Source organism: Elaeis guineensis, chromosome 6, assembly GCF_000442705.2.
Source record: "Elaeis guineensis isolate ETL-2024a chromosome 6, EG11, whole genome shotgun sequence".
NCBI classification, from domain to species: Eukaryota; Viridiplantae; Streptophyta; class Magnoliopsida; order Arecales; family Arecaceae; genus Elaeis; species Elaeis guineensis.
Window position 1 is genome coordinate 124,349,438 of NC_025998.2, and position 72,089 is coordinate 124,421,526.

The window sequence follows — 72,089 nt, forward strand, 5'->3', positions numbered from 1 at the left end:
ATATATATTACTAAGGATATCATATACACTCACAAAAAGTCATATAAGGTATTAGAAGATTATATATACTGTTCAGAATGTTATATATATTGTTCAGGATATCATATATATTTATATAAAATCATAAAAGATATCAAAAAGTCATATATATTATTCAAAATATTATAAATATACAAAAAATCTTGTATACGGTTCAGAATGTCATACAAGGTATTAGAAAATAATAATACTATTTCTTCTTTATTTATAGAAGAAAGAATATTTTCATCACTGAAAATTAGAGGACAAAAAGTTGGACAGCATTAAATGTATGTCCCATCGTTAAATATGCTATGTATTTTAAAATAATTGGACGGTGTGCTCCACATCAAATTTGTTGCACCGCATGTGGTGCACAAAGACTTTCTCAAGGTGACATATATACCTCTTTTTTTTTTGCTAAGATTAATTTTTTAAATGATGTTATTTGGACAAAAGAAGTTAGTCATGCAAAGAAATACTAGCAATCATCAAAAAAGTTATTAAGAAAGAAACAATTGTAAAAAAAAAAACTATTAATAGAAATAACTTTCTCGTCCATGATATAAAGCAGCAAGAATACTTGATCCGGTGTCTTTTGCATACTCTCAAAGATTCCAATGCTTTTACCATGATGTTTACACCCAATGGATGGTCTCGGTCTCTTGTTTTAGAATTAAGATTCTTCACTTGAGCGGAGGTTTGAGCTATTCTAAAATATATCTTCATAATTTTATGGTAAATATATAAAAAATATAAAATTTAGGCTTTTTTGTAATGAATAAACTATATAGTGGCCTACCATCAAAATTCTCTTCCATGTTTTAGATGTTGAAACGAGGAAGATTTGGAATTCTTATACGGAAATACAAAGTTTGGACCCTATTGTAGTCCATAAGGTATGGAGCGACATGTGTCATTATTTGGAAAATGAAACGGCACCTTTTTACATTTATTATGAAATATAATTTCTTATATTTCAAGTAGTAACCTAATAATGGTTTTGTAGTTAATATATAAAAAATATGAATTTTATGCTTTATTATCATCAATGAAGTATATATAAATCTCTTATCAAATTTTCTTTCTCATTTTTGTTTTATTGTAAAAGTTCATGCATGTTTATAAAGTGAACCTAGCATGATTTTGCAATCATCATATGGCAATATGGATATTTATCTAATTACAATCAATAAACTATAAAAAATATGTCTTCAAAATTTAACTTTCCATATCTCTTATGATGACCATATATTGGTGCTACAATCACTATATAAAAATGAAATTTGGATTTATTATAATTAATAGCTTATAGATAAACTAGTTATCAAATTTGATCTACAACTTTGTTATAGCGATTGCAGAATGGTTACATGATCATTATATGGATAAATGATATCTCGATTGTATTATAATTTAATGAACTATAAGGATATGTGATTAAATGTTATCTTCAATGTTTTATAAAGCAGCTTCAGAATGGCCCTGTGGTCATTATGTGAAAACACAAATTTGAAAATTTATTGTGATTAGTGACTTGACATTAAATTTTATTATCTGTATTTTATATTATGACTGTAGAATGGTTCCATAGTCATTATATAAAATAGTTTATGGTACACATTTTGGGTTGCTTTCAAGTAACGAACTGAAAAAAAATATTTAATATAAATTTTACTCTTATGTTCCCCACAATGATCCCAAATAATTTTGTGGTTAATATATGGAAATATGGAATTTAGACATTATCATACAATTAATAAATTAGTGTGATTTGTTGACAACTCTTATTTTCCATGATTCATATAATAACCCTATCATAATTCTGAAATTACTAATGAAAACATGAAAGGAGAATTACATTATAACCAATGAACTATAAAGATACCTATCATTAAATTTTATTTTTCTAGTTTGATAAAGTATATTTAGAATAGTTTTATGGACGCTACATTGAAACATAAAATTTAAGCCCCTTTGGAGTCAATTAACTATTGAGGCACTTCTCATCAGATTTATATTTATGGTAATTGTAAATTCTATAGTATGTATAAAAACAATACCTTTGAATTTGTATATTTCATTTCCATATTATTTGCCATTTTCTTTCAAAAATATCCTTCCATTTTTAAATAAACTCAACTATTTTTAAAGATAAAATAATCAAAAGTCTGCTTTAGAAATGAAGGGAAAAAAACTAGATTATGATTCCTCTTTTTAAGGGTGATAATAAAAGAAAAATATGGAAGACTATTTCTAATTACATATATAATATAGTTTAAAATTTTACATTTCTCAAATATAGTCGGTTGCAAGTTATTTGATCTATTATTTGGAAACAAGAGTTGAGTCTCTTATGATTAATGAACCATCAAAGTAACATGCTAGAGAAATTTTATTTTTATGGACAAATAGTGTTTAAAAAATAACTTTGTGGCTAGTATATTAGAAAAGTAGTATTTGAACTTTATTTGAACCAATAAGTAAAATAAATTCAATCAAATTTTATTTTTCATGTTTCATCATATAGTGATTATAGAATGACTCCACAATTATTACATAAATATATCTTTGAAATATGCTAATATAATTTGATAAATCTTACTAGCTAGATTACAATTAATTATAAATTTTAATCATATTTTATTTGACTAGTTGTAATGTATGTGAACGTCGTTGTTGGTGAAAAATATTGAATTCAATGTAATTTGATACTTTTAATTTTAAAACTAAATTAACCTAATTATTAATTCTCTTTTATAAGGCCAAAAGAACTATTTTTAGGGATCTATTCTTTATCAAATGCGAAGGTGCGTAATATATTGATATGAGCATCGTGAGTTATCTTATAACCTAATTAATTGTTAGAAGAGGGAAACATAGCCTACATTCATGCAATTTGGGATACTCATTATGGTCAATAAGCTTTTACTCGGAGGTGCAATCGGTATGGTAAACATTATTTATTTTGATATTTACCAAAAATCTTATGCTTAAGAAAGTAGAGAACATCAACAATTACCAGAAATTCAGTTAAATGAGATTAAAAAATTGAAATTTCACCCCTTTCCATGATTTTATAAAGGGATTTTAAGATAAAGTCACAAGCTCAAATTCTTGAATAGTTTGGCACAACCAAATAATTCCAAAATTAGAAATTATCAATATATTCAGAAAAATTGATAGAAGTAAATGATATAAAATAATTAATTTTAAACATTGATGATAAACATAATATTATATATGAAAATATCAATTAAATCTCAATGCGATTATTTGGCTGAGATAAATTTAGTACATCACCAAGCTTATAATGCATTTTCTTAACAAGGCATGTTTTAGTGCAAGTGTCTGGATTGATGAGGAAAAGTAACTTAAAATGTAATTAGGAGTATTCGTCTTAATATTTTTTATTCTTATAAACAAAATCAATATGTGTTTAGTTTGTGATCGAAATTAAAATTAGAATGTATCGGAATGAGAATCAGAATGATCATATTCTTGTATGATTAAAATTAAAATAAAATTTAAATATTAAGTAAAAATAGAAATTGATTTTTAGAGTTTTAAATTATTTTTTATTTTTTTTAAATTGAAATAGGAATGAGATCCTCCTTAACTAAATAGTTGGAATGTGAGTGATTCATTTTTATTTTTATTATAAAGTCAAACTCCCCTGACAAAACATGAACCAAGTCTAATTGTTTGAAAAAATTTGGGAGTCCATACTATATCGGTTTTCTTTTGGAAGCAACTGGACTTGGATTTTAAGTCCAATGGCCATGCCCGGCATAAAATATGATCGTGTCTGATAAACATGTAGGATTCGGATTTTTATATTGAAACTCGGATAAGACCGGCCTGGGTCAACTTACAAATAACCCAATTCACTTGAGGAGAAAGAAGAGGGTCCAATTAATGCTGGTTTAGTTGGGTAGGCCGGTTTGACTCCAGCCCGGCTTTTATTTCCGAACTTGCTTGTAACCTCATGTCATGCACGGATACAATTTCTTTTTAAAAAAATATTTAATTTTATTAATTTATTAACATCTATTTTATATACATTTAAAAAATAGAGCAAGAAACGTGGGATTAGCTTAAAAACGATACCAATTCTCTCGATAATGTCCTGCTACATAATTCACCATTATAGATAGATGCACAAGATTCTGAAGAGCTTGGTTAATTCTGGACTGAAACTGCTGGATTGCTAGCAGGAAATGATGCTAAACTTATATTATTATCCTACTTAGATGCATCTGCACTTGCATATTGAATAAACTCTTATGGGATCATGTGAGACTCATGGCAGGTACAAATAATCTTTATTTGATTTCTGTAGTATTTGTAGGTAACATCAGAATATTGGGTGGATGTCTGGTCAGGACACTATCTTCTAAGATTTTTTCGATACTACGCGATGCAGCAGGAAGAAAGAAAAAATAAAATAGAAAATAATCAAATACGTGAATCAGCCAAAAAAGATTCGTCTCCACAGAACATGCAAACTTCACTATAAGAAAAGAAATATTACAAGAGGAGATCTCACCCTCAACCCTCGTATACCCAATTTCTCCCTCACAAGAGGTTTTTCTTCACAAAAGCTCTCTCTAGGAAGACTCCCCTAAACCTCTGAAGCGATCGCTGTCTGCTGTCCAAAAACCTCCTGCTCTTTTTCTCATAGCGTTAGGTGGCTCTCTCTCTTCCCGGATCTCTGATCTTCGCACCGCACGGAAAAACATGCCCCAGTGCCTTCTCTATTGAGCATCAGGCCTTTTAAAGGCCTTAAACCAAGTTAGATCACGATTAGGACTCCAAATCAGACTTAAACCAAGTCTAGAAAACTTTCCAAGCCATTGGATCAACACCGCAACGTCCCAGAGCCATCCAATCACGATCGGTCCATGGAATAGTACCATGGACCGTGCAAAACACATGAAAAATGCTCACCCGGTCCACGATGGACCAGGGTACAGGCCCCAGGCGCGGTGCCTGGGCTTGGGCTGGCCCGCTCGCACGGGCCTGGGCCGTGCCTACATCGGGCGCTTGGGCCCAGGCCGCGCCCTGCGCGCTTGGCCCGCCCGCTGCCACATGCCGGACGGTGTCCCGCCTCCTGCGGCCGCACCGTCGCTGCTTCGCTGGCCACCGCCGGCCGCCGGCGGTCCTCTACCGCCTCAGATCTCGTGTCACTTCAAAAGCTCGTATCTCCTCCATCTGAGCTCCGTTTGAGGTGATCTTGATTTCGTTGGACTCTGTTTTTCACCGCGAACCTTACTATGGGCTCAATATGGATTGAATCTTGAGGTATCAAATTTTAACAATCTTCACTTCGACTTGATATTCAGCCTCCTCCTAACTCCGAGAGCTTCTGGATCTCCTCACCCCCATGCCCTGGAATAATCGCCTATTGATCATGGATGGGCAAATATGGGAGTCGAGCTAGGCCGTTCGATCCCATCTCCATCGTATGCTGTGCTCTTCCTGATCTGAGACCTACTCGGGGCATCATCCTGCGGTAATAGGAATCTCACCTTGCGACGTCTCATCTAGTCCTTCCGAATCTCCTGTCTCGTGTCCGATCCACCTCCATCTCGCTCTGGGCTCCATCTGGCTCCCAAAGCTCCACCTCGTACTAGGCTCCCCACCAGGTAATAATATCCTATACTCTTCTTCTTCTCCTCCAGCACAATCCTATCACCGCGTAGCACCTTCAGGATTCCTCCACCAGCTACTGTTCTGTAGCCTCTCGAATCCAGTCTGCTCAATGAGATAAGATTCTGCCTGAATCGGGTATGTATCGGACCTTCTTTAATCTCCTCACTGCACCATTATGTGTCCTCCAGTTGACTGTCCCAATGTCTCTGATCATACAGCTCGATCCATTCGACAGATATACAGTGCCTTCACTGTTCTTCAAGATATCAAACTGCTCCTCTCTGCAACAAAAGAAAAAAAGAGGAAGAGGAAGAGGAAAGAGAGAAGAGGGAGCTCACCGTCGTGCCATCGGAGAGGAGAAGAAAGACGCAGAGAAGAGGGACACGCTGGAGAAGAGGGAGAAGAGGGAGGTTTTCTTTTTTTTTTTTTGTCTTAAGGTACAAAGATGCCAAAATGGATGGACGTTTTCAAAAATACCATCCCCTTTGGCATTTTTATTTTATTTATTTTATTTTTTTTATTTTTTATTTTTTATGATATTTTTAAATTTTTAAAATTTTTTAATTATTTTTATGTGATTTTTTAATAAAAAAATTAATTTAAAATGAGAATAGTAATTTGAAATGATAATTTTTATTTGAATTAAAGTTAATTTTTTAAATTTATAATTATAATTTTTATTTTTTTCTCATTTTTTTCTCATTTATTTATTTTTATGATATTTTTTATTTTTTTAATATTTTAGAATTCAAATTAAAATTTTTATAATTTAAAATTATAATTATAATTTTCTCTCATTTTTATCTTTTTGGTATTTTTTAGATATTTTTTTCTTTTGTTTGGAATATTTTTTAAAAAATAATTTTAAATTAATTTAATAATTTGAAATGATATTTTTTATTTGAATTAAAATTAAAATTATTATTTTTTAAATTTAAAATTATAATTTTTATTTTTTTCTCATTTCGTTCTCATTTTTCCTTTTTTATGATATTTTTTAATTTTTTAATTTTATAAGATTTTTTTGAAATATTTTTTAAAAAATTAATTTTAAATGGAAAAAATAATTTAAAATGATATTTTTTATTTGAATTAAAATTAAAATTATTATTTTTTTAAATTTAAAATTATAATTTTTATTTTTTTCTCATTTCTTTCTAATTTTTTCTTTTTATGATATTTTTTATTTTTTTAATTTTTTAAGATTTTTTGGGATATTTTTTAAAAAATTAATTTTAAATTGAAAAAATAATTTAAAATGATATTTTTTTATTTGAATTAAAATTAAAATTTTTATTTTTTAAAATTTAAAATTATAATTTTTATTTTTTTTTTATTTTTTCCATCTTTTATAGTATTTTTTTAAAAAAATTAATTTAAAAAGAGGATTGTAATTTGAAATGATGATTTTTATTTAAATTTAAATTTAAAATTTTATTTTATTAAAATTTAGAATTATAATTTTTATTTTTTTTCAATTTTTTATTTTTATAGTATTTTTTATTTTTTTTACATCAATTTTTTTTTCAGATATTTTTTTAAAAAGATAATTTGAAACGGGATACTAATTTGAAATGATAATTTTTATTTTAATCGAAATTATAATTTTTATTTTTTTAAAAATTTAAAATTATAATTTTTATTTTTTTTATTTTTTTTTAAAAAAAATTAAAATTGTCAAATAAAATGACATTTTGAAAAACGCTATTTGAAATAACGTTTTCAAAAATTCTATTTCAAATGACATTTTAAAAAATATCACTTGATTTGATGATTTTAATTTTTTTTTTCCGTCTATATGAAATGGATGGCGACGTGGCCATCATAAAATTTTATTTTGAATGATATTTTATATTATTTATATTATTTTGATAAATAAATTAAAAATTAAATTATTTTTATAAATATTTTTTTAAAAAATTAATTAGGTAAAGCACTGGAAGAATTTATCTCCAAAGTTGGAAACTGGACTGGTGAGTAACCAAAAGCAAGCTGCAAGTTACTAGCATTCATTGTTTGGACCACCGGCCGTTCACTATTTGCAAGAGGCATCAGTTGCATGACGCGTGATGAAGGAAATCTTGTTTTATTAGGTGGATGACAGAGGCACCTATATTTTGCACACGTTTCGGACGAAGGTTCTGACCACCAAAAGCATCTCTTTTAATATATATATACACACACACATACATATTAGTTTATAACCTTTGACGATACATGGAATATAATTTTTTTAAAATAATATTTATTTTTATTTATTTATTTTATTATATTTATTTTATATATATTTTAAAAATAATTAAAATAATAAAAAAATTATATTTTATATATAATATACATTATAAATTATCAATCAAATCTTATAAAGATTCGAAATTTGAATGATGATGAATTAAATTGGATACTAAGTTTAATGTTTTGAAGAGATCTTGTGAGCATCTACATATTTGATATGTGGACCACCATTGACCCCCAACCCCCCTCAAAAATCCCATGGATGATGGGGCAATCAATATTGTAACATAATATATATTGTTGGTTCTACTTTGAAATTTAGATTATAAATTTATAATTTTTTTTTAAAATTATAGTCTAGAAGATTTATGAAAGTAATTTAGGAGATAATGAGGATATGATTACCAAGGAACTATAAGCCCAAAAGTATACATCAGGCTTCGTCCTCCCCGTCGGTCAACTCATTTGGGTCTCCCACTCCTCCTCTTTCTATTTTTCTGGTTGCAGAGGCGGGTGCGGTACCAATCTTGGTGGCGCCAGCTCTCGAATACCCTGCCCCTGCCCTCTCCGATGTTTCCCCTGGTTTTTCCTCTGTATTTTCCTCATACTCAACGTGGGGGAAGGAAGGGATTGGGGGGTCGCGTGCTCGATGGAGGGTGCGGTCGATGAAAGGGGAGTCCGACGTCCCTGCCCTTAACCTCCCCATCCTCCACCTCCTCGCCGCCTTCGTTGGTCGCCGCGAGGCCCTCTCCTCGCCCCTCCCCGCGATGCCCTCTCCGATGTTTCCCCTCGATTTTTCCTCTGTATTTTTCCGATATTCCCCCTTCACCTCTCCTATGAGTATGTTCCCTTTGGACCCACTGGTGTTTTCGATCACCGCCAAGTCGATCATGTCCTCCGTCGATGTCGCACACCGCTTCATCTCGCCGTGGCTCGGTGGCCGGTCGCACTTCGCCACCATGTCCGCACCGCCTTCCCCAGTGTCGTGTCTGCCAAGATATTGAACACCCGCTGGACCTCGATGGCGGAGAAAGGGATCCATCCGACAATCGACCTAGGGAGGAACGACCTCGCCAGCATCCTGTCCCTGATGTCCGGTATCGGCATTACCATCTCTTTTTGGAGTTCGCTTTCACAGAAGAACTTCTCCGGCTCTGCGAATAGGGAAGCTTAGGCGATGGCTACGGGCGAACAAATAAGCTTAGCGTTGTTTTATCATGTGGCTATATATATATATACACACACACATATTAGTTTTAAATCTGCATGTTGCACGTGAATTCTAAAATGAATTTTTTATAAAAAAATTATTTATAAACCAAAAGATATCATCCATCCGAAATATTAGTGTTGATTAATATACTTAATTATATATATGAACAAATTTCATATTTTAATAATATAATGTTGATCTTTAATATTTTTATTAAGCATTAAGAATGATTTAAAATAAGAGCTTAGAAATGTGGTCTATAAAATATTAATTATTTTCAGATAATATTTATAGATAAAAAATGATTGTTTAAGGTATAGTCCAAATGATTCATAATTTTTTTTTTTCACTTTCTGTTTTTATATACATATATTAGCTTAGATTAGATGTTGGATTAGATTAGATTAGGAGGACGCTCTCCACTCCCTTCCTCCTCGTCCTGCTGCTTCGAGAATATCGTCCTGCTGTGCTTTCTTCTCCGATCGTCGCCGGCAGCCATCCGTCCCCTTCTCTTCTTCTTCTCCCATCGCAGCCGCGGCAGCCGCTACACCTCTTCTCCTTATTCCATTCGACGCCTTTTTCTTCTCCATCCCTAATTCAGAGGATCCGTCGCCGCTGTTAACCGGAGCACGGCCACGCCAGCCCACCGTCTGTAGCCTCGGTAGTGGGCGACCGGCGGATCCACATCGCCGGCCACGACATCACCGAGGGTGTCCAGTGGGCGTCGCTGATCCAGGCTCTCGTCTTCGGCAAGGACGGTCCCCCGGCGCCGCACCAGCAGATCACCGCCGTCACGGCGGCGCGACGGGGGGGGGGGTGCGGGTGGTGCTGGAAACGGGACGGCGGCTGGTGGTGTTCGGGGCATCTCTTGGTCAGAAATTGGGAATTAGGTCTCTAATCAGGTCTCTTTTCCTCTCCTTCCTCTTCCGCCGCACTGCCAGTGGCTAGCAGGCGGTGGACGTCCGGTGAATGTTGGACGCACAGCACCGGTAAGCCTCTCAGTCTCTCTCTACCTCTCCCTCTCTCTCCCCATTTCTCTTCCTCCACATTCCAGGCTACTAGCAGCCGGCGATAGGCGGCCGACGGACGGGTGTGCTCATTCTCGAACTTTCTGTCTTCTCCACCTTTCTTCTTTATGTAGTCTGTTCTGACACCAGTCAATGGCAACAGCCGGAGTATACTCGACACTCATCCAGCCGCCCTCCGTCTATCTCATCCGTGATCCGAAAATCTCCCCGCAAGAACCTACCCCCGTCCTTCCGTTTCTCTCTCTTTCTTCCCTTCCCCATAAACGTCTGATCTCTCCTTTCCCCTGCTCCCCGTTCACTCTATTCACTTTCTCTGACTTTGCCCAGCAATAGCTGGAGGTTGGAGCCAGCGATTTTTTCTCTATTTTTCATGTTCTTTTCGTTGTAGATAGTGAAGAAACTTAGATCATAAAAGTACAATTTTGTGTTCCTCTTCTGAAGAGATTTCCATTTATAGATTATTAAATTACATATGTCGTTACATTTCTTTTATCTCGGATTAATAATTATATTCTACATCAGCTTTTAGAGATTGTTCTTGAATTCATATTGTAATGTTTTTAAAGTTTTTTAGTCACTGCATATTTTGTGTTAGCAACATTTTGTTCTGAAGTGCCAAATGATGGATAGCAGAAGAGAACAATATATGACAGGGTATGACTCATCATTCATAAAGCTATCTGATTCGGGAGACTAGAGGCTAAAGCACAATAAAGTTAATGAGTTGGAACTTGGACGGGGTTGACTTTGTATTTTGGATGTTATGCGTGTGGTAAACCTGTTCTGCAGTATACTAGTATTTTTTAGTATTTTCTAAAGCATTTGCAAGTGTTTTTTTTTGCATTTTCTCAGGTTTTAAAAAAAAAGTTTCAGTAAGCTCAAGGCTTGGCCCAAAGCTCAAAGCCTGAGTAAGTACCGGACTCGAGCCTAGAAAGTAGGCCCGAAGGTTGAGCTGATCCTAGGCCTGACTATATTTAGTTAATACCTTGGACCAAGCCAGGATCTAACCTGGCCCATGAACTCTACGACTACAAGTACTGAGTCCGTAACAGAGATCCCATAGCAAAAATTTCAGGTGTGGTTACTGATTGTGGTTGAATCTTTTCAAAATCTGGTGTTTTTATCTGATTGTTTGGTTAAATTTCCCTTTTTCATTATCATGCTGATCCATTTTTTTAAAAAAAATAACATCATAAAAATTTCTTCCTTTCAGCTTTGAATATATTCTTTGTGTCATATGGATTCCAACATGGATTTCTTTTCTTTTTCCATTATGACACTTTTCTTTTTTCTCTGATAATCTTATGTTAGCTCTTATCGATCAGTGCTTTACAAACATTCTAGCTGCTGAACTCTTTCTTCTCCTGTATTGTATTAGATTAATTCTATTTACTGATTCTCTGCACTTGTTGCTAAGTAATTTTTTTTTAAAAAAATTTGCGACCAATTATTTCGCTTTGAAATAATTAATTTGTTCATTAGTTCTTTATTTTGAATTCTTTGGGAATTATGGTACAGGTAGATGAAACATAATGAGCATGATAAATCTTGGGATTGCATTTCCATTTCCACCTCATATGTGCCAGGAGAAGGTGCAACATAGACCATTTCATTGTGTGGGGTTCTCAAAGGCCACAGAAGCTGTGAGAATAAGTCATCATGCAAGAAGGAGGTCAGCTATTTTTACCTTTTTGATTCCTTGTGATATTAGTCACTCTTCATTTTATTTGTCCCAAGGCCAAATGCTTTGTCATTGGACACTAACATGTAAGTTTCTTGTGTGTTTCAATTGATTTTTCGGGATGTTTTCTTCATCTTCGTCATGTTTATGATCAAAAAAATGAATCAATTTCGGTTGGCTTCTTGAATTCCTCAATGCCATTTGTTCCTATCATGGTTATAATATCAGTGCAAACAGTTTATTAAGCCCTTTATTATCATGCTGTCCTCATATTTGTCCATCATCTATTTTACTATTTTTTCACATATATTCATCCCCTTATTTTCAATTGTATTAGGAATTCTCTTAGTAGTTGTAGCATATGATCATCCAAGCACAATGTTCATGAATTATCTTTGTTGGCTTAAAATATAGTTTATTAAGTTTTTTAGACAATGATGATTAAGGTCTGCAGAATTGGCACTGGGATCCACATCGGCTGGCTGGCGGTAGGAGTCGGTACGGTTCATATCGGACCGAATCGGTGTGAACTGATATAGAAGTAAAGAAAGGAACAAGGAAGAAGAAAAGAGAGAAAAAGGGGAGGGGGAGGGAGAAGGAGGGAGGGAGGGAGAGGGTGGCTGAAGGAGACATCGGCAGTGGCCATAAGTGGGCCGTGGGCGTGCTCGGAGGGCCATTAAGGCCTCTGCTTTCTTCGCCAAATCATGATCGAGAGAGAGAAAGAGATGGAGAGGTGGAGAGAGAGAAAAGGAGGGAGGGAAAGCCGGTGGAGAGGCCGTCGAAGGGCCTTCAATTGGCCGTCATGGCCACCAGATGGTAAAATCATGGCTCGTGGCTCTATAGGTGTGAAACAAGGGCGATCGCCCCTATTTCATGAAATTTTTCAAAAAAGGCCGATCAAAGTGAAGCCGGTAAATTCATTACCGGTTTCATTGTTTACCATTGTTTTTTAAAAAAAATGCGATGAATAGGGTGGTTTCAATGTTCATCATCGTTTTAAAAAAAATGCGATGAATAGGGACGGTTGCCCTTGTTCCACAACCGCGACTCCGCTCGGGCCTTTTGTGCCGTCCCGTGGCCACGATGGCCACCGGACGCCCTCTAATAGCCTCTTCGCCACTTTTACGCCCAGCTGGCCCCTCGCACTCTAGTCTGTTGGTATAGTGGTATCGGAGCATCAGTGATAGCTTTGGGAAGTATTTGCCTATTTGGTGGAGTAGGCAATTGGGCATTTTCCTAGGATATTGAAACTACTCCAAGCTTCGCAAAGTTTTGATGAGTACAGAATGGTGGGGATGATGCATTCATCAAATGGAGGGTGTGGTGAATAGTCACCTCACATCAAGTCTTATATTCACCTTCTTCTTTATGAAAGTACTAATGTGGAACTATTGAGGTGTCAAAAACCAGACATTTCTCTCGTCCTATAGGTGGCTCCTTTCTAGCCCATAGGCTAGATGCCTGTATTTTTGAGGAGATGAGATTGTCTCGTTTACTGCTTGAGTGTGTGCATCTAAGATTTGACCTGAAAAGGCAATGGACAGCTAGACACTTGCAAGGCTTTTCAATGACATATTGCTACTATGTAGACGTGGCATTGGTGGGCTTTGATTTTCATTCATGACAACTTAATCTATGGTGTTATTCTTGTTATGTGCACTTCTAGGGTGCTGTGTGGTGCTTATGCTATCACTTCTTTCTTAGATTAATGGGATTTGTGGTGAGGTGGAGACAATTTAGAGTATCGATTGCCCAAGCTTCTTATTGGCAGTTTTACTTGCACTGCTATTGTTGCTGATGAGCATGATTGTTGTCTATATGCAGAGACTGTGGAGATTAAGGTGTGTGACATAGACCTACAAATTTACGATATGTGGGTCCTAGGTTTGCTTGGTGCAATAACTGGACTAGGAGGGCTCATATTTAAGAGTTTATAGGTTGAGACTAGCCATTAGAAGGTGGATTAATATGTTCCCCAATTATCAGCTTCAAGACCTCCCTTGAGTTTCGTCGGATCACTGCTCTCTTTTAGTGCATATTGAGATTATCTCCTCCCATGGCTCGAGTAGAGCTAATAGTGAACTGCCTCATTATGAATCCTAGCCTAGCTGGGTTAGAGCCATACATAGAGACAGTTCCATTTTGATAGAGAGAGTCACCTTCTCACTAAAAGAAAATTGTGAAGCGCAGGAGGTCATATCCTAGTAGATTGAAAATTGCAGAGCCCAGGCGAGTCTCGTGTGTGATAGTTTGACCAACCAACCGACGGATTAAGGAGAAAGTTCCCTTCCAGTACTTTTTAAAGCTTGCTTTGGGTTAGGTTAGGTTACCTACCTGACTAACCCCAGAGCTCGAGGTCTACTTTTACCTAGATACATAGAGCTTGCCTTACCACTATTTCAAAACCGCCCCCCGACGCTTCGACAACATTACCACCAACATCTGTACTACTTATTCTGTCCTGGATAGAAGCATGGAGAGTCTGCCTTAGATTGTCAAAATCTAAAGTGAGCATGAACGGTTGATTAAGACGTTTGGGTATAGTATTCTCAATCATGAAAAATGGTGTATTATGCTAGGAAGCATGGATACGGCAAAATGGCTGCGGTACCAATGTCGGACACGTTTCCTATACGGAAATGCCGGGAACACGGTGCGATACGTACCCACCACGTGTCTGGCTGTTTTTCTCTCTTTTCTGATTTTCTCGACATCGGATACGACTGGGATATAGTTGGGTATGGCTGGGATATGGTTGGGTATTGAATTTTGCCATTAATGAAATATTGAAACACCACCATTTCTTAATTTTTCACAAACATGGAACTGAAGCATCCCTCCCCTTCACGTCCCTCTGTCTTCCCCTTTTTTAAGCCTCTGCCCTCTTCACAAACATAGAACAAGGTTCTTTTCTTTCTATCACCGTATCACGTCCTTCCCCTGCCCTATCATCTCTTTTGGTTTTGGCTTTGCACCTTCGAATTGCAGCGACAGAGTTGCAACGTTGCTCTCTCTCCCTCTCTCTCTCTCTCTCTCTCGCAGCAGGTTAGTAATATAATTAGTCTTTGTTTTTTTTTTGTATCTGCACTGCACCTTGAAGAACCAGTCACAGTTAATATGTATCTGCACTGCTAGGTAGACCATAGATTATGGAACCAACCAGTTATGTTCACATCCCTCTCCTCTCCTCTGGTCTTGTTTTTTTTTTTTTTGAAAAAAAATTATTTTTACTACATTCTTTTAATGGCTTATAATATAAACTTTAATATTTGTGTCATTTTAGGATAATGACTACTCCAAGTTCTGCTCCTACCAGCATTACCAGCAAGTTTGCTTCTGAAATTCAAGATGGTAAATGTCCTCTTTGGGCATATGTGAACATACTAGAAAAAAAATCAACTGGGGGCGGTGGAAACAAGACTTGGTCTTGTAATTTTTGTGGAAGGGTTCTCAAAGGTTCTTACTTTAGAGTAAGATCACATTTATTAAAAATATCTGGTAATGGAATTGCTGCATGTCAAAAGGTGAATGCTGACTATTTGGCAGAATTAAAGAGATTTGATGAAGAAGCTGAGAAATTATCAAAACCACCTCATGTTCCATTGCCTACTGATAGTGGCAATCCACCCCCTAGCACTCAAAGTTTACCAATGAAAAAGAGAAAAGTTGGAGGTTTAGGAAAGGCATTTAACATTCAAGATAAAGCTCACCTTCATGCTGACATTGCTAGAATGTTTTAATCTGCTGGAGTTCCTTTTCATCTCGCTAGAAATCCATATTATGTGAGTTCTTATACCTTTGCTGCTAGCCATCCTATATCTGGTTATATACCTTTCGGTTATAATGCTTTAAGAACAACTCTCTTACAACAAGAGAAAGCACATATTGAAAAGTTGCTTAAACCAGTTAAAAGCTTATGGAGTTCAAAAGGGGTTAGTATTGTTGCTGATGGGTGGACTGATTCACAAAGAAGGCCTTTAATTAATTTCATGGCTGCAAGTGAATGGGGTCCCATTTTCTTAGGGGCTATTGATGGTTCTCAGGAATATAAAGATAAACACTATATGGCTGGTTTGATAAAGGATGTAATCAATGAAGTAGGGGCAGATAATGTTGTCCAAATCATAACTGACGATGCTACTGTTTGTAAAGCTGCCGGAATGTTGGTTGAAGTTGATTTCCCTCATATTTTTTGGACTCGTTGTGTGGTGCATTCTTTGAATCTTGCATTGAAGAACATATGTGCAGCTAAAAATAATGAAAGAAATGAGGTTGCATATGTTGAATGCTATTGGATTACTCAGATAGCTGATGATGTTTCTTTTATTAGAAATTTTATCATGAACCACTTTATGAGATTGGCCATCTTTAATGTGTTTGTGCCACTAAAGTTGCTTGCAATTGCTGATACATGGTTTGCATCAGTTACAGTGATGCTAAAAAGGTTCAAACTCATAAAGCATGCTTTGTAATCTATGGTTATTAGTCATGAGTGGAACTTTTATAGAGAGGATGATGTGGAGAGGGTTGCAACCGTGAAGGATTTTATTTTGGATGATTTGTGGTGGGACAAAATTGACTAGATTCTTTCTTTTACAAATCCAATATATGATATGCTTCGAGTATGTGACAAGGATGCTCCAACTCTTCATTTGGTGTACGATATATGGGATATAATGATAGAAAAAGTGAAGGCAGTAATATATAAGCATGAAGGGAAGAAAGGAAATGAGCAGTCAACGTTTTATGAAGTGGTTTATTCTATACTCATTGATAGGTGGACCAAGAGTTGCACCCCACTCCATTGCATGGCTCATTCTTTGAACCCTAGGTAATTTTACATTTAAATGACTTTTAACATTATAAAATTATTGAACTTTGTAATATATTTATATATTTTACATTGCTTATAGGTACTATAGTTATCAGTGGCTTAAGGAGGCTCCTAACAGAGTTCCTCCTCATCAAGATGAAGAGATTTCTGCAGAGAGGAACAAGTGTTTTAGGAGATATTTTCCTAATATTGAGGATAGAAAGAAGGCAGCTTTTGAATTTTCTAGATTCTCTTCAGCGACTGATGTGTTTTCTAGCTATGATTCAGTTCAAGATAGGTGGGATCTAGATCCAAAATCTTGATGGGTGAATCATGGAGCTTCTGCACCTCTACTTCAAAAACTTGCTTTAAAGCTTCTTGTGCAACCTTGTTCATCATCATGTTGTGAGAGGAATTGGAGTACTTATTCCTTCATTCATTCTGTAAAAAGAAACAAGATGAATCCAACAAGGGCAGAAGATTTAGTATATGTGCATACTAATCTTCGACTTTTGTCTAGGAGAAGTGAAGCATATAAAGTAGAAGATACTAAGATGTGGGACATTAGTGGAGATGCATTCGATCCATTTGATGGTGATGCTGGTGTTCTTGAAGTTGCTAATGTGTCTTTTGATGAACCGGATATGGAAGCTGTACTTTTTACGGAGGATGGAAATGAAGGAGATGGGATTGCAACTGTTAATGTTCATGAGGATAGGATAGGATAAATGCTCTTGATGCTGATTTTCGAAACATTGGTGTTTTTATGTTAATCTATTAGGATTTTTGCTTGTAATGTCTATGCATTAATGGTGCTTACTTTTCAAACATAGGTGCTCTTGAGTTATGATTTGTGTTTATATATTAAATTTATCTTGAGTATTTATGCTTCTATATTAATATTATATTTTTTTAATATACTGTATCCTAGCCGTATCGTATCCTATACTTTTAAGAATTTATCATATCTCTGTATTCGTATTGTACCGTATCCATGTCTCGTATCGTACATGTGCTTCCTAGGCGTTATGCATGCTAGTGCTTGAGAGTGGCACTCCAACTTCCTAGCTCAAACAGAAGTGTAGGCACACTAATAAGGCTGTTTTAGTGATGTAATAGGGAGCTCGTGGGAGATCTCAATTGACAGGTGGAGGATTTAGAAGCTGATATTTACTTAATGTAATAGGAAGAGGCGGACCTAGGGAAACTAGCTCCAAATCGACTTCAGTTGCTTCAGTGGATGTTAGTCAAATACACCAATGCTTCATCTCAATTTGAAGTATTATGGTGACAGAGAAGCCATATTACATTGCTTCTGGCAAGTGACTAGAATACAACCTTCTTTCATCATGTCACAATTATCATATGTCGCAAGAATCAAATTGACCGACTTAAGTATGGGACTAGAGCCAATTTAGATAGGTCACATTGGAATGTTGTTAAAGCTGGTGGGCTCTTGTAGAAGCTAATGATCCCATTTCACATTCCTATGATGCCTATGGTGGTTCTTGAGGAGGATAAAGGTAAGTTAGAGGATGTCTCTCTGGCATAAATTGAGGTAACAATCAAGCCTTTGGCATAGGGAAGGCACCAAGCTTTGATGGTTTTCTAGAGTCATTCTTTCTTACCTATTGGCCCATTGTTTGGGGGGATGTCATTAGGGCTGTTCAACTTTTCTTTAAGCAAGCTCATATCCCGAATTCTTTAGAGGTCTAATTTTGTGGTGCTTATTCCTAGGATGGTAGATCCAAAGGAGATAGGCCATTAAAGGCCAAACAGTCTATGCAATAGAATTTGTAATTCTAAAGAGTGGTGGAATTGTTAGCAAATCACCTGAGGAAAGCATTGCGCTATCTACACTTTAAATAAGAAGGAGCATTTATGCAAGGCCAGAGTATTTCCAATAATATTATTGGGTCTAGAGATAACTCATTCTCTGCATCAGTTGATCTCAAGCTTTCATGCTAATTAAGTTAGATTTGGAGCGTGCATATGATCAAATGTCATGGGAGTTCCTTGAGGCTGTCATGTATCATTTTCGATTCCCTCCAAATTCATTCATTGAGTTCAAGAATGTGTTTGTCATCCTTCCTTTTCTCTATTGGTAAATGGAATGCCTACAGAGTGGTTTTCCTCAATTACGGGTCAGAAACCATGATGTCCTCTCACCCCTTTCATTTTCATTTTCACTTCTAATATGCAAACTAGAATGTTGAATTATCAATTGGCTCTTGGTAGGTCAAAGGGATTTTTGCCCGCAAGAGTCCATCTTTACATGCACTTATCATATGCTAATGATTGCATGCTTGTCTGGTGCAAAAGCTAAAGACTGCCAAGCATTTTTTGTTTTTTTGCTTCCTCTGGGAGGTTCTAATAAAATAGTATAGAATTGGAGAAGAGGGTCAATCTGTCCTAGCTGGTTGCGGTGTTCTTTCCATCCTTGAGTTTTGACTGTTTTGGCTATTCAAGATACTACTACTATGGGCAAGTATCTGGTAGTTCCTCCTGCTAATGGCAGGCCTTCGTGGCATAGATTTCAATTTCTTCCTAATAAGTTGTCATCAAGATTGGCTATCTCAGTAAGTTGACGTCGAGACCGGCTAGTTGGAAGTGGGACTCCTTGAGCATTGTGAGGCATCTCATGCTTATTCACTCTGTGCTGATTTCTGTGCACATTCATGTGTTGCCTGATTGTTAAGTATTGGTATCTGTGATTGAATGGGTGGACAAGCTGTTAAGGAATTTCCATCGTGGCATTCTGCTGAGAAGAGGGGTATCATTTACTGTCTTGCAAGAAGGCAGGAGGCCTAGGCATACCCAGGATATGGGCACGACACAAGGTTCTTTTGAATAAGTTGGCAGGCAGGCTTTTATTACAAATGGACACCCTGTTGTAATAGTTCGCTGTGGCAAGATACTGGGTTAGCATGGATTGGAGCTCTTATCACCAACCTAGAGGTAGGTCTGGGACATGGTGAGCTGACTGTATAGGAACCGTTGTTACCCAGACACTTGAGTTGTGCCAAGTGTAAGTGTCCTAAAGTCTTTGACACAGCAGGTTTGAAAATCCTAGGCAAAGGAACATGATACACACACACACACTGTATATATATAATACATGTGTACATGTATAAACATGTTTTTGAGTTTTGAATTTGATGCTTATAAAAGAGAAACTTAAAATTGTAGATGTTAACAAATAAATACAATGAACCATCTATGAGCTAGCAAGTTGTTTAATTTGTTCCCTAGGTTTAGCTAAAGTTGCTTTGTGTTAATATACTTAAATAGATAACTAATTATAATATATTTATATTTAAACACAATGCCATTTCTTCTAAGTGTTCATATAATCAAGATATTATACAAAAAAAAAAATTGACACTTTTCTTAAAGTGTCCATATACTTGATAAGTTTATATTAAAAATATAAGGAAATTTGACTTAAGTGCCCAAAACTTAAAACTATGAGTCCCTACAAGGCATTTCAAAAAAAAAAGTGATCAGTATCAGACACTTTTTATTGACATCAGTAGGATACTCCAAAATGGAGTGTCTAGCCATGTCATGTTGTGCCTCGTCCGAGTATCCAAAAATGTTGACACTTCCACACAGCTTAAAAGTAAAGTATCCAGCTAAGATAGATGAGAGGTAAAATGCTACAGGGAAAGTTGAAGGGGGTGATTGGATTCAGCTATTGACACCTTAATAGACCCATGATGGGGCAGCATGCCTTTGTCCAAACAAGTATGTCCTTATCAATATTGAGAGAGAGTTTAATTATTCCAAATCAAGGATGGAATATCACATTAGGGTAAGCTTCTTTTGCCCTAGAAATTGCTAAACAAGTGCTCTCAATCCCACTAGTGGAGGGCAATTGGTAGGACAGACTGGCTTTTGGCACTGCTGGACAACTGCAAGTTAAAATTTGGTGGGTTTATAAGTCATGCATCGTTCATACTTTTCCTATTAATTTGCGATTGAATGGGATTTGGCAACTTTGAGTGCCACCTCGAGCTTGATTGTTTTTATGGAAACTGTTATGGAATTGCTTACTATGTGGGTTTCTTCTCCATTGTTGGGGCATTGGAGGACATATCTATGGTAGGTGTGAGGCAGCAGTGGGAGAAGCAATGCATGCCCTTTCTGATTGTGATCTACCAAGTATGATAGGGCTCTCTACAGGCAATCATGTTTTTCCCATAGAAGTTGGATACTTTGCTGGACTTTATCCTAGAAGCCTCCCAAAGATATGCCTCAGATGAGCTTGAAGAGCTCCAAATCATTGAGATGGCTTGTATATTGTGGTGGTTGTGGAATTCTCAGAATGAAGCGATCTTTTAGAACATCTACGCTTCATTCTACTGTTATATGTCAAACTTGCTGGGTAATGTTGGCTCCTGGTAAGGACCGTAGAATCAGAACCAGAGCCTATGCCGGCCGACTGACGGTATGGTTCGGTATGGATCCGTACCATTCCGTGCTGGGCTGAAGCAATAGGACAGAGAAGGGGAGAGGGAGAAGAAAGAGAGGAAGAGAGAGAGAGGGGGGAGAAGGAGAGGGAGAGGAAGAGAAGGTCTCTAGCGGCCGCCGAAGGCTGGGGGAGGGTGGAGGCTCTCTTTTAGTCTCGGCCACCCTCGGATCCCTCGGCATGGTCTCGCCGGCTGTCGGAGACGTCGCGGCGGCGGCACCATCCATTCGGAGGCCTTCAACGGCCTTCGGACATCTGGTAAGACTCTCCCCCCTCTCTCCTTCCCTCCCTCCGCCCATATTGAGTTCGACAAGAGCTCGAATGGCTGCCGGAGGCCCTCTCCCTCTCTTTTTCTTCCCTCCTCTTTCTCTCTTCCTCTCTTTCTTCTTCCTCCCTCTGAGATGGCTGCTGTGCCTTTTTGTACGCCAGAACCAGACCGATTTCTCGCTGGTACAGTTTGGCACAGCCTAAACCGTCCGATTCAAGATAGTTCGGAGAACGATGCTTCCTAAATTCTGATTTCCTTTTTCATCATGACTTTGATCCTATATTTTCCAGTATCTGCTGAATTCTGTCGATCCTATATATAAGAAATTACTTTATAATCAGGATGAGTGTGTACTTTAACAATATGCTACTCGCCTATTTTCTTGCTGACTGAAGGTCAATAATCTCTGTGGTACCAAATAGATGTGAATGCTTGGATCTCCACAAACACCAGATTCCTTATATGGAGGCATGGTCTTGGCAAAAATTCTTGGTAAGAAGGAGGCACATTTTGATAGAAAGAGATGATGATCACTCTGACACGTTGATTGTTCTTCAACATCCTCCTGTTTATACATTGGGTACTAGCAGTTCGGAGAAATACCTGAATTTTGATATACAAAATTCTCCCTATGATATTTACCGGACTGAACGTGGTGGAGAAGTCACCTATCATGGCCCTGGACAGGTATTTCTTCTATTTTAATATGCTCATGATAATTTATTGTGGGTTTCATTTCTGCAATATATAAAATTAATTTTTGTGGAGAAATGTTTCATTTGAACTCCCTTTCTTTTTTCTTTCTTTCTTTCTTTTATTTTTGTTTGTGAGGTTCCGCTGTTTTGGTTCCTGATGTTGGTTTACTTTCTCTGCTTCAGGCTTTAAACTGACTATAAGCAAGAATTCTCATACATGAGCCATTTCAATTTTGGAGTGTAAACTGGAAATATGGATCATTTACATTTCTGGATATTGATGCAAAACAGCAATGGACTCATTAGCCATGTTTAATTCTACATTTTATCTTTATAGTGCAATAGCAATAAATAGATGGCCAATTCCTCTCTTGGTGATACCAAATATAATTCATCAACCTATGACCATGAGTTTTATCAGATCTGTTATCATTTGTTGTTTCAAGTAAACCATAGACTTGTACTTTAGGTCATCTATTTCATATATTTCTTCTTGAAGCATTTTAGTAAAATAAACTTTCCTTCTGGGCAGTAAAAGATAAAAAGCCTGTGGATCACTTACCTATGCCATTATAAGGGGATCTAGGAAGTGAGTTTTTATCTATTTTTATTTTTTTGACTTCTTCATGTAGATTTTTTTTTTTTGTCCGTCACTGCATGGTAAAAAAAGTAGTATGTGTACGTTGCCCAAAAAAAATAGTTAATGATATGAAAAGCTATTTATCTAATTGGGTCTCCTTTAAATTCCTTTAATGTTTCTATCTATTTGGATTTTCCATTATTTGCCTTCTTGCTAGAGAAATAGCTGAAAACTATCTTGGTTATTCTAATCATGGAAAAGTGGACCTAGATTGCCACAGATATTTGTATGTATATGCATGCAGAAAGATTCTGAGGTTGATTAGAAATGTTTTTGGAATTGTCTCACAACGGCATACTGATATTATTTTTTCATTTTGTTTTTGGACGTTCTCTTCTTACAGTTTGTCTGTTGTCTTTCTTTTTAGCTTGTTATGTACCCTATTCTCAATTTGCGGTTTCACAAAATGGATCTGCATTGGTACCTTAGGTCACTTGAAGAAGTGATAATCCGGGTCCTTTTATCTACTTTCTCTGTCAAGGCCTCAAGGTTTGAGGGTTTCACTGGAGTTTGGGTTGGTACGTCCCTGCTATATTATACTGATTAGCTTCTTCCTTGTAGCATAAATTTGTCCTTAAATTTGCCCATCTTTTCATGCATGCTATCCCTAGGATAAGTGGAGCTGTTCAGGTACAAATACACACTCATGTTAAATGATAAGAGAAAAGAAAAAGGGATATTTGTTAGAGTTATATATATTTTTATAGCACGCTGCATCAGAACAAGAATATGAATCACCACAATATTTGCTATACGAGACTTTCTTCTTTTGCTATTTTAGACTTATTCCGCTCTAGACCAACTTCCAATGTAAAGCCAAGCACAGTATCAAGTTGCTACTAACAGTTTTCTAGATTTACCTTATTTGTTTTGCTCTGAATTTTCTAGGAAATCACAAGGTTGCTGCGATTGGAATTCGTGTCTCTAGATGGATAACTTATCATGGGTTGGCATTGAATGTTACACCAGATTTAACTCCCTTTCAGCACATAGTTCCCTGTGGCATACGGGACCGTGAGGTTGGTAGTCTAAAGGAGCTGTTGGGAACAACGGAAGATACTACTTTAATGGATGTCGCTCATAAATCCTTGATTAAAGAATTCTCTGAGGTTTTCCAGCTTTCTTTTGAATATAAATCAATCTCTGAATTGGACCATCCTGAGGGAAAATCATGAAGTTTGTTTGCAGAGAAGCCATTTCTTCTGAAAGAGCACTCATTGTTGATTGATCGCTGGGAACCATGAGATTGCGCACCCACTCTGGCATGTGGAGACCATTGATTTTTGGGCTATATATTTCAAAAATTGTTCAGATCTTTTGTTGTTATATCAGGCAGCCTCATTCCATAGATGTGTGCAAGGATGCATAGTTCTTGGGCAAGCTCTGGTTGTACGCTAGCTTTATAGTTTTTCTTTTGCCTGCTGGCTTTCTTTCCATTCTTCAAATCTGCCCCAGCTGCCCAAAACAATTAGTGCCTAGCATTAAAAGGATTGGTGATTTCAGGTTTTGCATGTAATCACCAATTAGAGGGAGCACTTTGAGGAAAGCTGTATATGTAACAAGTTGCGTGTTCTCAATTTCTTGATTAAATCATGTAACTACTCGTTTAAGTTTTTGTTTTTTATATAATGAATGAGCCATATTTGCATGATCAAACATGTAAATCACAATTTTTTTTTCTAAAATAAAAAAATGTTGTACCGAGACCTTTGGTTGGTTTAAAACGAAGCTAAAAGCAGAAAGTGGACGGAGGACAGTGACGCTGAAATATGACGGACTTTGGACATTTTAATCAAACTCAATCTTTCAAAGATCAAAAACTTGTTTATACAAAATATTGTTTTTCTCACAAAAAAAACATACTTTCTGCGAATTATTAAAATAAATTAGATAGCTTCAAGCATTTAGTTATCATGCCATGAAGATTATGAGTCATTTATTTTAAAAAAGATCATGAATCAGTTTTTCATGGTTGAGGAATTTCAAAAAGCTGGAGTTTCTTTCGATTGCTATCTACTCCGCGAGGCGCGCCACCCCCATCCTCCAGAGGTCAAGGCTATTTTTGTAACTTCCCATTTAGTTCATCCTTCCGCAGCAGGGGACTTAATTATCCGATGGGGTTCGAACACTTCCCCTGCCTCTGATACGATGACCACAACCGCTGCCCCAGCCACACCCTTGTACTTCCTTTCCCCGGCCAAGATGGCCAGTTCAGAAGCACACCCATTTGGTCGCTCTTCTCCCTCAAAGAATCCAGCATTTTATCCAAATTACTTCTCTCCTAACTCTAAGATGACATCTCTAACTCTAATGGAACCCAAACTCCAATCAGCCACCTCCAATACAAACACTGTTGCTCGATATTCTTCACAGATGTCATCCCAATCACAAGGCGTAGACCTTGAAAATTATGATCTAGAAAGTTTATGCAAGGAAGGAAACATAGAAGCAGCCTTTCAAATCATAGACCAAATGGCCACACAGGGAGCTTCAGCACAACCAGCGAACCTTGTTCTCTTACTCCAATCTTGTATCGAGTCCCGCTCGTTGGCCTCAGTAAGGAGAGCTCACCAGCTTATACTGAGGTCCCCATCTCTACACCCTGCACCAATCCTTAACAATTTGGCCTCTGCGTACTGCAAGCTCGGCAGCACCAAAGAAGCTCACCAACTGTTAAACAAAATGCTCGAACGCGAACGGCGGGCGTCTTTGAAGGCTCCTTCCAGTCTGAGACCTACGCTGAGAGGAGTTAGCAAGGGTGACTCGAACCCGAAAAGGAGAGAGGCATATGAGAAGGTGAGGCAGTTGCACAAGGAGATGAGGGCAGCGGGCTACGTGCCGGACACAAGGTTTGTGTTGCATGACATTGATGAGGAGGCGAAGGAGAAGGCTTTGATGTATCACAGCGAGAGGCTGGCTATTGCTTATGGGCTTATAAGCACGGCCCCAGGGACCACCCTAAGGATCATGAAGAACCTCCGGATCTGTGGTGACTGCCACAATGCCATCAAGATCATGTCCAAGGTTGTGGAGCGGGAGATCATTGTTAGGGACAACAAGCGATTCCACCACTTCAAGGATGGGGTATGTTCTTGTAGAGATTATTGGTGAGAGATTTGTACAAAAACTGTTCTGTATTGGTTAAGAGTTCTTTGGGTTGTCCAAAGTATAGTCATGACAAGGCTATTCTTATGCTGCATTAGTCTTGAGTTCATCAGTTCTTGAGGTCAGGTATACTTGTAGCACAGCTGTTGAACTCGAGGTCATGTGTTCACTGTGCAGTCAGTGATTCAGCAATTAAGAAGTTTCTCTCATTATTTTAGTAGTTCCCCATCTTAGGAAACAATGGACATGCACAAAATTATGTATGGATGCGAACATATGTTAGGATGTTACTTAGATATTTTGCTCTTTTTTCTTTTTAAAGATATCATTTGATCTATAGTTAAAAAGGAGCAAATATCACACCCTTCAATGCCCATTGAATCCTACGTTTCTATAGCCATCCTAGTTTTTTTTACTCGCAAAAAAAAAAAAAAAAAGTGTAATATCATCTTAACAGCCACATACGGGGACCATTATAGCTCTTTTTTGCTATTGTGTAGATTAAAAATTATCTTTCTCATGGCAATTCACCAATCATTCAACTCGATGTGAGGGCTTGCCGGACCATTGCTCCCGTGGTACCATTGACTTGTGGGTTCTCATGGCTGCCAGTGTAGTTGAAGTATATAAATTAGTAAACAATGAGTGTCCAATTCAATGGTAGCTCGGAAATATGTTAAAAGTTTTGCTTCAATATGTTCTTTTTGTTATAATGTCGTTCTAGCACATCGTGAACCTTTTTCAGTCTAATTTCAGTAGGATTCCTTATTGGCAACATGATCATTCTAGAATGTGAAGTACCATCATTCATAGGGTTGGAACTGGGCCGGGCTCCACCCCTATCTGAGCCTAGTCCGAAAATTTTTTTCGGGCTTCAAGCCTGATTTAGGCCCAATTATTTAAAAAAAAATCAGCCAGAGCCCGGTCCGAGTCCGATTGGACCGGTTCGAGCCCACCTTCTTTCGCTTCGGCTTCGTTGGGCTCCATGGTCTCCACTGGAAACTTGCTGGTGTCCCCACTCGCGCTGCCCTTGGCTCTCAAAAGCAAAATCTATACTCAGGAAATAGGTTAGGGTTAGGGGTAGTGGGATTATTGGGGTTTTGGTGGGTGTAGAGAGAGGAATCGAGTCGAAGAGGTGGGAGAGAGAGCAGATGAGGTCGACGAGATTAGAGGAGGGGAAGACCCAGGAGATTCCGATGGATGCATCCTCCCCCTTTGCCTTCCTCTTCAATTTATGGGCCTCTATTCAGTTTAAGCGAACAACGAGAGGAACGTGGAGAGGGAAAAAGCAGAGGCAAAAACAGGGGAGAAAGGCTTTTTTTTTGGGAGATCTATTGGAAGGAAATCACCTGAGAGAAAGACCGATGCCGGCGATGATGGGGAGAAAGGCAACGGCGGAGACCGACAGGAGGTGGCGGCAAGCAGCGCAGGGAGGAGGCCGATGGGGAAGGCCGATATGCTAGTGCGGTGAGGAAAGCGGAGAGTAGGCATTCGCGAAAGCTCCGATGAGGAGAGCGGAAGGTTTCAGAGGGCTCGGGAGAGCATCGAAGAAGCCAAAAGAAAAAAATATAGAAAGAGGAGTTCAGTCCTCCCCCTTTCCACTTTCCATCCGGGCCGAGCCAAATTTTGGGCTAAGTTTTGGGCTCGGATCTGGGTCGGGCCCAGGTTGGGCCAAAGGTTAGCCCGAGCCCTGTCCGAAAATAAAATGGGCTCTATTTTTTTGGCCCGAGTCCAATCTAAATGGTTTCGGACTGAGCTTAAATCCTGACTCGAAACTGGCCCGGCTTGATGGGCCTCGGACTGGCTCGAGCCCACTTCTAGTCCTCATCATTCATGCTGCTTAGAATTTTTTGCTCGTAAGAAATTTAGGTAATTTTTGGAGCTAAGCAAATGATCTTTTGGTCCCTTATCTTTCTTAAATAAGATCTTTTGGCTTAGCCACAATTACGGAGCACACTAAGCTTACAAAGAACAACAAAAACTATAGTCTTAACTTCATTAATTTATGCAGTAAACGTTTCAAATAGCAAGCAGACCAGAGACCTTGAGCAACTGGGAGCGACATGTTAAAGAGACCTACAACAGGAACGTCAACTTATATTGACGTGTTTCTCCCTCTAACACCATAAGTTTATCAAGGTTTACTGTAACTTTATTTTCAGCCTCGCCTCTAACCATTTGCAGCCTCTATTCTTCCACCATACCATCATGCAATTCATCAACCAGTTGCTCCCATCCATCGAATCAAGCATTCATTTTATCTGCATGTCATCATCGAAGAGCAATTATAACCAATGATTTGAAGTGATTTACTCAAAACCATGGTCGGATATAAATCAATAAATGAAAGCAAGAAAGATTTTTATCAGATCAAGTAGCAATTCATCTCACTTCCGTTCGAGCTAGTGGCAGTTGGGGTCTCGGAGGGGGTTGGAACTCCCGGCCATGGTCGGCACGTGCAGTGCTTGCCTTTCTCGATGCTGTTGTAAACAGAGGCAACATGCTTCCCACAGCCACCCCATGTAACCTTCCCACACTGCTTGCAGTCCACCTTGAAGCACATCCTTTCTTTTTAATCCGCAGGAGGATTACTACTTCCTCTCGTTATGGTTAATAGGCTATAACTTCTAGGGTGGGTTGAGCTCTCTCTTGTGACACTATTTGAAGTTCCCTCACTTCTTTGGATTTATCACCCAGAGTCTGTCTCATTATCTATTGTGGTTATCGCTTCCACAATGGCATTTTGATACGCTTGGCATTAGTAGCTGCACTGTGAGGTCGTCCGGCTAAGACTATGCCAACTGCCAAAACGGTAACGACATATTGGCTTCTTGCATTGGGAAGAGAAAAGATATTCACATTGTGTAAGATTGGGCAGATTATGCGATTCGGATAAGGTTGTGCGCGCACAAAAGGAAGTCGTATATTTTTCACTCAGTCGAAGAGAGGAGGAGAATGCTTTCTGGCATGCATTGTACCCCTCGCACGCACGCATGCAAGCACCACACGTGCATGCGAGACAGAGAGAACCTTCAATAAAGGATGTCATGGGATTAGGATAAGTCATAACAGGTGATACCATACACCGATGACAAACAGCTATCTTTTGTTTTTTTTTTTTTTTGGTAAACACAAGCAGCTATCTTTCACCATCCATTCTGTTGTCATATTAAGGCAGAGCTTGGTTCAGAAATAAGTAAAACAAGAATGATAAAATAACATATTTTAGCAGGGTCCTAAATGGGGTATATTTGGATAAGATCGATCGGATTTGAGCTCAAATTGAATCAGATCAAAATCGGATAATGGAGATCCTACATCGATAAGTCAAGCCATTTGATGTAATCTATCATATTAAAACTGCTTGCACACTAAAAATTATGTGATTTGGAGATCCCTAGTCTATACAACAAACAATCAAAAAATATATCTAAATTAATTTTATTTAGATTGCCCAATTTTTGACTGTTTGATGTATAGACTAGGAGTTTCCAAATTATATGATTTTTTTGGTATGCAAATAGCTTTGAAATAGTAGATTATATTCAGTAGCTTGGATCATTGATGTAGGATTTTTGTTTTGATTTGATCGAATCTGAATCCAAATCCAATCGATGTATATATATGTTGCTGCTTGTTTCGGTTGAGGTCGGAAGATGAGTAACTGGACCTTGCGTAGTGGTGCTGGAGTGACCTACAAAATAAAATTCGGATTGAAGATTTTCACTCCGGTAAGGATCCTTCGACGTTCAAATCAGAAATCAGAGAATAATGAAAGCAGCAATTGGTTCTCTGAGAGGGGTTATTTACCTATATCCTCAGGGCTTTAGTTATTTATAGAGGATATGGCTGAATAACCGTGGAAACATGCAGTTTCGAGGTTGTTGGGTTGTTAGATGTGCTATTAGTGGGTGAGATATTCTAGACCTTATCTGCTTCCGCGAAATGTGGGGAGTTAGTTACGTCCGAACTTATCCACTCAAGATGAACAGCAACTGCACGTGCTAGAAAATTGATTGTCCAAGATAACGGAGAAAGTTCACGTACCAGATGGACCGCACATCAGATTGAATACAAATAGCTCACCTTCACATACCTCAGCTCGGTGCTTAGATCAGTAACCACAATGATAGCTCGTTGGTCTAAGGTATTCATGATAACACACTGATCCGAGGTATCTACGGTGCCTCCGTAATATTATCCCTTTACTCCTGAGTCTGAGAATCAGACGAAAGGAATATCTCTGAAGTCATACCTTGGATCCGGGGATGTGTGCTCTGACACTTTCACATGTGTCTCCAATGTTTAAAATTAATGATGTCAGCCTGACGGGCAAAGCTTGTTGCGAATGGTCGTGATTGATGGGACCACTCATATGATGATTTCTCAAAAATTTAATTTTTCTAGCGGTGGCTCTCTGTCTTCTCCTTCGCCCTCTTTTAAATCTACTTTTTGGATGCATTGAAAGGACAACTACAAGCTCCTTCACTTCAGATTCTTGTTGCAATTCTCAGGGATGGGATGAACTTAGAGCTCTTAAGGAAGCTTGAACTGGCATTGGCCCAGAGGAGGCAGGCCAAAGTTTCATTCGTCGGTCCTTCGGCTCCAGTGGGGGGCGATGTCAAGGTTCTGGACACTGAATCAACTATTGCAGCCATGGGAGATGAAAATCTTCCTTTGACTATCGAGTCTACAGTTTTCTCATTGGAGGTTGTGATGAAAACTCTACCAGAGGGGGTTTCGACAAAGGAGACTTCGACGAAGAAGACTCAAGCAACGGATGCAAGTAATCATCTTGAAGAAGCTCCGACAGTGGCGACGGAGACTGGGGAGCCTTTGGAGTAGATGGCTCCTATCAGATGCCTTCCTTTGATCATTTCCCAAGCAAGTCCTTCATGACCGGCATCTTCTGCTCCATCTACAGTGGAGTTTTTGAGAAATTTTCTATCTCCTACTGAAAAACAGTACCTGGACGAACAAAGGGCTCAACAGCGGATGACGGGTGCCCTTAGGTCTCTTGCACAGGTAAAAAGTCTTTGGATTTTTCTCTTTGATCTCCTGCAGCTTGCTGTATTTAATAGCTTTGGTATACAAGTTGAGCATTATCTAGCTAGCTTCGTCGGCTCTATTTCTGAAGCTTCAGCATTAGAGCTTACGGTGGCGAAGAAAAAAATAGACTAGCTGAAGTATCTTTTGGAGCAGGAACAATCGCCCACCATCGAATTGACCAAGGAAGTCAACTCTTTTGAGGATGCCCTCCGAGTAGCTCGAGAAATGATCGATCGTCGAGATGATGAGTTAAGGAGGGTTAAGAAGAAGATTGAAGATCTTGAGAGGCAAAGATCTGGGGCTGACAGAGACTACCGTCAAGCCCATAACGATATAGAGTGCCTAAAGAGGATGCTTGAAGGAAGAAGGGGTCGAGACTCTACCCCTCCTGAGGTTCATTCTCAAAGAAGCCCTAGCAGGAGCTCAGCTTAAAGGGTCAGAACCTTTGACAAATGATATCGTAAAGAGAAAACACCTCAGAGGGATGAAGGTTCTACCTCCAAGAGTATTTGGGTGACTCAAGAGCCGTCTGCACCTCGGAGTGAACTTCAGGAAGCCTTGACAAATATAGAGTACCTAAAGGAGAAGCTGAAGAAAGAGAGACAAGGTCGAGCTTTCTTCCACCGTCAACTCTTAGATCAGGAGCTTCTCACTACGAATGCTCTCAAAAGGATAGATTGGCTGGTGAAAAAAGGGGTTGAAATCATAAACCAGACTTGCAAGATAGCATTCTCTATAGGTTTTGAGAGGTGTAAGATAATGGCTCGGGTGCACATTCCTGCTGATAGTGTCGAGCTTCTACAAACCAGCTTTTCAGATGAAAGTCTGAAGGCCGTGACAGATGATAGCACATGGAGGTTTGCAAAAATATTTCGATGCATTATTGAGACAAATAAAGTCAATGCGACTGTCTGGACAAAGGAGATTGCTGGCATTGAGGAGGTCTGTGCAGAAGTAAATCACTCTAATGGTGCTCCGAGGCAATGATGTATTTTTTTTATAATCTAAACTTTGTAATCATTTTGAATAAAACTCATTTTTGTTATTAATGTTCGTTGTGTTTGAATGGATGAGTACAAATCACATTCTGAGTCATATTGGCCGAATTTCAATCCATATTAGAAATTTAGTTATGATTCAAATCATAAGGCATAATCTAAGCCACAATTTGAGCCATAATCCGAGCTATATGACTCATATCTGTCATGCAGATTTTGAAAGGATCGAGATTCAAATCACTTCCATGTGGTAGGTACCATCACACATCTCTTCACGTCCCTTCGAAAATGGTGCATGGCATAATTTGCCTGCCACTGACATTAATTGCTATATCGACGGCAGGAGGCATACCTGATTGGTGATTGTCATGTGTCAAGCATCCGTTCAAGCTCCATTGATTCATGCATCTAGTAATTAATGCTCTGAGAGAAGGTATCATTTGGAGATCTTTCGAGTTTGGAATTATTTAAAACCCAAACGAGATAATTTTTTAAGATTTTCGATCATCCTTTTCTTTTGCCGTAGGTTCCTTTCCTTTGTCTTTTATTGAGAAAGATAGACGATTTCATGCATGTATTTCAAAAATTTTTGAAATAAAATACAGCAGAAGGCAATTAGATTAATCATACTAACCTAACATGCATATGATCTGATCATCAAATCAACCTACTTTAGGATATATGATATGATATATTTCATATAAAATCTGAAATAATCACATGATAAAATTTGCATGCATGGATGTAAGCAGTAGATCAAATCTATATCTATCTGAATTCAGGACTCGATACCTGAGCACAGATCGATGATCGCCGCTACTGAAGATATGGTGAAGATGATCCTTGTTGGTTGCTCGTAGATGCACATGCGTCCGGTCTCTACAAGAAATCCACTTGAAACTCTGATCTGATCAATCTTCTCGGAAGTGCTAGCTCGTGCGAAGAACATCTTCTCGACTGATCTGAATCTTTTTTTCAAATCTCTGAAATCTTTTCAGAGATTGAAGATGGACTTCTGAAAGAGATGAAGAGGTGAAAGAAAGATGGAGAAGAAAATAATTTCTCTCTTATTTTTTCTCTCTTTCCAAACCCTTAGGACTAAAATCTTAGAAACTAGATTTTGCGCACACCCAAAAGAAGAGGACTCTCCTCTTATTTTTTACATCAAGAACTCATGCCCCAAGATCCTCAATGTGTAGAGCTCCTTTTCTTCTCTCTTATATACACAAAAGAGAAAAATAAATCCCTTTTTATTGGTGTGTAATAAGGTAGGGTGAAGAGTCCTAGACATCTTGAACTCTATCAAGAAGTGTCGCCTCTTTTTCATCTATTCACATCAAATTAAATATGGGATGCCCCTTCCCATATTTTTTTTATGGTGAATCAATTCTCCAACTGATTTTCCATGGTGAAAATCCTCCTCAAAATGTCGCACAAATGAAAGAAATAAAATAAGTGGGCACAAGGTCTTATAGATAATATCAAACATTATCTATATGGTATCCTATTCAAATCTAATTTGAACATACCATTTAAAATCAGATCTTATCCAAATTTGGATGTGAGATAGAGAGGGTAAGGGACTCTTTGGCATGAAAAAATCTCATGCAAAAACTATTTGTGCATGAAGAAAAGTAGGCATTGAAAATTGGTGGCACAAGGGAGAAGAGTCCAATGCAATATGGACTCTTAATTTTCTTATTTGAATCCAAACCAAATCTCATCTGGTTTAGTTCAAATAACATAGATGAAATTCAATCTAATTAGATTCATAAATCTTTAATCAAATCTCAATCAAATTAGAAATTAATTAAATCAAAGTTCTAATCAAATCAAGGATAATTCTTTCTTAGCGATTAGGTCATCTCATACCCTAATCGGATCAAACCTAATTGAATTTAACTCAATTAGATTTTATTTAATCATCTTTGCTCAATCAAATTGAGCTAATCAATAATTTAATTACTAATTAATCTTTCATTAATTCACTAACACTTGGTGAATAAATTTAGTGCAACTTTTGTATAAGGTTAAACATCAATCGAATTGATGATTAAGTCTTTGAACGATTCTCAATCGTTGATTAGCCACATGATCAGTCAGAAATTTTTTTTGAGTGTGACCTCATAAGTTCGAACCTAAGCTGATAGCACAGAAATAAATTTTTGAACCAATCGATGTAACCATCTAGCAATGGGACCCGACATCCAGATAGATCGAATGATGGTGAAGCAACATTCAAGAACCTACTAACGTATGATTACCGTATAATTCATCCCTTTGATCTTAATACTCAAAAATGATCTAAGATTTAACTGTTAATCCTAGATAAGTTATTCATATTATATTTTAATTTTTTAAATCTATCACATGGATTATTCGAGCTCAGATTTGCTAAATTGAACTACATCAATACATTAACTCCTACTAATTCGGAGGGATCAATCCTATCTTGACTCACGCACCGACTTGACAAGTACTTAACTGCACTCAAAAATCTTCCGTCATTGAATTATAAACTCAGATAGTCTAATATCAAAGTATAGTGAGTTGCTTGAAAGTCATCGTGCTGATCTTAGGTTGGAAGGACATATCCATACCTTTCGTGAGCTACTATTAACAGCAGAATACTTCACAGTTGGTCACATTCAATGAAATATACTTCTACATCTCACTTGCATGTCATATCAGTATCTCCACACCATTTGATTATGAGGATAACCAACGCATATGGCACACAATGACCTATACTTGATATCACTATCATCCTAGTAATAGCATATCGTTTAATCGTGAACCAGTTTAAGGACTACGCGATAAATCCTCTTTTATCGATCAAAGTAGTCCTAAGGATTTCATCACAATATAGGAGTTCGTTAGAAGATATAACTTTATGATGAAAAAAATCAAATAATTTTTATTATTTATCAATTTATATATATTTATAATTAACACAATTGTCAAACTATTAGCTTTAGGACACAATTCCCAACAACTCTTACTTGGACTAAAGCTAATCAGTATAGTATCATATACCCATCTTCGATTTATCATCTCAGAACTCTTAGATACCGAGACTTTAGTAAATGGGTTGGTCATATTTTTTTTTCGTCGATCTTCTAAAGTTTGACATCATCTTTACAGATTTTTTGAATAAGGTGATAACAATGTAAAATACTTAGTAAGCTAATGGGACTTCGGCTCCTTGGCATGAGCTATGGCTCTGATGCTGTACAATACAGCAAGACCATTATCGGAGGATGCCACTCCTAGTTTGCCAGTGAACCTATACAATCACATAGTTTCTTTGCACACATCAGATGCTGCAATGCATTCAGCATTGCAATTTAAATTTGGCTATAATTTTTTTGCTTGAAACCTTTTCAGCAAATTACTTCATTATTTAGAGTAAGAATGTATTCCAATATGTTCTTGCTATTATTATGTCCAACTAAAAATTGAAGTCATACTCTATAAATTTTAAGTCAGATTCTCCATAATCGAATCACTGGTCCTTAATATTTCTCAAATACTTAAGGATGACCTTCCAGTGATTCTCATCCGAATCTTGCAGGTATCCACTCACTATCTTAGTGAGTATATCATATCTGATCTCATACATGATGTACATGATAGAATAAATTCTACTCATAAACATCCTATGTATGTTGGACTGAAAAAATCCAAGCAGTCTCTTAGATCTATCTCTATAGATCTTCATCCCTAGAATGAGGGATGCATTTTCCAAATCTTTTATGGAGAACAATAATAACAATGAAACTTTTATTCCCTATAATATATAAAATATTATTTTTGATTAAGAAAATTTCATTCACATGCAAAACAAGAAATATACTCACAAAACTATTAACCCATTTGTATTTGTAGGGTTCTTCTTCATTCTCAACGAAGCCATATATTTTGATCACTTATCAAAATGCATATTCTAACTCTGAAATATTTAGCATTGTCATAGAAGAAAATTATCTCGTTATGTTCAATACCATAATATTGACAATATCTTTAGGCAACCAGATAAGCTTTGTAGGTCTTCATCTTCTCACTTGCATCTCTGATCCTATTGAAGATCCACTTACATCCTATGGGTTTTATCCCTTCGAGTGGATCAACGAGTGTCTATACATCATTGATATTTATGGACTTTATTTCGGACTTTATGGCTCCAAGCTACTAATCAGAGTTGGACCTCTATATCGCATCCATGTAGGTGATTAGATCCTTGTTGTTCTCATCGAGTTCAATAGGATCACATCTTGAAACTAAAAATTGAAGTATCTATCCGATGGACATAATACTCTATCGGATCTCCTTAATGGTGCCTCTACAACGGGTTTCAGATTTGATCTAATTAAATCTGATTCTATGGATTCACTAGATTGTATCGATTCTTCTACCTGTCGAACTTCATAAGTTCTACATTAGAGGCATCAGTTCCTTCATTAAGATACTTCTTTTCTCAAAAGGAATGCCGAACAATTCTTGTTCTTTAGCAAGGTAGAAGTTATGTCCCCTAGATTCTTTGAGGTTACCTTATAAAATAATACATATAAGATCGAGATCTAAGCTAATTGGTCTGCAAATGCTTGACACAAAATAAACACTTTCAAACCCTAAGATAAGTGAGTATCAGCTTATGCCTAGTCAATATCTCATATGGCATCTTTGCGACTAATTAATTCGAAATTCAGTTGAGAATATGATAAGTAGTCTCAAGAGCATAACCTTAACAGAAGACTAGCAGACTCGTAAACTCCATTATGGATCGAACTATGTCCAATAAAGTCGATTTCAATATGAGAAAATCTTATTCTCTTCTAGATATATCCAAAACTTACTGGAAAGATATTCTACTCCTTGATCTGATCGAAGAGTTTCAATACTCTTTTCAATTCATTTCTCTACTTTATTAAGAAATTATTTGAACATTTTAAATAATCTAAATTTATGGCAAACATATTCGTAGATCCAATACATCAGTATGTATTAGTCTTAGAACATCATTGGCTCATTTATCTTTTCTAGCAAAAGATGACTTGATCATCTTACTAAGGAGATAGGATTGATAGGTTGACAATGATTCATAATCTTTAACTTCGAAAATTATCTCCTGTTGATCCTATTCTTGATTAATGACCGAGCCTTCAATGCTAAAGATAGTCATGCGTGATATTATCTACTTTAGGGTATTTGATTGATGTGTATATTACACTAACAGATTGTGTAAATATTATTTCTTAGTTGTCCACAATGATTTTGACATCATTTATAATGATATTACAAAAATTATTAGATAATAGTGATAATCACTAAAATAATATTGTTAGAATTAAATATAAGCTCGATGATTCCTAAAATCAGGATTGGAACATAACTTCCAACTTCAATATTCAGAAATCTCTTGCAGTTTTCAAACTTTCTACTAACCTGAAGTTGTTGCAATAATTTGTATGGACTTTCGATATCCAATATCTAGGTAGTAGTGTCAGAGATAGAGAAATCATAAGATGTTATGATATAAGTATCTTGTCCAATAATCTTTTACTGATTTCTCTTTCTTAGTCAGTTCGGATCAAGAGATTCTGTCAGACTAGGTTAATCTCAAACTCTTTTGTCAGTTCGGGCTTCTCAGCCCAAGCACGATTCTTTTGCACTTTTTTTTCCTTTCTCAAAAAATTGTTACCCCATCAAAGATACATCTTCAGAGGTGTAAAAGAACTCCTTTCAATATTTGAAAGATTTCCTTCCATTAAGCATTATCAAATTTACAACTAAATTTATATTTTTTGCTGCTCTCAAAAAATACCACACATTGACACGATCATTTAGCCACTTTTAATAAGTGTCTTTGATTACATCATGTATGTTGGATGTGAGAAATTTAGGTACTAGATCCATAATCATATTTACGATCCATTTGTGCTCTAGAACTATTTGCAACTTTCGATACCATCTATCGAAGTTGGATTCTATAAATAACTCACTGTCAAATAGTGAACGGAGCAACAGACATCTAGCCATAACTGAAAGAAAATACAAGACCTCTATGTTTATGAATTGATTAAGCCTAAAGACTTAAACTTTAATCTAAAGGTTCTCCCACTATTTTAGTTGAATTAGTAGCCTCTACCTTCAATCCGAGGAATTACCCTAGTTCCTTAGCGGGTACTAAAATCCACACAGACTGCACACGAGTCCGACTTTGACCGGCTCACCCATGTACATCTATGGATAGATTTTTAACCAACTATTTCAGTAAACAATTTTTAGTAATTAATTTAGCCCCAAGTAACTTTTCAGTTAGCTTTGATCTTCTCTGTAAGCCCTGGTTAGGTCCAACCATTAACATGATCGTACTCAAAAATCCAACTATCAAATGATTAGATCCGACTTTGGCCAGCTAACCTGACCACTTGTTAGAGAGACTCGATTGAGTCATCATATTATGAATGATAATTTCAATAGTAGATGAGCACCAGATCTTTGGGCCTCCAATGATCATCATACTAATAGACTCATTATCATCCAACTTAATGGGAGGCTATAATTTAGTTATCACCATAACTATCTCATTTTAGAGATCTAATAATTTAAAAAATTTAATTTAAAAATTAAAAAAAAGAAGAAGAGATCAACTAGTAAACCATAATCCTCTCACTGACTTCACTAAGTCATTGAATTGGATTAGAGTCATGCTGGTTGAAATGGCACCTAGATCAGTCACACTTATCAATCTTAATGGCATGGGTCAACTCGAAATACTTAGCGATATAATCAAAACATAATTTATCAAATTGGCCAGATAAGTGAGATTGATGGGAGGGTCTGCTAAGCTTGCCTTAGACACCATCGAAATGGTCAGGTAAGTCGCTTCTAATTAAAAATTATCGATCGAAATATTGAATTTATCTTAGACACCAATTGATTAATTAGTTTCAATTTGACCAGTCAATGATTTGAGCTCAATCACTGAGCCACAATCAAAGTCTATTTGATCTAATCAAAGACATGAACTTGACCATCTACAATTATTGTATTAGTTATAGAAAAACTCTGATTTAATCTAATTTAATATTTAGTTACTTTTAATTAATTTCTTTACATAATTTATTAACTCTTTGATTTTAATCTTAGGTTTAATCCAATTAAAAGGACCTGATCTGAGCTAACCCATGCCTCTATGTTTTATGCAATATCATTAGATCATAAATCATAATTCTTGATCTAATCGATTCTACACTTAATTCTCAATTAAGTTCAGCATCAACATGGGTTTAGGTTTAGGTTTGAAATAATTTTAATTTTTTATTTTATAAATAATTTATAATAAATTTTATATAAAAATTTTTTATTCTAAAACTAGATCAATTCAATCAACATCGAGCTGACTACACAAGGGGACTGATCAACTCAATTCAAAACTGAATCATCTCAATAATTATGCGAGTACTTCTCAAAGAGTTTCAGATCTAAAAAATCTTGCACAATACTAAAATAAAATCAATCATAAATATCTTTTAGATCACATTTAAATATTTTATGATTCAAGATTTTATTTTTTATGATTAAAATAATTTTAATCATATAGATTAGATATTTTATTTTTCATATAATTTTGTATCACATATAACAAATCTAAAATTTCAAGATCTAGAATTTTGCAGAAGAATAAGTTCTTCCTTTCGTATTTTTCTTCATGGGATTTAATCACATGACACCCCTACACACCATAAGAGCACTCCATCGAATGGAAAGAGAGAATTTTCAAACTCTTCTTGCTCCTATGATCGGATGCCCTAGTGATCAACTCAATCCAAGTACTTGCTAATCGGATCATCTAATCTAATCACATATCATATATGCATAAATTTAGATCTAATCTAAATTATATTAGATCTGATCATAACCTTAGATCATATCTAAATCAGATTATAAATATCACATGCAACATATAAAATCAGATTTTATCAAAGATCAGTATAAACTAGGACAATCTGTTTACTGTAAGGGGTAAATCCTACAGCAGGATAACCTTATATCAATTTGTGTGATTAACTATTATTCAAATTCAGATCTAAGATATCACATATCAGATCTAAATAAAATTAAAATTTAGATTTAATATACACATATAACATATTATAACGAACCTAGTACTCTGATACCATTGTTGAAAAATATAGACGATTTTATACATGTATTTCAAAAATTTTTGAAATAAAATACAGCGGAAGGCAATTAGATTAATCATATTAACCTAATACGTATATGATTTAATCATCAAATTAATCTACTCTAGGATCTATGACATGATATATTGTATATAAAATCTGAAATAATCATATAATAAAATCTGCATGCATGGATGTAAGCTGTAGATAAAATCTATATTTATCTGAGTTCAGAACTCGATACCTGAGCACGGATCGACGATCGCTTCTGTTGAGAGACATGATGAAGATGATCCTTACTGGTTGTTCGCAGCCGCACATGCATCCGACCTTTATAGAAAGTCCACTTGAAGCCCTGATCTGATCGATCTTCTCGGGAGTGCTAGCTCGCGTGAAGACCATCTTCTTGACTGATCTGAATTTATTTTTTAAATCTCTAATTTTTTTTCAAAAATTGAAGATAGACTTCTGAAGGAGATGAAGAGATAAAAAAAAGATGAAGAAAAAAATAATTTTTTTCTTATTTTTTCTCTCCTCCCAAACCCTTAGGATCAAAATCCTAGAAACTAGGTTTTGCGCACATCCAAGAGAAGAGGACTCTTCTTTTCTTTTTTATGCAAGAACTCATGCCCCAAGACCCTCAATGTGTAGAGGTCCTTTTCTTCTCTCTTACACACATAAAAGAAAAAAATAAATCCCTTTTTATTGACATGTAATAAGGTAGGGTGAAGAGTCCTAGACATCTTGGACTCTATCAAGATGTGTCATCTCCTTTTCATCTATTCACATCAAATTAAATATGAAACATCCCTTTCCATATTTTTTTATAGTAAATTAATTCTCCAACTAATTTTTCATAGTAAAAATCCTCCTCAAAGTGTAGCACAAGTGAAAGGAATTAAATAAGTGGGTGCACGGTCTTATAGATAATGTCAAACATTATCTATATGGTATCATATTCAAATCTAATTTGGATATATCATTAAAAATTAGATCTTACTTAAATTTGGATGTGAGATAGAGAGGGTGAGAGACTCTTTGGCATAAAAAAAATCTCATGTAAAAACTATTTGTGCTTGAAGAAAAGTGGGTGTTGAAAATTGGTGGTGCAAGGGAGAAGAGTCCAATGCAATATGGACTTTTAATTTTCTTATTTGAATCCAAACCAAATCTCATCTGGTTTAGCCTAAATAAAATAGATGAATCCAATCTAATTAGGTTCATAAATTTTTAATCAAATTTTAATTAAATTAAAAATTGATTGAACCAAAGCTCTGATCAAATCAGGAACAATTCTCTCTTAGCGATTAGGTCATCTCATAGCCTAATCGAGTCAAATCTAATTGAATGTAACTCAATTAGATTTTATTTAATCCTCTTTGCTCAATCAAATTAAACTAATTAGTAATCTAATTACTAATTAATTTTTTATTAATTCATTAATACTTAGTGAATAAATTTATTACAACTTTTGCATAAGGTTAAACATCAATCGAATTGATGATTAAGTCCTTAAACGATTCTTAATCGTTGATCAGTCACATGATCAGTTAGAAATTTTTTTTGAGTATGACCCCGTAGGTTTGAACTTAAGCCGGTAATATAGGAATAAATTTCTAAACCAATCGATGTAACCATCTAGCAATGAGATCCGATGTCTGGATAGATCAAATGATGGCGAAGCAACATTCAAGAACCTACTAGCGTATGGTTACCATATAATTCATCCCTTTGATCCTAATGCTCAAGGATGACCTAAGATTAACTATCAATCCTATTTAAGTCATCCACATTGTACTTTAATCTTTTAAATCCATCACATGGATTATCCGAGCTCAAGTTTTGCTTAATTGAAATACATTGATACATTAATTCCTACTAATTCGGAGGGGTCAATCCCATCTTGACTCATGCATTGATTTGATAAGTACTTGACTGTATCCAGAAATCTTTCATCACTGAATTATAAACTCAGATAGTCCGACGCTAAAGTACAGTGAGTTGCTTGTAAATCATTGTGATGCTCTCAGGTTGGAGGGACACTTACACCCATATCCTTCACAAGCTACCCTTGACAGCAAAGTACTCTGCAGTTGATCACGTTCAATGAGGTATATCTCTATATTTTACTTGTATGCCATACTGGTATCTCCACACTATTTGGTTACGAGGACAACCAACGCATATGGTACATAACGACCTATACTTGATATCGCTATCATCTTAGTAATAGCATATCGTTTGATCACGAACCAGTTTAATGACTATACGATAAATCTTTCTTTATCGATCAAAGTGGTCTTAAGGACTTTATCACAACACAGGAGTTCGTTAGAAGATGTAATCTTATGATAAAAAAGATCAAATAACTTTTATTATTTATCAATTCATATACATTTATAATTAGCACAATCGTCAAACGATTAGCTTTAGGATATAATTTTCAACTCTTTCACTTCAGAGCTTTTCTTTTGTTGCGAAGGGAATGGGTTCTAGAAACTCCAACTTCGTCTTGTTGGAGTTTCAGTTGAGCTAATGGAGAGGGATGTGGTACTGCTCCATGAGTAGTTTCAGATCCCTCCGACGTTTCTATTGAAAATTTCGAGATCGAACGATTGAGTTTGCCATCCTCCCCCAGGCTAGATGAGCTTCTATGAGAAATGCTTTCAAGCTAAGCTGAGGCTTCCCCTTCATCCCATCTTGTAGCTCTTTTTCAATATCTTGAGATGTTGCCAAGTTCAGTAGTCCCGAATTTGTGGCAGCATATTTATGATTTTATCGCAGTGTATGTATTGGCTCGGATTGATCTCAGGATCACACTTTTTCGTTCTTTCTTCAATCTCAAGAGGTATTCTGGATCACGTGGGTGGTGGTATGTGACACCACAAAAGAAGAACAATATTTGTTTATTGATCCAGGATGCTCCTTTCATTGTCTATGGCTAGAAGAGCATTTTCTCTTTATCTCTCAGATGTCAGATAAGGGCTGGGGGCTCATCGCCTAGGTGAACCTCAAGAGGCCGTGTTAAAGGAGCATTCATTGGATTAGCGCCTGAGGCAGGAGGTGGAAACCTTATATAGCTTTAAGATCCTGGCATTGAAAGAGCTCCTATCGGTGCAGACATTATTTAATATCGGCATCAGCGAGGCCGGTCCCTAAGGTGCGCACGGGTCGCCTGCCTCAGAGCCCTATGTTCTTTAATTTTTACTTTACCTTTATGCTAACCACTTGATTGTTTTGATTGCAGAGATAGACCCAAATTTGTTGAAGAAACTGGAGTAGAAGGCTCACCCAAAAAAGATAGCAGAGCCTGCAGGTGACCAGAGCACCCACATTAGGATTAAGAGTTTCCCTGCACCACTGGCTTTTGAATCAATTCGACTCATCTGCATCGGCTTCTGATGGGGATCGAAGAAGTCAAACAGGTTGAGTCTTCGAAGATGTAATTTTGAGCCTGCCAACCCCTCAAGTTGTCGACTTCTTCCTGGAAGAGGCACCAGCCAAGGTAGCTGGGGCTTCTGGGACTGCATCGGCCGATCTAAAGCTCGAGGCTTCGACCTTGAAGGACTATAAGCTGGCGCATGTCTTGTTCACTAGGATGCTCCTCCCGATCGATGCCAGCAAGCTGATGGCTGGATCATGTGGGGAGGTCGGAAAAGGAGCTGTGGAGTACTTCATCCGGGTAAGTTGAAGCTCCTGCAGTGTTTTATTTTTTTTAAGCATACATTTGTAATATTACTAATAAGAGGCTTTCTCTTTCTAATAGCTCGTCCATTATCTAAATAGGTATATGGAGCATTCCCACGAGATTTTGGTGGAGGCGAGGAAGCACAAGACCGATGTCGAAATGCTCAAAGTCACGAAGGACAAGACTGAGAAGAAGGTTCGAGAAGCCTCCATAAGGACTGACACTGCCATAAGGAGGGCTGAAGATGCCGAAGCAGTCCTGAGAGGAGCTATTGAGGAAAACTCATGACTGCTAGGCATCCAAGAAGCACAGGCAGCATGAATAAAGGAGCTTGAAGCTCTACTAAAAAAGAATAAAGCTACGATTAAGGCAGCAGAGAAAAAGATAGCAGAGGTGGAGAGTGGTGCTGATGTGCGGATTAGGGCCACCACCGCAAAGGCTGTTGAGGACTTCTGGATGTCAGAGAAATACTACAACAAGAAAATTGAGTCTGTCGTTGATGCTTATATTGATGGAAAGCAGCTGGTCTGGGACAGGGTTGCTGTCAAATATCCAGAATTAAATCTAATTTTTTTGGATGAAGTTTGGAACCCACTACAGCCGACACATCCCCGATGGATACTCCCACATCAGATGATGCCCCTTAGGCTTTCTGTTTATTTTATTTTGTATTTGGACCTTTTAAGGTCATTGTAAAAACTTTGAAGAAATGAATGAAGTTTATTTTTCTTCATAGCCCTTGCATTTTATTTATGCTCATGTATTTTTATTCAGCATACAAAGACTAGCTCTGATCTAAGGAACTTAAAATTACCCCAATCAAAAGGATATTTAATCCAATTCTGATCTTAGAAATTTAGATAAATCCATCCTGGTTTAAGGGACTCTGAGTTTCACCGCAAACTTAATTCTGATCATAGGAAGTTAAGTAGAAATGTTCCAAATGAAAAAACTTTAATGAAAATAGTCCCAATTAAAGAAATTTCAACAGTTGGAGTTCTGATCAAAGGAACTTTGATTCCGAACAAAGGAACCTCAGCAGTTAGAGTTTCTATCAAAGAAACTTTGGTTTCAAACAAAGGAACCTCAACAGTTGAAGTTCTGATCAAAGAAACCTTGGTTCTGAATGAAGGAACCTTAGCAGTTGGAGTTTTGATCAAAGAAACTTTGATTTTGAACTAAGGTACCTCAACAGTTGGAGTTTCGATCAAAGAAACTTTGGTTAGGTCAGTTCTGATCCAAAAAACCTTGGTTCAGAATAAAGAAACCACAGCAGTTGAAGTTTCGATCAAAAGAACTTTGGTTCTGAGCAAAGAAACCTCAGCAATTGAAGTTTCGATCAAAGAAACTTGATTCTGAACTAAGAAACCTCAGCAGTTGGAGTTTCGATCAAAGAAACTTTGGTTAGGTTAGTTTCGATCAAAAAAACTTTGATTCCGAACAAAAGAACCTCAACAGTTGAAGTTTCGATCAAAGAAACTTTGATTTCGAACAAAGGAACCTCAACAGTTGAAGTTTCGATCAAAAAAATTTTAGTTCCAAATAAAAAAACCTCGGTAGTTGAAGTTTTAATCAAAGAAACTTTAATTCCAAACTAAAGAACCTCAGCAGTTGAAGTTTCGATCAAAGAAACTTTGGTTTCGAATAAAGAAACCTCAGTATTTGAAGTTTCAATCAAAGAAACTTTGGTTAAGTCAATTTCGATCAAACGAACTTCTTGACAAGTCAGTTTCAATCAAAGAAACTTCTATTGAGATGATTTCGATTAAAAAAATCTTTGAAAAGTCAGTTTCGATCAAAAAAACTTCTGTGAGATCAGTTCTGATCAAAAATTTTTTTTGACAAGTCAGTTTCAATCAAAAGAATTTCTTGAAAAGCCGATTTCAATCAAAAAAACTTCTTGATAAGTCAGTTTCGATCAAAGAAACTTCTGTAGAGCTTGTCGGACAGGAGTTTCAACTTTTCATGTCACTTTTATATGCAAATATGAGTTGATGAATCTATAAATTCATATATATAATAACATGATGTTATAACATCACTGATAATATATATGTAGGTTGACCGAATTCTATAGCCTAGGGAGTAAAGTTTCATCGAATTGCTTCAGTCAATAGACCTCCGGGCATATCACTTCGTCCACTTGATAGGGACTTTCTCAGTTGGATGATAGCTTCCTTTGCTCAGTGGGTTGAGAAACTTCAGCTCATTGCAATACCCGATCGCCAGCTCGAAATTTTTTAGTCTTGACTCGAATGTTATAATACTTGGCCACCCTTTGATGATAGACAGTTATTCTTACGGTGGTACATTCCTTGCTTTCTTCGATCAAGTTGAAGTTAGTTTGGAGCCACACTGAGTTGGTATCTTTATTGTACTTCTCAACTATGAGGGATAGAAGCCCAAATTCTATAGATATACTGCTTCAGTCTCAAATACGAGATTGAAAGGAGTCTCACCTGTTGGGATCCTCTAGGTTGTCTGGTAAGCCTACAACACATGATGAAGCTCATTTATCCACAACCCCTTTGTCCGATCTAATCTAGCCTTTAAGTTCTGTAGGAGAGCTCTATTGATCACTTCTACCTCTCTATTTATCTATGGGTGGTCTATCGATGTGAAACGATGTTCTATTCCATGGCTTTTATAGAATTCACAGAGTCGAGCACCACTGAATTGTTTTACATTGTCTGTGATTAGTACTTTGGGAAGATCATACTGGCAGATAACAAACTTCCAAATAAAATTCTTTACTCTTGTCTTGGTTACATAGATCAGAGGCTTGGCTTCGACCCATTTCGTAAAATAATTGATAGCCACCAGAAGAAACTTACGTTAACCGGACGCTCGAGGAAAAGGACCAATAATGTCCATTCTCCATTGAGCAAATAGCCAAGAGGTGCTGATGGGGGTCAGAAGTACTGTCGATCGATGCTGAATATTAAAATTTCTCTGGCATCGATCGCACTTCTTAATGAAGCTGTCTGTATCTTGTTGCATAGTGGGCCAGTAATAGACCTATCAAAGAATCTTGTAAGACAGGGATCTATCCCCCAAGTGACTTCTGCAGATCCCTTAGTGAACCTTCCATAGCACGTAATAACCTCAGACGGGTGCAAGCATTTCAGGAGAGGCAGAGAAAATGATCATTTGTACAGCTTATCATCATACAGGATATAGCAAGTGACCTGCTTTCTTATCTTTTGAACCTTCTTGTGATCAGATGGTAACTCATCCATCTTTAAATACTTGAGTAGAGAATAAATCTAGCTGGATTCCTCATCAACTTACTGGACAGCAAGAGGCTCTTCGAGACTTGAGATTTTTAATACTTCGAAGTAGGTTTCTTTTTCTAAGTCAGCGGGCAATAAGGCTGCTAATTTTGACAGTGCATTTGACATGATATTTTTCACTTTGGAGACCTATTGAATATCAAAACTCAAAAAGTATAAGATTAAATTCTTTACCTTTTGAAGGTATCTCTTCATGTTTTCCTCTTAGGCCTCATATTCGCCTTTGATTTGTCCAACTACCAATTGGGAGTCGCTGAAGATCTTTAGATTTTGAGCCTCTGCTTCTCTCGGAACTTTTATGCCAGCAATCAGAGCTTCATATTTTGCTTTATTGTTGGTGACCGAAAATTCGAAGCACAAAACGTACTCCACCACATCACCTTCAAGACTGGTTAAGATAGGTCCGACCCTTGACCCTGATGAATTTGATGAGCCATTGACATGCAAGATTCATAATTCCTCAAGGTCAGCTCCCTCATCTACTTCTTCACTTCTCGAGCTTTCTCCAGCTTTTGAGCTCTCTTCATTTTTTGAGCCTTCCCCACTCTTTGAGCTCTGTTCGTTTAGAATGGTGCATTCAAGGATGAAGTCCGCTAATAGTTGGGCTTTAATGGGAGGCCTTGGATGATACTACAAATCCAACTTTGAGAGTTCTAAGGCCCACTTTGTAATCCATCCCGAAGTATCTGGACGATGAAAAATGGCTTTGATTGACTGATCAGTAAGCAACACAATAGTGTGAGCCTAAAAATAGGGCCGAAGTTTTCTTATCGTGATGACTAGCGTAAAAATCAGCTTCTTGAGCTTAGAGTATTTGGTCTCTGCATCATGAAAGACTTTGCTGGTATAGTATGTGGGCTTTTGAATCCATCTTTCTTCTCGGATAAGGACTGAGCTAATCGCCACTGGAGAAATGGCGAAATATAGTAGTAGCTCCTCACCAGGCTGAGGCTTCGTGAGCAATGGTGATGAGCTGAGATATTGTTTCAATTTCTCAAATGCCTTCTGGCACTCAGTAATTTTTTGGAAGTCTTTTGGCTGTTTGAGGGTCTGAAAAAAAGAGAAACATCTTTCGATCGATCTGAAGATGGAGCGGTTGAGTGAAGCGACCTTGCTGGTCAGACGTTGCACCTCTTTAATAGTTCTTGATGGTGTCATCTCAAGGACTGTCTTGATCTTCTCGAGATTTACTTCGATGCCTCTTCGCGAGATTATAAATCCGAGAAACTTGCCTAAGGTAACTCCGAAGGCGCACTTTGCTGGGTTCAGTCTCATCTGAAATTGGTGGAGAGTGTTGAAAGTTTTTTAGAGATTAGCAATATGATCTGGAGTAGCTCGACTTTTGATCAGTATATCATCTACATATACCTCGATGTTACGGTTGATTTGATCTTTGAAGATCTTGTTCACCAACCGTTGATAGGTAATTTTTACATTTTTTAAGCCAAAGGACATCATCCTATAACAAAAAAGCCCACGATCAATAATAAAGGCTATTTTTTTCTCGTCCTCAGGCACCATCCGGATCTGATTATAATCAAAGAAGACATCCATAAAGGTGAGGAGCTCATGCCTTAAAGTAACATCCACTAGTTGATCGATCTGAGGCAATGAGTAGCTATTCTTGGGATAGACTTTATTTAAGTCGGTGAAGTCGATGCACATGCATCATTTTTTGTTTGCCTTCTTAAGCAAGACGACGTTCGCCAACCAGTCTGAGTACATTGCTTCTCTAATAAAGTCAGTCTCGACCAGCTTATCCATCTTCTTGACTATAGCCTTCTGGCGCTCTGGGGTGAAGTTTCACTTCTTTTGCTTTACCAGACGACAGGTTGGATCCACCTTCAGATAGTGAGACATAACTTTCAGATCTATGCCAAGCATGTCCATGGTCGACCAAGCAAAGAGATCCATATTTTTCTGCAAAAGAGTGATTAGCCAATTTTTTGTTATCTTGTCAAGGTGTGAGTCGATCTTCACAGTCTGGTTGGGCTTCTCTTTCCTCAGTGAGACCTCCAGGAGGTCCTCAGATGGCTGAGCACATTCCTCGGTCAGATCATCTCGGACATCCAGCCTTATTGGAAGTTCGGATCGGGCCTCTACTTGGAAGGGCTAGACTTCTACTCGAAGCTTGGTAGTAAAATATTGTCGAGCCATAGCCTGGTTGCCTCAGATTTGCCCTACGCCATTCTTTATTGGAAACTTTGCCATCAAGTGATAGCTCGACACTGCAGTCTTTAAAGTTTATAAACTCGGACGGCCAAGGATCGCATTGTAGGCTGAAGAAAGTTTAACCATCAAAAAATCGATTTGGATCATCGTTTGCTCCGGTGGAGTGCCCACTGTAACAGGCAGCCTAATCATCCCCTCTAGAATCATCAAGCCTTCGAAGAAATCCTGAATTGGGGTATTGAACCTACTTAATTGATCCGGAGTAAATTCTATTTGGGAGAAGACAGAGTAATACAAAATATTGATCGAGCTTCCATTATCAATAAATACGCAGTGTACATTATAATCAGCAATATTAGCAGTTACAACTACCGCATCATTGTGCAGGGCTTGCACACCCTCTGTGTCTTGCTCGGTGAAGATAATAGCATCTCCGAGTCCATCCTCAAGCCTCGACCTCTTTGCCTCCGAAAGCTCCACTGACCCAGACAACCCCCTAGTTATCATATAGATTTCTCCTCGTATGGGTTGGTCTTCTGCTACCACCTATCCTCCTGCTTCTTGTCTCTCTGACTATGCCGGTGCTGGCGTGACTGAGGCAAAATGAACAGCTGCTGAGACAAAAGAGGTGGCTGCTGAGCCTTTGGAGGAGGTCGTCGTGGAGGTGCTCTTCCTCGGATGAAGCGATTCAACCTCCCCTGCCTGATGAGCCTTTCAATCTCATGTCGGAGCTGGAGGCAATCTTTGGTATCGTGACTGTGGTCACGATGGTAGAAGCAGTACTTATTTAAGTCGCGGTGCTAAGGTTTTGTCTACATCCTCAAAGATTGAGGTAGCTTGGCTCGTACTTCCATCAATACCTCTCCCTTGAAAATATTCAAAGGCATATAATTAGTATAACGCCTCGGAGTTGAGGATTGTCGATTCCTTCTCTGAGGACTCTGAGGTCGATGATTTTGAGGGCCCTCATTTTTTCATCTTTGAAATGGGAACCGAAAGTGCTGACGAGTTCTTCCCTCCCATCTTGGAGAGTGCTCCTTATTTTGTCCTGTCACAACAGAGCTGGCAGGGATCTCTTCTACAAAAATCTCTCCTGTGCAGGCATACTTCTCCGCATGGACAAGCATATCGGGATAATCCTGAGAAAAAAATTTTATCAACGATATTTTAGGATCATTTTTCAATAGTCCGCCCATCATAGCGGACATCACGACCGACTGGTCCAGGTCACGAACCTCCAGGATCGCCGCATTAAAATAACTGATAAAGATACGGATTGACTCCTCCTCATTCTGCTTGATGGTGTGGAGATAGTCAGACCACTTTTGCTATCGTCCGCTACTAACAAACTGACTGATGAAAGATCGATACAGCTCTTCAAAAGAGTGGATTAAGGTCAGTTTCAAATTTGAGTACCACTACCGAGCTACCCCTTTAAGAGTAGTAAGGAACACTTGATAGAGGATGCCATCTGTTGCTCCTTGAAGGAGCATCACCATCTTAAAAGTCTCTAGATGATCGACGGGGTCGGTAGTCTCATCATAGGTCTCAAACTAAGGCATCTTAAAGTACCGAAGGAGTGGCTTCTGCATCATCCTCAACGCAAAGGATGGCACACTATGGAACCCTTCATAGGGCTGCACCGAGGAGGTATTATTTAGAGCATTCTCGATCTTTTTATCGTGTGCCTAGAACCTTCTCTCTATGGCAAGATCTCGATGGTACAGGCTTCAGAGTACTAGGGTGAGTGGTGACCAGGGGTTGAATCATGCCTTGATCCTGGCTGGAAGATCACCGCCTTGCCGGTTGTTGGGTCTTAAGGTGGCTCTAACGGGTCTGCCTCCTCTCTGGACTCCAAGGAAGCACCCATGGCTACTTAGATTGTGGTGGCAGTTGGAAAGTCGAATTCAACGAGGCACTGCCACAGGAGGCGCTAGAGGTGCCACCGAGAGAAGTACTAATGGCACCGCTAAAGAAGGTGCAGGAGCAACCTGATTAGGTTGCGGCACCGTCAGTAGAGGCGCAAGAATAGTTTGCACCGTCTGGATGACAATTGTCAGAGTCTGGACCTATTGGAAGGCAGGTTGAATTGATCCGCCGTGACCAATGCTGGTTGGGTCGGTGGAGAAGTCTCCATCATCGGTGGTTATACCTGGCTGTCAGCCTGGTTCTCCATCCGACGAGAGGTAGCAGTGTTGGAGAGATGAGATAGGACTCGCTTTGGTAGCATAATACGAAGATTATGCCTTTCTTTATCTATTATTGTTTATTTCGGTTGAGGTCGAAAGATGAGCAACTGGATCTTGCACAGTGGTGTTGGAGTGACCTGTAAAACAAAGTTTGAATCGAAGATTTTCGTTTCCATGAAGACCCTTCGATGCTCAAGTCAAAAAGCAGAGAATAATAGAAGTAGCAACTAATTCTTTGAGAGGAATTATTTACCTGGATCTTCGGGGCTTTAGTTATTTATAGAGGATATGGCTGAACAACCATGAGAATGTGTAGTTTCGAGATTATCGAACTGTTAGACGTGCTGTTAATGGGCAAGATATTCTAATCCTTATATACTTTCGTGAGATATGGGGGAGTTAGTTACGTCCGAACTTATTCATTTATGATGAACAGCAACTGCACGTGCTAGAAAATTCACTGTCCAAGATAATGAAGAAAGTTCATGTGCCACAAAGATCGCATATCAGATTGAATACAAATAGTTCAGCTCCACATACCTCAGCTCGATGCTTAGGTCAGCAATCATGAAGATAGCTCGTTGGTCTGAGGTATTCATGATAACACACTGATCCGAGATATTTATGATACCATAATAATATATATATATATATATATATATGTGTGTGTGTGTGTGTGTGTAGCTCTACTTTTGCATAGCACAATTTGAATGATGACTTCTGTTCTTAAAAAATGTGTGTGTGTAGCTCTACTTTTGAATAGCAAAATTCGAATGATGACTTATGTTCTTAAAAAAATAATTCATATAAAAGATGTCTTCATGATGAATAATAGTTAAAAAATAGTTTAGGACAATTTTCCCATTCAATAGTTATGCCGGTTATAAGCAAGTTTGATGGGCATAACTATTTTTTAGTTATATCTCCTTCCAAATGCTATTTGGTAAGCACAAAGCTTATTCCAATATTATATCTACTTTATAGGATAATGTTCATGTATAGTAAATAACATTAATAATATGCTGCATGTTTGAAAATATGGGCATTGCTTGTGGTTGCTATAATGCACCTTGACCATTAAGCTGGACAGCCTGCCCATGCTCATGATAGAATCAACACTAACAGAGCCTCAAAAATGTAGATGGGCAAGAAAACTCATTATTAGAAGATGTTGCACACCTGCTTTTCATAATGGGTATGGATGTAGTTGAATCTCCAGAAATAATGTCAAATTCTGCACTTTTTACTAATTTACCAGTAGTGCGAGCTATGTATTATTAAATAAGAGTTGGAATCAGAAGGCTTCTCCATTTGGCAAAGCAAGGCTTAGGACATCTTCTCTCTCTGACATGTTAGTCCCCACCCTGTACCCATCCGAACCAGGCCTGAGCCTTTGCTGGTGGGATCAGGGCTCACCATAATCAAGAGCCGAAGCAAGAACTCCCGCCCATTGCCAATGCAGCTGGTGTGCAATAGCACAAATATCGATTTCCTATGAATGTGTAACCCTGAAGAAAGAAGAATCTTCAGTGGTATGAAATAGAGTTGCATAACGGACCAAGCTGTGCAGGAAGAGATCGGGCTAGGCTCAGTAATAGTTTGCTCGAAGCTCGGTAATAAGCCTAGCCTGGACATTTTCTAAAGCTTGCTAATAAATAACCCTAGCTAGAACACCTCAACTTTGCAAAATTGAAAAGAAGCTAGGCTAGGCTCAACAATAAGTTCATCAAAGCTGAATTGAAATGATATATGAACCAAAGCTTGAACATAATCAAACTGGGCTCAAGCTCTCAAGCTCAACTTGAGCTCAGGACCCCCTCATAGCCAACAAAACCCGAGGAGCCAAATACTCAGCTCGGAAAAGCTCAGCTTGGTTGCAACCCTAACGTTAAAACATGGTGTACCTGAAACAATTCAGCATACAGCTGTATGAATAAAAGGTGTACCTCAATCAACACATTGGCACAACTCTTCACTACTGATTTCTCTAATTGTTTCACCCTTTAATTTGAACATATACATGTATGTGCCATCATTAAGAAAAACACTGTTTCTATATTTTGTAGCAAATTAATGCATCATACATATAAATAAAATGATGATAGCCGTGAACTTTACACATATGCACAAGAAGCTAGAAAAGCAAGCTCTAAGTAAGAAACCATACAAAGTAGATCTACATTCAGCAAGTAGCAAGCTAACAGAATAGCAGCATATCAAACCTCCTACTGGAACAATACAAGTTCAGAGCAATCAAGCGACAGAAGTCATACATTGCACTAGCATTAAGTCATACAGTAAAAGCTGAAAAATAAGAGCAGCATATGAGTACTTTCTTTCATGAAGTTTAAGAATCTTGGGCTATGGAATTGATAGCCTCTGAAGGGCTGCTATCAGCTTTCTCTGAAGATGAATCCAACATAGGCTTCTTCAGAGATGGCTCTGCACCAGCTGGGCTTACAGTTGCCCGCTTTATGCCTCTCCCTACAACCCCCAGATGTGTTACACCACCATTCGTTGCAGCAGTAGCAATAGATGGTGAATCAAAACCAGCACCAGTAGTTCCCATTTGTGAAGAGCTCAAAGAAAAAGATCTGCATGCATTCTCTGGCAGGTTATTCTCACCAGATGATGACTTAGAAGCAAATGCTTTCATAACTCCAGACACAATAGGGCTTGGATTTGACTTGATTTGCTGCAGGTCTTTGAGCTGCATTCCAAAAGGTTAAAAACTTAATTTCTTTCACTCCCAAGGATATATTCTGTCTACACATAACCTCTTGTTAGAAGTTATTGAGAACACAACTGCTCCAGCATCTGATTCATATGTTAAGTGTAGCCAAAAAGGAAATATCTATATAAATATATATAAAAGTCAAACCTCTAAAACAATAAAATATGCCTTACTTTTGTCTCAGTAAGAGCAGTCATATAGAAACTTGTGTTATTTACTTAATATTAAATATACTTTTTAAAATGCTAAATAATTTAACCTGCAGAATTCCAGCTACCTTCTTTTCAAGCTCAGTCACGATGCCACCAAGACAGTCCATCTCTTCCTTCAAATTAGACAATCTGGAACTGGTTCCACCAGCGCAATTGCCACTTTTACCTGCATCAGACATAGAGTCCCCATTGGCTGCTGCAGAATCTGTTGACCCCATTGCATTTTCCTTGAGTCTTTGTGTACGGGATTTGCACAAGGAGATAGCCTTTTCACAATAGGGAATAGCCTCTTCAATCTTTGACCCGATCTCCAACACCAAACATATCCTAAAATTTCTATATTCAAGTTAAGTGAGCTTAAAAAAAAAATATTATGACAAAATTGATTGATTTCTCATTCCAGAAAATGATCTTGTTACTAGCGATGTTCTACTTGATAAGGATACAATTCAACGATTCGTCGATGATCTGGCTCAACCAGACGTTCCAGAATGGATAAAGCTTTCTGATAGTCACTGAGGGAAGTCTCAATATCCTCTGCAATTTGAACAAAAGAAGTTATTAGTTCAATATAATTTCTGACAGCTGCTGCTACACATAATTAAAAGCTAACCTCTTTCCATGGACACCTCTCCTAGAGCAGCCAAAATATTTACTTTCTCCAAAGAGTCTTCTGGGCACTTCTCAACAATTGCTCTAGCAACATCTAGCATTTTCCATGCCAGATCTAAATCAGAGTCATCTTCATCTGCTTCTGCCAAAACCTCACCATCTCCTTCACTTTCCTCATTACCATCTTCCTGATCCTTGTCACTGCCATCTTTCAGGGAAACATTCGAGAAGTCATGATATTGTTAACACTAGAATAAGGAATTGGAAATGTCTATGTGCAATAAACTACAGAAACGGCAAGTATATCATCAAGAATTATTCAAGATGCCAACATGCTTTTAAAGCAAAAAAAAAAACAATGCTAACAACTTCAAAGCATATAGATAGACTATATCAGAAAGGAAGGGGAGAACAAAAAAAAAAATCTGGAAAAAGTTATTGTTCAAGGCTTGTGAGGACATTCAAGTAATTGCAATGTGGATACCAGTGAATTTTCCCAGTCAGCAAAAGCACTTCCTAGAATAGCAATTGAAATTTTAGAGCCCCATGAAAAGAATCAAATCGTGTACTTTGGTTTGACTTTATCTAATGATTCTACCAATGAAGATTCGAAAAGTAAATCTTTAAAAAGACATGAGAACAACAAAAAAGGTACATCCTTCTGACTAAATTTCAGTTCCCATTTCATTTCATCCTAATGTTGACAATAATGAAACCTAATTTTCAAGCATACCATGAATACCAAAAGATCAAGATAGAAAGAGAAAGGAACTTCTATTCATTGAGATTTTCTATGAGACAGCTCCTCAACAATCAACAAACCTAATATGGATGATAGGTGCCCTCACAGGCCATTATCATTAATTGATTATTTAAAAGGATAATGTAGAAACATCTCTTTCCTTGTCCCTCAGAAGATTCCCTTCCCCTTTTCCTGGGGGAGATGTTGGTGGTCAAAGCCCTTCACAAGATTACTAAGAAATATCTATAATTGGGAATCAAAATATGTAAATAGTTGGCTGGCTTAAGGGTTCAAAAACTTTTCACACATGCAATGCCTACTTCTTAACTATATTGACCAGGGTTATCAAATGTTTATCAATTTGATGTTCTACCTATTTCCCATGTCTGTAAACTAGGTCACTCCACATTCAGAGTCATCCTATTTAGAATAGCATGTTCTGCCAGATCAGAATAGGTGAGTTGATTTCTTTCCTTAGGAGGTGCATGTAAACTTCAAGTCTGACAAAAGACTTCTTGAATTAAGAATATTTCACCCAATTGACCACATTTACAGCAAATTTGCTTTTAAAAGCCAAAAGTGAATCAACATGTTTCACTTAGACACAACGGCTATGATCAATTGCATTCATCATAATCTGAACTGAATAAAAGCACAATCTTTTCAACCCAATAATGATAACAATGACATGGCTTACATAGAGATGCATACCTTCACCAGCTTCCTCATTGTCACCACATGGAATGTCTTCTTTTGCATCAGTAGAAGAAGCCTTTGAGCTTCCACTATTTTCCACATTACTACTAGTTTTATCATTCTCCAGGTTTGTTGGAGTGTTCTTAGGAATATTACCCAATGGATCAGCTTCTTCTTGAGCCTTGTATAATAGTGCACATCCATATTTATAATAGGCGCTAGCACATTCCTGAGAAAGTTCTCCATAATGTGCAACCCTGAATAATTAGAATATGTGGGTTAACTTCTCTTAATGATGAAAAGCATTATCTGCAGTAGACAATGGTTTATTGCTTTTCCTTTTTTTTTTTTGTTTTTTTTTACCTCATTAAAGTTTGACAAAAATATAAGTGTCATCTTGTAAAACAAATGATCTATTTGTTCAAAGCTGAACAGCTTTAGAATAATATAGTCATAATGATAATCAGCAAATAATTCATAAGGCACATGCACATGCATACAAAAACATACAGACATATGTAAGTACATAAACGATACATACATATACACATGATGTACACATTAAAAATATCGTATATCTTTTTTTGAACAATTTTTCAGTGACACGCACCTCTAAAATTTTTGGAAGACAAAGATAAAACAGCATCCAACTAACATATAATTTTGATCTTTCTACTGTCACTCACAAGCTGACTCCAGCCAAACACAAGCACCTGACCAGATCCTACAAACTGAGTTTTGGCTTTTCAATAACCAGCTCAACGTCATCAAGCGGAAAGGAATAGCAAGCTTAACTGGAACATGACCAAGACCCAGACAAAATTGGTGACGCTTGCTGTGATGATAAAATAAAATAAAATAAAAAGACAGGAACTTTAAAATAACTTGATGCTCTCGAGGACAAATTCAAAATTCAAACCTTACCCCTCAATTTGTCAACATAAAACTTCATCACAACTTTCGAAAACTTTGCGAATCAAAATTATTGGTTATCAGTCCCACAACAACCGAGAATGAAATATTGAGGCCAAAATATCAAAAACAATAACAATAATTAGAGAGAAAAAGGTATATAAAATGGAATTGTGGCTATAGGGGCGAGAGCATAGTACGCATTTCGGTGAGGAATCAAAGCACGCTGGCAAAAAGACAAAAAGAAAGAAAAAGGAAAAATCCAAGAAGTAATAACTGAAAAGGAAAAACCTAACCTGATTTCTAGGGCGCGGCTCAGACAATCCACGGCATCAACGAAATCCCCATCCTCTATCGCCTTCGATCCCTTCTCGAAAAACTCATCCGCGCGGGCTAGGGCATATTTGGAACTCTCCTCTTCCGGGCCGGAAAACCCAGCTCCTCCGCCGCTTGAGGAATCGCCATTTCCTTCGAGGCTCGGGCCATTCCCCTGCTCCTCCGGAGTTGGGGTTTGCTCGGCCTCGGGAGCGACGGTATCCCGCGCTAGGTTCTGCCCCTCTTCGACCAACTCCAACGCGGCAGCCTGGTTGGGGGAAGCCATGGTGGAATAGTAACCCTCGAAGGGACCTGGAAACCCTCCGAGCTCTAAGGCGGAAGACTGACTTTAAAATGGGAGTACTTCAGGGAGACGGAACGGGGTTTGTTTTGGGCGGGATTGGAAGAGCGGACGGTGATGTTTGACGCGGCGAGACTTTGCTGGTGGGTTTCATCTTTCTGGGCAGTCGTTTGCCGGGAAAGTTTTGTGAGGGAGGGACGATGTTTTCATCGATGGATATGGGTCAGCCTTGAGTGGAGCCCAACACGCCTACATTGGACCGTCTAAAATTAGGCGGGCCATATATTTGGCCCATGTGGCCAGGGAAACCCTTTTTTTTTTTTTTTTTAGAGAAAAATTTTGTGCACCGCATTGGGCCATATAGCGATCACTTTCTAATATATATTTAATATCTATAGTTCTACTTTTTTTATTTAAAATTTTAAATGATAAAAATATCTCTCTTTTTTCAAAAAAATTATGATATTCTCTAGCATATTATGACATCCTGCGGTCAAATTATGACTTCCTGCAAAACAACAAGTCATAATTTAGCCACAAGATATCATAAAGGAGAAAAATTTTATTATAATAGTGATATCATATCAAATTTATTACAACCCAATGAGAATGCTTGCATTTCATCGATTGCCATGTATTTTATCGATTTTCGTAATGATGCCCCACACTGCCCCACCGATTCTTGATTTTTGATTGGCTTGTTACAAGTTTGACATGATATCACCGTTGCAACAAATGTTTACTCATCATAAGGAAGGAAGGGATATTTTTGTTATTTAAAAATTTCATAAATTTTCAATGACTAAAATGTTCTTTTTTTTCTTTATGACTTCTGGAAGAAAATTATGACTTCATGCTGTGTAGGAAGTCATAAATTGACTGTAAGATGTCATAATATGTCCACAGGATGTCATAATTTTTTTAAAAGAAGATGGACATTTTTGTCATTCAAAATTTCAAATAAAAAAATAGAACTGGAGGCATTAAATGCGTATTGAAAAGCGATAGTTATGTAACCTAATAAGATGGAACAGTATATTTTTGCTGCACTGCATGTGGTGCATAAAAAATTACTTTTTTTTTTTATTATAGATCTTATATCGAGAAAAAACCTGGTTGCCTAGGTTGGATGGGGCAAAAGTGGATTCAATTTTTAGGGTTTTGTACCTAGTTCATAAGAAAATTTCGTAAGAGGAAGGCTTAGAAAGAGAAGATGGACCACCATATAGAATTCTGGTCCAATGCGGAATTACTAGATCTTATGGGATTCAGCAAGAATTTTAGAAATCTAATAATTGTTAATTTTAGAAATCTAATAATTGGTCAATAGTTTTATAATTTGGGCATGTGGAAGTCAGTTGGTAGACTAATCTTTAATTACTGAGGGAAGAATCTAAAAATAACACTTTGTCCAAGTAGAAATATTGCAATTCTTCCATACTATATATAAAAGCACCAACGATTAGTTCACGGTGAGGCTTTCATGTTGATTTAGTGTTTCTTTTTCTCCAAATAGTTCATATATATGACTATCTATTTGATATGACAGAAAATACTTTGGCTTTCACAATAGAGCTTTTGATATTCTTGGGTATCATCAGCATGGTCGGCAACCCATGCTTAAGCTAGAGAAAAATTTAGCACATGAGAGTGATGTTATTTTTTTCTTTTGTATGCCATGATAAAGTAGAGCCATCACATGTAGAAAAGAGATGTATTTTTTTTAAAAAAAAAATTATCTATAGATCTCTAAGTAGATTTAAAATTATTTTTAAATTTCTGAACTTTTCAAGTTCAATAAAAAATCTCTGAAATATTAAAAAATTATTTTTAGATCCCTACCATCTACACAGATTGATTACACAGATCCATATTTAAGTTATACAGATTTATGTTCAAGTTACACAAGTTATATTCAGGTTACACATGTTATCTAGTTTCAATATCTGGTTATGTACGTTTATGTTCAGGTTACAGGTATATATCTTGATTATACAGAAATAACTTCTTAGCATTTCAGGGATTTTTTATTGAACTTCAAAAATTTAGAGACTTAAAAATAATTTTGGATCTATCTAGGGATCTATAGATGATTTTTTTTTTTTTTTGCAATGGAGATGCAATCTGATCATTATTTAATGGATAGCTATGTCTTATCATCAAAATTACTTGGAGAAAATATACAACATGCAATCTAAGTTTAGCACTATTAAGAAAGGATTTAGTATAGATAACAAGAGAATGGATTTTACATTTTTTTTGTTCGGTCTTGGACTTGACAATTCCATCTGTTCGTTGATCACGCTTGGATGAGCCCTAAATGGAGCAAATTGTTCTTATGTTGCACCATACTAACTTCGACGGGACTTATATTTGGGCCATGTGGCTAGGTACAAGGTAGGCACCACTTTTAGATCTTATACAGAGAAAAAACCTGGCCATTTGGCTAGTGAAGGGTAAAAGCAAAGGAAAGAGGATTTGGTATCTAGTGTTTTATACGTAATTTATAAGAAAATTTCACAAATGGGAGGTTCAAAAAGAGAAGGTAGACCCTACCTCTCTTGGTTATATAGAATTCTAGTCTTGTGCAGAATTACTTGATCTTTTGGGATTTAACAAGAATTGTAAAATCCAACAACTCTTAATTTAGAATTCCAAAATTTAACCTTTACTTATTTATTTTGAAGAGCTTAGATTGGTCAATAGTTTTTATAATCTAGGTACATGGAAGTCGATTGGTGGACCCACCTTTAATTATCTAGAAAAGCGTCCGAGTAGCATTTTGTTCAAGTAGAAATATTGCAATTCATCCATACGATATACAAAAATACCAACAATCATTCGAGCGATCTGCACCATTCAATCTTATAAAATAAATCATGTTCATCCAAACTTTCAAAAAAGAATCATTTTCTACATAGATACTCCTCAAACTCTGGACGTGAATTCTATAAGGAATATGCTATCCTCACTTTCTGCATGATGGCAAGAAGGGGCCAGAGCAAGCCTCCTCTTCTGCGCAACTCTCAATTGAGAGTTATCCAAGTTAACTAAGTCATCTTAGGTACAGTCCAGTTCTATAGTAGCGACTGTATCAACATATAATTCCCAGTAGAGTCTAGCCTCCTCACTTATAACTCTATTTTGGCTATTTATCACTCCATCATTAGCTCAGGGATGGAACTTCATGGTGAGACCTTAATGTTAATTTAGCTTTTCTTTTTTCTCCAAATATTTTATATTAATTGCCACAAAATAAAAAACACTTTATCCATCGTAATAAAGCTTGTAATATTCCCAGGTATCATTGGTACAATGAGCAACCTATATTTAAGCCAAAGTAAAGTTTAACATGCGAGAGTGAGGTAGAGATCAAAGTAGTATAAATATTATCCGTCTAGATTTATTTTTATATTTGAATCAGTCCAGATATGAACAGAATGACTAATATCCGTATCTGTATCTATATCTGTAAAAAAAAAAAAAGATATGGATATGGATAGACAACTATCCGATCCATATCCGAATCTATATATAACTCTATATAATTTTATATGATCTTTATTAATTTTTAAGAAAATAATAACCATATGGACATGTTTTTAACTTGATTTATTATCTATTTAGTAATATTTTTGACTTTGTAGTCGTAAAATTTAATTATGTAAGTTATATTCGTCATTATATCCATAATTCTTTTATCCAAATTGTATCTATATCCATTTCAGATAAATATGGGTATGAATTTTTGCATCCGAATAATATCTATATTTATATTTATATTCGTTAGATAAAACAAATATGGATATGGATATGCTTATATCCGATCTATATCCAATCCTATTTCAGCTATGGGTGGCAATCGGGTCGGGTCGGGTCATAAATAGATCGGATCATAAATGGGTTGGGTCAGAAAATCGTCAATCCAAATCCGACCTATTTATTAAACGGATCAAAAATTCAAACATGAACACGACCTGTTTATTAAACAGATAATCCGACCTGATCCGTTTAACCCGTTTATTAAATAGATCAAATTAGATTAAACGTATTAAATAGATTAAACGGGTTAAATAGGTTAAACATGTCGGGTTAAATGGATCAGAAACAGGTTAAACAGGTCTTAAATGAATTAAACAGGTTAAACAGGTCGGGTTAAATGGGTCAGAAATAGGTTAAACAAGTTAAACAGGTTAAATGGGTTATCTGACTAAATCCGACCTAAATATTAAACATGTTAAACAGATTAAACGGATCGGATATTTAAAATCCAAATCCGACTTACTTATTAAACGGGTTAAATGGGTTGACCCATTTATGATCCAAATCTGTTTAGCCTAAACTCAAACCTGTTTATGACAGGTTGAACACGGATCGGATTGGTGGATCGGGTCATATTTTGTCCGTCCTAATTTCAGCCCTAGAGTGAGGATATCTTTTTCTTTTAAGAAGTTTTGACTTTTTCCTTTTTGTCAATGGAGATACAGTCCGATAATTATTTGATGGATAGCTATATCCCATCATCAAAATTACATGGAGGAAACTTAACAACACACTATCAAGTTTAGTGCTATTAAGAAAGGATTTAGTATAGATAACAATAAAGTAGATTTTGTATTTTTTTTATTCAATCTTGGATTTTGCTTTAAACTGTTCATCAATCACACCTGCCAGATATGGGTGAGCCCTAAATACAGCCCAAACTTCCTATGTTACAGCATACAAAATTCGGCGCATCTTATATATTTGGGCTATGTGAAGAGGTACACAACGGGCACCTCTTTTTAGATCTTATGCAAAGAAAAAGCTTGGCCATCTGGCTATTGCGGGTAAAAGCAAGGGAAAGAGGATTTGGTCTTCAGAGTTTCGTAGATAGTTCGCAAGAAGATTTCACAAGAGGAAGGTTTAGAAAGGGAAGGTTGACTCTGCCTCCCTCGACCATATAGAATTTTGGTCTGTGCAAAGTTACTCGATCTTATGGGATTCAATAAGCATTCTAAGATCTAATGATTTTGGAATTTTAAATCCAACTTTATGTATTTATTTATTTATTTTGAAGAACGTGGGTTGGTCAATAGTTTTTACAATCTAAGTACGTAGAAGTCGATTGGTGGACCAATCTTTAATTACTGAGGAAGTATCTAAGATAACACTATTTAAATAGGAATATTGTACTTCATCCATAAAAAAAGAACCAACAATCAGTCAAGTGATCTGCACCATTCAATCTGGTAAAATAAATTGTGATTTATTTATCTGAACTTTGGTAAAAGAACCATTTTCTGCATAAATACTCCTCAAACACATACTCTAACTCCAAATATGAATTCTGTATGGAATATGCTATCCCTACTTTTCTATATGATGGAAAAAAGGGCCAAAAGAAGCCTTCTCTTCTGCTCAACTCTCAATTGAGAGTTATCCAAGTAAACTAAGTCATCTTAAGTATAGTCTATTTCTATAATAGTGTATGTATCAAAATACAATTCCTAGTACAGTCTAGCCTCCTCACGCCTTTGGCCTCACCATTTATCACTCCATCAATAGCTCATGGATGGAACTTCATGGTGAGACTTTAATGTTGATTTAACTTTTCTTTTTTTCCTAAATGTTTTATATATATTATTATTGAAAAAATTTCTTATGTGTGCTTATATTAATTGAATTATTTATTTTATAAAAAAAAGGGGTTGATAGATAGTTCATTGAGTTATTAGTCTAATTTATTTATGATCCTGGGGGATTGGACTGTAGCATCTGTTTTATAAAAATCTAGTTGGACGATTAAGTGTAGACTTGGGTCTTATTGAAGCCCATGATGGGAGGATCCAATAAGACATCTGTTTATATACATGTTAGGTCCCCTCTCTAACACAGACTAAGTTGTTTGTCCCCTTGAGAGCCGCTATTAAGATTCTAGGTCATAGAGAGGAAGACCATGTTGAGAAATATGTCCCAAAAATCAATCGTCAATGATTGAGCAACCTTGTATTGTAATTGATTTGTTAATAAATAAAATATTTTTTTGGTATTTTCATCACAAGTTTTCATCTTCTAATGAACTCCGTTGTTGTGATGAAGTCCTTAGAACCATTTAGGTTCGATAAAGAGAGGATTTATCGATTAGTCCTTAAAACTGTTCACGACTAAATGATAGGCTGTTAATAAGGACGACAGCTTCTATCGAGCATAGGTCGCTGTAGGCCATATGGGTTGGTTATCCTCTTAACCAAAGAGTATGGAGACACTGGTATGGCATACAGGTGAGATGTAAGGGTACATCATCATGGAACATGACCAACTCCATAGCATTCTGCTGTTGAGAATGTCTCTGATGGGATATAGGCATAAGTATTCCTTAGACCTGAGATCGCCTCAGTGACTTGTAAGCAACTCACTGTGCTTTGTGTTGCCCAGCTATGCAACCCAAGAGGGGGGGTGAATTGGGTTTCTAAAAATTTTAGGCTTAATTAATTACTTATGATGAATGAGAACAAAGACTTTAAATCAAGATTAATTTTCTAAAGCAAGAATGCAAGGATATAATAAAGAAATAAAGAGAAACAATAAAGCACACCACAAACACAAGGATTTATAGTGGTTCGGTGCCAACCTTGCACCTACATCCACTCTCCAAGCTCCTATTTGGAAATTTCAATCCACTATACTTGTATTCAACCCGAATACAAACGTCGGAAACTCCGACACTAGCTATCCCAAGCTAGTCTACTTATTTTTCGGGTACAAGTCAACCCAAAACACTCCGATTTCAGGTTCGGATCAACCTTCCCTTGTTTTGGAAATCCTCCAAAAACAAGAACAAATACTCACAAAGAGTAAAATAGCTTAGAGCACAAATTAATACAATAACAGCTCCTTAAATGAGCGAATATAACAATAAAAATACTTTACTCAAATGAAGAATCTCCTTTTGGATTTTCTCAAGGTGGATGAATGCTTGAATGAATGCTTGAGAAGGGAATGATCTTTGATTGAAGACTTCTTGAAGGCTTTGAAGGATCTCTAGATCAAGGTTGAAACAATAGGCGTGAAAAATCCTCTCTTTGAAAGCTCTTGAATCTCTTTCACAATCTCTCGTGTGGATTTTGGATCCTCTTTTCTTTTTCTCTCAAATATCTCGTTGATCACTTTGCGTATATTTTTGGATCCTCTCAATGAATTTGATCTCTCGTTTGATCTGCCGATTGATCTGCAATTTCTTTCACCATTTGAAATATTTTATAGCATTAGAAGCAAGAGAAAACATATTAGGCAGAAAAAGAGCCGTTAGAGCAATTTTAGGAAGCATAAAAGGCAATTAAAACGGGCAAAAAAATAGCCATTGCTGATATTTTCCGTCGCAGGGGTCGACTTATGAGTCGACTCATGCTTCAGGAGTCGACTCATGAGTCGACTTCTGTTGCAACAGCCAGAAAATGAGTTTCTGCAACTTTTGGCCTAAAACTGCAGGGGCCGACTCATGAGGGTCGACTCATGCCTGGGGGTCGACCCCATGGGGTCGACTCACAGGGTGTGCCAACAAAAAATCTGGGTGCCAATCAGCTCATTGTGCCATGAGTTGACTCACGGGTTGACTCATGATTTTCAAACATGCATAACTTTCAAAATACAAGTCCAAAATCAATAAAATTTTCATCAATAGATTACAAATCATTTGTTCTACCAAATGATACTATCAAATCAGGATTTTAGTGAAATTATGATTTTGCCCTTGAAGAGCATAAGGACTTTTTCAATTTAAAATTATTTGTATCCCTTCAATCTGCTTTGTAATCATCAAAATCAATCTAGGAGCAACAATCTCCCCCTTTTTGATGATGACAAAACATTTGAACAAAAATATTTATGTGAATGCATTAATTTCAAAAGAATGCACTATAGGTGTATATGCTTGAAAAAAGTATGATTCTTTTGGTATGTGATATAAATGGTCATATGTAAAAAATAGTTTGTCCATTTTCTTAAGATTTGAAAAGAGTATTAGATCATTTTAAAATGTATCAGAGCAAGAGAGAAAAATAAATTTTGCAATGTATCAGAGCAAGAAAAATAATTTTTACAATGTATCAGAGAAAATTTTATAATGTATCAGAACAAATTTTATGATGTATCAGAGCAAGTTAAAAAAAATTTTAAGATGTATCAGAGTAAGTTGGAATTTTGAAGTATATCAGAGCATATTTAAATTTTTAAAGTAAATCAAAGCATATGTAAAGAAGTAATTTAAAAGTTACATAATTGCATTGTACTTAGCATTGTACTTTTGATATTGTTCTTTAAATTCTTCAATTAATTTCTCATAATTTGTAGTTTTGCTTTTGATGGGTTGCTTTTTCTTTAATTGCTCATAATTGAATTGTTTTTTGTTTAATTTCTGTTTGATGCCAAATTTCTCATAATTTAGGGTTTTGCTTTTAGGGTTTTGCTTTTGATAAGTTGCTTTTTGTTTAATTTCTCCTCTTTTTTCTCATAATTTAGGGTTTTGCTTTTAATGAGTTGCTTTTAATGAGTTGCTTTTTGTTTAATTTTTCCCCCTTTTTGACATCATCAGACATGGTTAACTTCTCCTTTTTCTGAAACATTCTTTAATTTTGGTATGGTTAACTTCTCCTTTTTCTGAAACATTCTTTAATTTCTCCCCCTTTAGAGTTAATCACAGATGTTTGCTCCCCCTTAATACAGCAATTATTAACAGCAAACAACAAAAAAAAAAAATATTTCAACAAGGAGAATATATATATATCCAAAATATGATCAACATCATTACAAAAGATAGAAATATAAGTAAAAGATGATTCCATTAAAATCATAATTGTTTCAATACATAGTTCATATTATAATAATCAACCAGCTAATTGTCAATACATGGCCCCAAAATATAGATCCTAGAACAAGACACTAACACCTAGGATCTAGTAATGATCAAGACAAGTCATGGATCGGAGTCATCAGATATGGTATGAGAAGCTGATGGATCAGAAATGCGTCCTCTACCCCGTCTGCCTCTGGCACGAGCAGGAGAGCGAGATGAACTGGGAGGCTGAGTACGCTGAGATGCTAAGGACTGAACAGAAAGAGTGAGTCTGATAAAATCAAGTACGTTCAGTGCTCTGGAAACAGATTGTAGTAGAGCAGTGAACTGAGTGGTAGCATGCTCACTCGATCCTCGGATCTCTTTCCTCAGTAATTCATATCCACCTTCTAGTGCTCCTCTGAGCCTTCCAGTCTCTGCAGTGAGATCTGTGACCTCAATAGTTGACTCCTGTGGCTTGGGATGGGCCAAAGCAAGGACTTGCCCCTGCAAGTCTAGAACTCTGCCAGTCAGTCTCCAGACTGTGTCCTCAAGCTGCTGGATCCGGATGGACTGATCTGAAATCATCTGAAACAAAGTGGAAATGTGGGGAGTAATGGTCTGATCAGAAGAGGTGGCTCCAGATGCAAAAGAAGTACTACTCCACTGGCTAGACAGCAAAGAAGCCACACGCTGTGATATATGCTCGATCTGATCGTCAGCCAGTCTGAACTCTGAATGAGGTGCTCTGCTCTCTGGCTGATACACTGGTGTGGGCATCCTAGTAAACTCTGAAGGGCCAGCCTCTGTATCAGGAATGAACTGGATATGTGGTGATGCTGCCCTGAAGTCATGAACAGGAGATGAAGGACCTTCTTCTTCTACTCTGCCTTCAGTTCTGTCTTCAGCTCTCTCTTCAGTTCTTTCCTCAGCTCTCTCCTCAGATCCCTTGATCCAACCACCATCAGTCTTTGTAAATTCCATTCGGTGCAGGCTGTGTTGGTTGAAAGTGTCCACATGAGATAGCTTGGTAGGTGCCTCCCCCTCACAGCTAACTCCAAACCTCCTAAATACTCTAGTAAGGGCCATACCATAAGGCAAGTGTGCCTTGGATATGTTCAAAGTTTCTTTCATGGCCTCTATCATAAGTGCAGGGAGGTTCAGGGGGGTCTGAGTGATGACATGAAACATGATACATACATCTCTGCCAGACAGTAGATCATGCCTACCACTCCTAGGAAAGAAGAGCTTTGTTACCATCTGATACAGGACCCTCATCTCAATGGACAAAATCTTTGCTTCCAATTTGTTTAAACTTTCTGAATAGGTTTCTCTTAAAATAATTCTGATCCCCTCTTCTTTAATTGGGAGTTCCATATATGAGTATCCTTCACTAGGCAACTGAAGTATTTCTCCCAATATCCTAGAATCCAAGCAGATATCAATTCCCTTGACTGTTGAAGTCACTGACCCATTTCCATAATGTAGGTTCTGGTAGAATTCTCTAACTAGGTCAACATAGGTGACTTCCTTAAGGGAGCAGTAGAGTTCCCATCCTTGGTTTTTAATCTTACTTGCAAAAGTAAAGCCCTCTTTCTCAAAGAACCGAAAATCTATATTTTTTCCGGTTTTGACTTTTCTATCAGAAAGAGGATTCACACTGGGGCTTATGGAGGATTGAGAGGGACCTTGAGTAGGTACTGAAACTGGAGTGGGAGCAGTTGAAGACTGAGCATGCCTTTTCTTTCGGACAATTTCTTCAGGCTCACGGATTGATTTTCTTCTTTGGAGAAGTTTCATCTTCGGAGCCATATTCAATATATTAGCAGGCAATGAGACTTGGAGGAACACTTGATTGAGTGGAGAAGGGATCACAAGAGAGTAAAGAAGGATTTTGGTGGAGAAAAGAAGTGGATTTTGGAAGTTCGGTAAAGTGCTAGGGCACGTTCCAACCGCGCCAAGCAATGCAAGAAAGCACAAAAAATCCCTTTCCAAGGAGGCGATTTTTGGTGGAGAGGAGGAGAGAGAATTCCCTCGAAATAAATCCTTGGATTTGGAGCAAAAAGAGTTGGAGAAGACGGCTTTTGGAAGGAGGACGATGAGAAGATGAGTCGTCTCACGAACAGGATTCCATAAAAAAAAAACAATGAGCCCGTTGGAAGTTGGTGGGATTTACAAGTTTGCCATTGAGTCGACTCATGGGGGTCGACTCATGAAGTTCAGAAAATCAGAAAAAATATGAATAAATTCCAGAAAAATTTGAAATTTTGGGAGAAAGAGTTTTGCTCAAAGAGAAGTTTTTAGAATGATAAACTTGAACGTTTGGGACCAGAATAGATGTTGGAAATTGAGCTCTAAGAGTTTTTGACATCAATTCTTTGGAAATTGAGAAATTTTAGGCATATGGATCTAGAATTCCTAGATTTCTCCTAATTTCACAGAATTTATCCTCACTAAGGGCCTTTGTAAAGATATCAGCTAATTGGTTTTCAGTGAAAACATATTCAAGAATTACATTTTTGTTTTGAACATGTTCTCTTATGAAATGATGTCTTATTTCAATATGTTTGGATCTTGAGTGTTGAATTGGATTTTTAGATAGATTTATGGCACTTGTGTTATCACATCTTATTGGTGTTTCATTAAGTTTGATTCCAAAGTCTTCGAGTTGTTGCTTAATCCACAAGATTTGAGCACAACAACTTCCGGCTGTAATGTATTCGGCCTCAGCCGTAGACAGTGTCACCGAATTTTGTTTCTTGCTAAACCATGAGATTAGGTTAACTCCAAGAAATTGGCAAGTTCCACTTGTGCTTTTTCTATCTAATTTACATCCAGCAAAATCAGCATCTGAATATCTTAATAAATTAATTTGTGAGTCCTTAGAGTACCATAACCCTAGAGTTTGAGTACCATTTAAGTATCTAAGGATTCTTTTAACAGCATTCAAATAAGATTCTTTAGGATTAGATTGATATCTAGCACATAAGCAAACACTAAACATGATATCAGGCCTACTTGCAGTTAAATATAATAATGAGCCAATCATACCTCTATAGTATTTTAAGTCTACACATTTACCTTCATCATCCTTGTCAAGCTTACATGAGGGACTCATTGGTGTGCCAATTGGTTTGCAGTTCTCCATTCCAAATCTTTTGAGTAGTTCCTTGGTGTACTTGCTTTGGGTGATGGAGATTCCCTCTTTTGATTGTTTGATTTGGAGTCCGAGGAAGAAGGTGAGTTCTCCCATCATGCTCATCTCGAACTCCCCCTGCATAAGCTTAGCAAAGTCTTGACAAAGGGATTCATTAGTAGACCCAAAAATTATGTCATCAACATAAATTTGTATAACTAGCATATCATTTTGATTTCTTTTAATAAATAGGGTTGTATCTACATTACCTCTTGAAAAACCATTATTTAGTAGAAATTTGCTTAGCCTTTCATACCATGCTCTAGGTGCTTGTTTTAATCCATATAAAGCTTTATTTAATCTAAAGACATGATTAGGAAAAGCATGATTTTCAAATCCAGGAGGTTGTTCTACATATACTTCTTCAGCGATATATCCATTTAAAAATACACTTTTAACATCCATTTGAAATAATTTGAATTTCATAAAGCAAGCATATGCAAGTAGAAGTCTAATAGCTTCTAATCTAGCAACAGGTGCAAAGGTTTCATCAAAATCAATTCCTTCTTCTTGATTATATCCCTTAGCAACTAGTCTTGCTTTATTTCTAATTACATTTCCATGCTCATCTAATTTGTTTCTAAAGACCCATTTTGTGCCAATTATTGAATAATCTTTAGGTCTTGATACTAAGGTCCAAACATTATTTCTTTCAAATTGATTAAGTTCCTCTTGCATAGCATTAATCCAATTATGATCATTTTCAGCTTCTTCAAAAGTTTTAGGTTCAAGATGAGATACAAAAGCACAATGATTAATTACATCTCTAAGTGAAGAACGGGTTTTTACCCCATGCATAGGATCACTAATTATTAACTCCTTAGGGTGGTTGTGAACATACCTCCATTCTTTGGGTAGGTCATTTGTACCTTGAGATTGTTCTTGAATTTCTTCACCTCTCTCATCTTGTTTGTCTTCTTGATCCTTGTCTTCTGGAGTTGCTGAATCTTTCAAAGTGATCTCCTTCATACCTTCTATTAGTGGATCTGCATCATCAACACCCTCATTCTTCCTTGAAGAAAGATCGTTAGATTCATCAAAAATAACATGTATGGACTCCTCAACTACTAAAGTTCTTTTGTTGAAAACTCTAAATGCTTTACTAGTGGAGGAGTAACCTAGAAAGATTGCTTCATCTGATTTTGCATCAAATTTATCAAGTTTTTCTTTGCCATTATTTAATACAAAACATCGGCAACCAAAAACATGAAAATATGCGATATTTGGTTTTCTTCCTTTCCAAAGTTCATAGGGGGTTTTCTTTAAAAATTGTCTAATCAAAGCACGATTTAAAATGTAACATGCTGTGTTAATTGCTTCCGCCCAAAAATATCTTGGAAGGTTGCTTTCACAAAGCATGGTACGGGCCATTTCTTCTAAGGTTCTGTTTTTCCTTTCAACTACCTCATTCTGTTGGGGTGTCTTAGGAGCAGAGAAGTTATGGCCTATTCCATTTTCATCACAAAAATTTTCAAAGTCTTGATTTTTAAATTCAGTTCCATGATCACTTCTAATATTTTAAATTGAAAACCCTTTTTCATTAGTGACTTTTCGATGAAATTTAGTGAAAATATGAAAAGTTTCATTTTTGTGTGCCAAAAAGAAAACCCAAGTAAAATGAGAGTAATCATCTATAATTACAAAGCCATATCGTTTTCCTCCTAGACTAGTGGTTCTAGTTGGTCCAAATAAGTCCATATGTAAGAGCTCTAAAGGTCTAGAAGTTGAAACAGTATTTTTGGATTTAAATGAAACTCTAGTTTGTTTACCTAATTGGCATGCATTACAGATTCTATCCTTTTCAAAATTCAATTTTGGCAAACCGAGAACTAAATCTTTTTTAATTAATTTTGAAAGAGAATGCATGCTAATATGTGCAAGTCTACGATGCCACAACCAACTAGTCTCATTAATTTTATCATTCAAGGATACTAGGCATTGCATGTCTAATTTGGCTAAGTCATTCAAATCTACCATATAAACATTGCCATGCCTATGTCCTATAAATTTAATGTCATCGATAATAGGACTAGTCACAATGCAAACAGATGATTCAAAAACTACTTTATACCCTTTATCACAGAATTGACTAATGCTAAGTAAGTTATGCTTTAAACCTTTAACTAATAAAACATTCTCAATGTATTTGGAGGGAGT

At 37.0% G+C, this 72,089-nt stretch overlaps 3 protein-coding genes and 1 pseudogene across 6 annotated transcripts; 3 read left to right on the forward strand and 1 right to left on the reverse strand.

The window, feature by feature from the left end:
- Positions 1-9,421: 9,421 nt before the first annotated feature.
- LOC105060029 (octanoyltransferase LIP2p, chloroplastic) lies at positions 9,422-24,373 on the forward strand. Of its 4 annotated transcripts, none has more exons than XM_010943598.4 (6): positions 9,422-10,110; positions 11,002-11,224; positions 11,668-11,821; positions 21,778-22,069; positions 23,085-23,235; positions 23,606-24,373. In XM_010943598.4, the coding sequence occupies exons 3-6, from the start codon at positions 11,682-11,684 to the stop codon at positions 23,890-23,892; spliced, it is 870 nt and encodes a 289-aa protein (XP_010941900.1). In that variant the 5' UTR covers positions 9,422-10,110; positions 11,002-11,224; positions 11,668-11,681; the 3' UTR covers positions 23,893-24,373. The 4 variants fall into 4 exon arrangements, with proteins under 4 accessions (XP_010941900.1, XP_010941902.1, XP_010941904.1 ...); XM_073259719.1 differs by lacking the exon at positions 9,422-10,110 and adding an exon at positions 10,130-10,921; XM_010943600.4 differs by lacking the exon at positions 11,002-11,224 and having other exon boundaries at positions 9,425-10,110.
- Positions 11,829-21,771, forward strand: LOC140858594 (uncharacterized; annotated as a pseudogene).
- Positions 24,374-24,655: 282 nt separating the features above from the next.
- Positions 24,656-26,042, forward strand: LOC105060028 (putative pentatricopeptide repeat-containing protein At3g23330). Its single transcript, XM_010943597.4, has one exon. The coding sequence runs from the start codon at positions 24,671-24,673 to the stop codon at positions 25,826-25,828; it is 1,158 nt and encodes a 385-aa protein (XP_010941899.2). The 5' UTR covers positions 24,656-24,670; the 3' UTR covers positions 25,829-26,042.
- A 27,601-nt stretch (positions 26,043-53,643) lies between these two features.
- Positions 53,644-58,055, reverse strand: LOC105060027 (uncharacterized). The gene is made up of 6 exons (XM_010943596.4): positions 57,605-58,055; positions 56,412-56,653; positions 54,960-55,166; positions 54,793-54,883; positions 54,412-54,682; positions 53,644-54,110 (listed from the first exon to the last, which is right to left on the reverse strand). The coding sequence occupies exons 1-6, from the start codon at positions 57,907-57,909 to the stop codon at positions 53,748-53,750; spliced, it is 1,479 nt and encodes a 492-aa protein (XP_010941898.1). The 5' UTR covers positions 57,910-58,055; the 3' UTR covers positions 53,644-53,747.
- Between the last annotated feature and the right edge of the window lie 14,034 nt (positions 58,056-72,089).

Excerpts from the sequence above, each read along its gene's own strand:
- LOC105060029 (XM_010943598.4), top strand. The coding sequence starts at position 11,682 with ATGAGCATGATAAATCTTGGGATTGCATTTCCATTTCCACCTCATATG. Across the intron at positions 11,822-21,777 it reads AGTCATCATGCAAGAAGGAG|GTCAATAATCTCTGTGGTAC; the intron begins GTCAGCTATTTT and ends TGCTGACTGAAG. Across the intron at positions 23,236-23,605 it reads TTTCACTGGAGTTTGGGTTG|GAAATCACAAGGTTGCTGCG; the intron begins GTACGTCCCTGC and ends TGAATTTTCTAG.
- LOC105060028 (XM_010943597.4), top strand. The coding sequence starts at position 24,671 with ATGAATCAGTTTTTCATGGTTGAGGAATTTCAAAAAGCTGGAGTTTCT.
- LOC105060027 (XM_010943596.4), bottom strand. The coding sequence starts at position 57,909 with ATGGCTTCCCCCAACCAGGCTGCCGCGTTGGAGTTGGTCGAAGAGGGG. Across the intron at positions 56,654-57,604 it reads AGCCGCGCCCTAGAAATCAG|GGTTGCACATTATGGAGAAC; the intron begins GTTAGGTTTTTC and ends CTAATTATTCAG. Across the intron at positions 55,167-56,411 it reads CAATGAGGAAGCTGGTGAAG|ATGGCAGTGACAAGGATCAG; the intron begins GTATGCATCTCT and ends TTTCCCTGAAAG.